Genomic DNA, 71,382 nt, shown 5'->3' with positions numbered 1-71,382 from the left:
AAAACTGTTACCACTTCTGACTGTGCCTGCTTCCCGATATACATTGTGAGAGAGGGACTGAGAGTTTTAATACACAGAAAGTTGCTCTAGCTCTGAAACAGCAAGGCCTAGGGGAAAACAGAAATGAACCTAGTAAATGAAGGACCCTGCCTGGACATAAAGGGGTAGATAGAAGATTCAGTCCTGAAGGGATCAACTCTTAAGGGAAACTCATGAGGCAAACTCTGGGGGAGCTGATGAACCCTGAGATGAAAAGGAGGGAGAAAGAAACAGAGGCTAGGCAGCTGCTGGTCACCTATTCAGGTGACCCGTCTAACAACCCTGAGACCTGCTGAGCCAGTTCTGAGTGCTAGGGGCGGCTTTCCCCACTACCCCAGATTACTTCCCTGGGAAGTCCTGGTCTCTGGTAGAAGCAGTATTCTTACAGGAGAGGGTGAGCTTGGGATTTGTGTGGGAAAACAGGCATTGAAACTGAGGACTCACTTCGTTACAGGACAGGCAGTGACGACTGACCTCTAGACTTTTTAAGAATCACGAGATCCATTTAAATTCTTTGAAAACTTTTAATTATTATTAAAATTTCAAACAAATGCAGATATATAGGAACACCAGCACTCCCATCCTGGATACCAGGTAGCTTTAGCCTTGGCAGGCATGATACAAGAAAACTCTTGTTACACATCCTTATCAGCTCTCAGGGGCATCTTCAGCAGGGGATAGGGGAAGCTCAGTCGGCGTGGTCACAGGTAAAAGATCTCCCCAGGAGCTGACACGGGCACAGCGATACAAGTCCCTATGAAAAAGAGAAGTCAGTGTGGGCTTTGGCTGCCACCTCCCACTAATTTTGGTCACAGCCTCTCCTCTGTACCTGCCGTGCCGGCGGGCTGTGATCACAGCATGCTGCATATACCCATCTGGACAGCACAGGTGACAGTGCACATGGCGTGGCCGTTTAAGGACAGGCTGAGTGATCCGGGGCCAGCGATTAGCTTCCTCTGGAGACCCCCGGGCAAGGATTACCATCGAAAACTTTTCCTCCTTTGGCTTCTTGTTCTAAGGTAAGGATAGAGAGACTGTTTTGGGGAAAAAGATACAGGAAAAAATTTTTGACCCCCATTCCTGCAGCCCTTTTCATATTCTATGTCATGCACATCCAGGCTCTACAATCTCCAGGATAATCTTTGCATTTTCCAACTCCTCCCACATGATTCTTTTTCATCCTGCTTTCCCAACCTATTTCCTCCCTGCTGCAATATTCCCAGGGTACATACCCAGCTGAAGCGGATGGGATGGTAAGCCTGGGAAAAGCTACAGGCCAGGGGCTTAGGGGCTGTCAACTGGGGACAAGGAAGTTCATGGGGACACTGTAAACACACATAAAAGACATGAGGTAAGACAAAAGAACCACAGATCATAAAACTGGGAAACTAATAGTGATAGAGTCAAGAAGGGCTAGTGATAAGGGAGTACAGGATCAGGGGGTACGGAGAGCAGGGGATCCATTAAGAAGAAATCGGATAGGGACACAAAGCATTGGAGTGTGGCTTAGCTTTGCCCTCCCACTTGTCCTGGACACAGCTGAGCTCAGATCTTTGCATGCTGGAAAAGGTAGAAGTAATACTCACTGGGGCAAAGACAAAACCAGGTCGAGGGTCCAGAGGTGACTTCTCCTTTCCCTGAAATCAAAGGAAATAAAAAAATGAAGCTGGGCCTGGGGGTCTACTCTTATAAGTCAATCTCTATTCTCCATCAATTGAGGACTCCTTTAACATCCAATTCTGGTAATTATTAACTATGTTCTTTGAGTTAAGCTGGCTACTTCTCTAATACTCTCAAACAAAGAACTTTCTCTTTGCAGCAGGAGAAAGGGAGGAACTTGGCACACAGGATGGTACTTTCCTTGTCAGCAACCTCCACTCTCAAAAAAATCCCAATCCAGGACAATTAAATTCATGATTTTACACTGGATCATACAGTCCTAAAGAGATAAGGTTTTTGGCTTACCATGTCCTAGGTCAGGGGTAAGCAAACTTTTTTAAAGGTCCAGAGGGTAGGCAAAATCTGTTTCTGTCCCTACTATTCATCTCTGCCATTTGTAGTGTGAAAGCAGCCATACACAAGACACTCAAATAAGCCTGGCTAATACAAGCACAGGTGGCAGGCCGAATTTGATCCACAGGTCCTAGTTTGCCAACCACCACCCTACGTCATTAAGACTTTATATGCCTACTATCCTGAAAGTCACCCTTACCTTTGTATGACAGTCTTTTCAGTTTTTAAGGAAGTACCAGTAATTGGTGAGAGATAAGTGGGAGGTGGAGGGAGGAAGGAGAAAGAACCTTACCTTAAGGACCAAGTCCCTGGCTTCCATGAGAAGGCGGTGCCCAGCTTTTGTTCCATTCTCCACCAATATCTATTCACAAAGGGGAAAGTAAACAGAAGCCCCAAATTACATGAAAACACGTCACTAGCTCTGTAAGAGCATTCACAGGTGGAACAGCAGTCCTAAAGGAAACGGCATTATATAGAAGATGGGGATGGAGACCCTAAAAGAGGGACAAAGGAATCCATTCGGGAGAAAAAATGGTTTGAGAATGAAGACAAGCTCCAAAGTAGAGAAGGAAAAGTATGAAAACCATGAAGTTGCTTTAAAACTTGAAGGGAAAAAGGGATTTCAACTCACCAGAAAATCACTTGTCTTGCGCCACAAGGTCTGGACTACCTCAGCACGGTCAGCCTTGCTGGGCAGTTCACTAAGGGAAAAGGCTGATACCACCACATTGAACTGGACCTGAGGACCAAGACCAAAAATGTGACAGACCCACCGTCTCCCCCTCCCTAGAGCACAATAAAGTTCTATTTCCCTAAATTTCTTCTGCTGTCTTTTATCTTCTACACTCAATGCTGGGTTCATAGCGGAGACCAGTTTCCTATCTGCCAATTCCACACTTAGCATACTCTACACATTGCCACTTGCCTTGGGTGATACAGGTAGAAACTGTCTGAAAAAGACACCTGGAACATATGGCTCCCCATTTTCTGAACCACCTGTAAAGAAAAGTAGAATGTATAGCAGCGTTTTCAACCAGTGTGCTGCAAGAATGTTTAAAACATGCAACACCTGACTATTTAGTCAGGGGCACTGACCTCTTTTCACTTAGATTGTTAAATAAAAAAATGACAACAGCAAATACAACAGTAGCCGTCTGGTGTGAATGAATCAAATTATACCTATTTTTTTTTGTCAGATCGGCAAAAAATATATTTTTTGGTGTGCTGCTGAATTTTAGTAATTAGTTTATGTGTGCCATGAGCTGAAAAAGGGTGAAAATTGCTGGTGTATAGGTATATGTTGAAGTGATATCCTGAGAAGAAACATGGCCCTGAGAATAAAGAAAAATGCTAGGTGACAGTGAGATGCATAGCGTAAGCATATGAAAATGGACAGGGAGAATATTGGGTAACCTGTCCTGTTAATCTTACCCAACCCACCCACAGTCCAGCAAAGGCCTTCATCACCTTCTGCTTGATCATAACATTGGAAGGAGACCAGACTCATCTTTAACTTTTAGCTCTCTCCCTTACTCCAGAATAAAACACTCTTTCTAATATTCCTTTGCTTTCTTAACTCCTTCAACTTTGGAAAAGCTCTTCCTTATATCTTGTCCTCACCTTTCAGTAGCTTTTCTGCTAAATCCAACATGGCAGCTGAACTGTCCACACACATATATTCACGTAGGCTCTGGCCCCAAATACTATGAGCAGCCCTAAGATGACAAAATACAAATCACCAATTCTCATGACAAAGAATCATTCCTATGAGAGACCCCTCTATCCTGAACCCCACCCCTGGGGAAACAGAATATTATGTTAAAATGTTGGAAAAACTAACGTTGTTTTCTTAGTTGAAACTCCTTAAACACACACACACACACACGCACAAAAACCACAGATTTAAACAAACTACTTGTAGGCAAAAAAATTTTGATGATATGTAAAACTTATGCCCTACACTAAATTCCTTTCCTTTTTTATCTGTCTAAACATGTGTCTTTTTTCACTTGATATTTAAGTTCTGGCCCTAATCCATATGCCTTCACATGCCTTGCCTATTCTGAGGGAGGAAACATTCTAATTCTCAACTTTCCTATTCTTCCTCTGGTTCCCTAGTCTCTTGATATTGGAGTGGTATGAGCATGGCTCTGTAGAACTAGAATGGACACAGAACACTCACCAGGTGACAGAACCAGTACCTGATCCAAAGTCCATCAGGGTTTGTGGCTGGAACTCTGGAAGTTGAGTCTGGATCTGAAGAAATATGAAAGACTCCACAGTAGGGTAAGTAGAGACTTCTTAAGGGCCTTGGTAAATATGCATTAGGAGACCAAGACAGGGTATGAGATGAGACTGTATTTTGAGGTTCAATATAAATGCTTTATAGAACAGGAAGCTCCTAAAACAGTGAATCTAAACTTTTCCTGGGTCACAATATTCTTTCAGAGGATAAAGAAAGCCTCTTAAAAAAATCTGCATGAAATGTCCCAAGAATCCTATCCCAGAAGACTACTTTATGAATAAGGGAACTGATGGTAAAAGGGTTCAGGTTGGAAGTTGTGGGATTTTCACCTCATGAAATGCCCTGGAGACTGCTGCAAAGCCACCATCCAGTCTTGCTGCCATATACACCAGGCTCAGTCCCTCATTGTAGCTGCCAGAAAAATTAGAAAGTCATTTCCACTGGGAAATAACCTCTATCCCACAGCTACCTCTAGAGTTTTAGAAAATGAAATCTTTGAAAAGGGCTCTTCCAGGTTAGCAATTTCACTTTGCAACACAGAAGAGTCCTGGGGAGCCTTACAAACCAGGCTGCTTTTTGAAACACAAAACTGTTTAACTATCCTTATCCAACTCGTCTTCAAAAGTTAAACTTTTCTTTCTTCTGCAGCCCCTTTAGACCCCCTTACCTCAGTTTTTGCCAATGGTAGGTAGTTTTACGCAGGGCATGCAGCACGGCTCCACGAAGTTTCTCCTCTGCCTGATATGAGTCTGGGGTGAGAACAAGGACCGGGAGTGAGGACCTAGGAAGAACAGGGCTCATATCCAGTATCTGAATATACTGCCTGCCCATTCCTCCCCAACTCCCACCTGGGAAAAGCCTTAAAGTGTAAGAGAAGCCAAACCTGGAGAAAAATTTCAGGTAAGAATAACAACGATCACCACCACTAGCACCAGAGTGTACCAGAAAGTATTTTGTCTTCAACTGCAGTTTATTTAACTCAACCCGTCCCATCCCACAGGTTTTGTTCTATATTGAAGGGAAGTGTGGTAAAGACTTAAAGGAGTCCCCGCCAGGTGGCTTAGTTGGTTGGAGCATCGTTTAGTACACCAAAAAGGTTGTAGGTTTGATTCCTGGTCAGGGCACATACCTAGGTTGTGGGTTTGATCCCTGGTCTGGGAGCATATGGGAAACAACCAATTGATGTTTCCCTCTCTTTTAAATCAATACATATCCTTGGGTGAGGATTAAAAAAAATTGATAGGATAATGCAGTATTTTGTGGATTTCCTCACTTCCCCAAACTTAAGATTGTGATGTCTCCAAAGTTCCTACAGGGAGGAATGGGGCTTGGAAACCATAAATCTCATGACTGTGTTCAGTTCAGTACTAGGTTATCTACTGAATGCTCATCATGAGCCAGGTACTGTGGGAAGTACAGGAAATACAAACGAATAAAAGGCAGGTCTGTAACATGAAGGAGTTCACAATCATGAAAATAACTTGACGATTTACACTTATTCTTCTATCCCTGAAGGTTTCAGCATTGAACAGGGAGCCATACAGGACTTTATTTCAATTGAATAAAAACTTAGATGGTCCTAGTCCAGTGGATTTGGAGGAAAAAAATCAAAGCACTCGAAGGCTTTCACCAAAGCCCCAAAAGCAATCTCTGAAATAATCTATCTTCTCTTAGTAAGGCATCATTGTGATAACTGCTCTGTCCAGAAAGTCAAATAAGAAACTGCAATACCTATTTGAGAGACTAAAATTATTTCTTGTCCTTCATTTCTCACTGATATTTCGATGTGACCTACTGTTTATTCTTAAACCCTACCTGGGTTTTCAAGGAATTTTTCCTCAAGATGTACAGCCCGTCTTTGCAACTCCTCTGGCTCTACGGGTAAATGTCGGCTCCAGAGATAATTGGTCAACGCTTGCACCTGCTTCTCCACATTGGGCACGGAACACTCTACAGGCCCAAGATGAAAAGCGGCATCAGTTGTGCGCAGTACAGTCTCCGCTGCTGCAGCTTCCCTTTCCCGTTACTCACCGAGCAGCATTAACTGCGCGGTGTTAGTCAGTGCTTGAGGCAGCCGCACACACGGCAGCTGCAGGATGCCGGGGTGCCGGCGATGGGGCCTCTTCCCCAGAAAATCGGATTTGTTATCCACCTGGGACACGCCGGGCACAAGGGCGGCGAGAGCCTGCAGGCCGGGAAAGAAAAGCTGCTGGCGGGGCAGAGGAAAGCTGCGGGCGCTGGCTCAGGGAGGGGCCGCCGAGGGCGCTCCTGCTCGGGGCACAGCTGTTCCGAGACCCAGTCTCCCCGACAGCAGGGACAGCAGGCACTCACCCGGGACTGGGGTGCTGCTCCTACGCCGCGGCGCCATCTGCCTAACGTCAACAGATACCTCGGGCCCCTCGAAGTCGCCATGGCTGGGGGGAAGAACCGGAAACGGAAATCTAGGTGCTGTGACCCCCGGTCTCGCCGCGGAGAACTTCCTAGGCGGAACGTAAGCACGGGCAGTATCAACCAATGAGAAGAGTGAGTGCTCGCTAATAGCCAATAAAAAAACCGGTATGTAAATCCCCTTGGAGGGTTAGCGCACGTGGGCGGGACCGGGACCTTGCTTTGTAGGTAACCCGCCTGAAGCGTGGCCGTGTGGGTTGGGACTGGTGTCTGGGTCCAGAAACCCAGGGCGGCGGGCCCTCTCCTGGGGCCTGTGGGAGCGCATGGTAGACGGGCAGACTGTTTTCTACGCGTGTTAACTGCCTGCGTTCCCTTGATCTTTTCTCTGGCGAACTCTTAAGTCTTTACCCCCCAACCCCCCCCCCATCCGCGGGAGAATGCAGCAACGGAAAGATGAGATAGAAGCCAGATTTAGGCAACTAAAGAGAACAGCAATGAATTGTTAAAAATTTAATGGTTTTTACATGTTAGTTTGTCTTCATTTTAAACCAGCCCCCTTAGGTAGATAGCTAACACACAGATCATTATGTGCCAGATACTGTGGCAAGCACTTTTACATAATATTACCTCATTTATTTATTTATTTATTTTTGTTGTTGTTTTTAAATATATCTTTATTGATTTCGGAGTGAGGAAAGGAGAGGGAGAGAGAGAGAGAGAAACATCAATGATGAGAGAGTCATTGATCGGCTGCCTCCTGCACGCCCCCGACTGGGGATCCAGCCCGCAGCCCGGGCATGTGCCCTGCCTGGGAATGGAACCCCGATCGCCTGGGTCCTAGGTTGATGCTCATCCGCTGAGCCATGCCCGGCCGGGCAATGAGTTTCTCATCATTGATGTTTCTCTACCTCTCTCTTCCTCTCCTTTCCTCTCTCTGCAATCAATAACGATATATATTTTTTAAAATTTTAAAAATAAATAAATAAAAATAATTAACTCCCTAAAGTTACGAAAATGGGTGTATTAAAGCTGAATTTCATTATCTGATGAATTGTCAGTAAATGTTATTAAGTGATCCAGATGTGATCTAATCACTGATAACTTTATTTTGGGACATGTTTCTTCTTCCTCATTATCTTCACTCTCCTCCTCTTTTTTTAAGGTCATAAACTCAGCTGCTCTTTCACTTTCAGTCATGTGCTACCCAGGGTCATCTTCATCTTCTAACTGCTGTAAAGCATCTTCCTCAGCTGCTACTTCTCCACCCACATTCTCTATTGTCCTACGGTAATCGGTAGCCTCTAGCTGCTCTAAGTCCAAGTCCGCATCTTTGTCATCAAGCAAATTCTTCCAGTCATTTCCCAATGTTTGCATTTTCACTTCTTTCCCTGCTGCAGCAAAATTAAAAATTGCTGATTTTTAACCTGAAACTCTTCATGGGCTGTGTGGCACACTGTCCTGGTGTATCTGCTTCATTTTTTTCAGCCTGCAATACAACCACTACTTTCTCTCAAAACCTTTTGCGGTACATTCGTTTGGTTGCCAGAATTCTCCCCTGGCCCATGGGCTGGGTAAGTGATGTATTTTTTGGCAAAAATATACATTTAAATTTGCCATCTTCTTATCATAAAATATTTTCTGGTGGATGAGCAGGAGTGTTGTCTAAAAGCAATGAATATTTCCCATCTTCCAGTGGTATTCCAAGCTCTTTGCTTTGACATTTCCCAACTGCAAAAAACCAATCTTGGAAAATGTCTGAGTTGAACCACACCTTTTTCGAGTTATAATACAAAATGGGCAGATGATTCATTATATTTTAAAAAACTCTAGGTTTCTGAGATTTGTCAACAATTACAGGTGTCAATTCATTTGATCCATTGGTGTTGATACAAAGCAGCCCTGAGATCCTGTCCTTGCTGATTTTTCTTCCAGATGTCAATTTTTCATATTTGGAGGCTTGTGACTTTTCAGGCACAGAACGCCAGAACAAACCAGTTTCATCAGCACTGTAAATCTGAGACTGTAATAGCATTTCCTTATTTACATGTTCTATTAATTTTTGTCTAAATGTTTCCATATCTTCTGTTGGAGCACTTGAAGCTCTGCTGTAAATTTGTTTGTTCATAATTCTGTGCCTTTTGTGAAAGTTCCAAAAGCTCCAAAGCCATCCATCACTTGCTTTGAATGGTGAAGTCATATGATTTGCTAATTTAATTGCTGCAGATTTCAATTCCACCGCCTGAAATGGAACCCCACAAGACTGTTGCTGTGCCACTTCAACAATGCTTCTTCAACTGAAGTTTCATGTGCCAATTTCATATGTTTTCTGGGATTGGTGTTTGCACCTGCATCATATATTAATGCAAAATTTTTAATTTTGTCTTTGTTTTTTTTTAATCCTCACTGGAGGATATTTTTTTCATTGATTTTTAGAGAGATTGGAAGATGGGGAGGAGGGGGAGAGAGAGAGAGAGAAACATCGATGTGAGAGAGACACATGGATTGGTTGCCTCCCACATGGCAGGGGTTGCCTCCCACATGGCCGGGGGCCAGGGATCAAACCTCCACTGAGGTCCCTGCCCTTGACTGGAAATCGAAAACTTTGATCTGAGGGCTGACACTCTAACCACTGGGAGAAAACAACAAGGGCCTTTGTTCTTTTTTTAATGTCCAATACAGTTTGCTTTTTCATGCCATATTGCCCACACATACAAGACAGACACTCCCTACTCCAACTTTTTTATGACTTCTAATTTTTGATTAAGGGTTAAGTTGACTGTCTTCCATTTGTCTATATTTTAAGGTTAGGGTTACAATGCTGTGTTTTACCGTACATACATAGTTTTAAATTTATACTGAATAGGTCTAGTAATGTGTGCATTCACCAGTCATAGAAAGTAAACAAATGCACATGGCTGGGGTGTGGCTTAGCTGATGTGGTAGCATAGGACGGCACTCGTTAAAATTGCTGCAGAAAGTCACGCCATGGGACAACAGAATCAACTACCGAGTGTGATTCGGTGTGAGCATATGCTAATTGCTCCCCAAACATTGTTTATCAGTAGTGACTCTTGGATTTAAATATGTAGACTATAGTTGTAGATATGTAATATTTATTTATGTAGCCCAAATTACTACAGTGTTTTTCCCAACATATGGCCTATTTGCTAAAATTTGTTAAAAATAACAGTGAATTAATAACAACAAAAAAAAGCCGCCTGTTAATTTAATTATAAGAAAATCTTGACTGAAAGCATTTTAAAATTAACAGGGTGTTAATTTTCATGTATGACATATGGACCGGAAATTTCGTCCATTAAACCTGAAGTCTGTTAAATCTAGGTCCACAAAATCTAGGGTTTGCTGTAATTGCAAGAATCCAAGTATGATAATTATGTTGTAAAATAAAACTATATCATTCGGGGACATAAGTGTCTGGTTTTTATTTACATTATTAAGCTTTGACTCTAATAAAAGAGGCCTCTCTTAATGACCTGGAAGCAAGCGCTGGCTTAGAGCAGAGCTTCACAGATAGGAGAAAAAGGAGGTGATGAGTGTTCCCTTCTGATGGGGCCAGCAACATCTCTGTACTGGGGGACCCCGCTTACTGAGTCAGCTAGGCTGTCGTCTCTGAAATCTGGCAGGAAGTGAAAATAATGACTATTTTTATAAAATAGGTAAAGACGACTTGAACAGTATGTCCATTTTGTTTTATGCTTGCTTTGAGAAAAGTTTTAGAATAATAAAATTTTAAGTAGGGGAAATCAAGCAAGCACATCATAAGTCTGGGGTGGTTCTTGCTCCATCCTGCACTTTCAGTTTTTCATCTGTAAAATACCAATAGCCATTTAGGCTGGCCCAGATATCCTTCAGTGGGTTGATAAAGAAGGGTCTTTGGTTAGAGGAGCATGCATCTTTGTTTCATCAACAGTGATATATGTTGTTAACATTCCGAATTGAAACAAAGAACAAGAATTTTTTTGCCGGCCGGCCGGGTTGAGCATTGACCTAGGATCCAGGCGATCAGGGTTTGATTCCCGGTCAGGGCACATGCCCAGGTTGTGGGCTGCAGCCGATCAATAACTCTCTCATCATTGATGTTTCTATCTCTCTCTCTCCCTCTCTTTTCCTCTCTCTGAAATCAATAAAGATATATTTAAAAAAAAAAAAAAGAATTTTTTTTCATTGGCCCACTGGAGTTAAACACAGGCTGCTCTTGGCTGGAGGCAACCAGCCTGAGGGCTTGACCACCTTGGGCCCTGACCATCCTTGGAGGGCAGAGGGCATCAGAAACAATAAATAAGAATTTTAATGAGAACAAGTCCCCGTCCTGGTAATCACATGCACTTGAAACAGCTCATCAGAAAAGGCCACCACCGCTGAGGACAAAATTTCAACCGCAGTAATCAGCTCTTCTCTGTTACAGGGGAATACCTGAAATACTTAGCAATAAGAGAAAGGCTAAGTAGGTGATGGTGCATCTCTAGGATGGAGAACTATGCTGCCACTATATTACATTCTGGGAGAAAGCTTATGAGTGGGAAAACATTCCCTTTATATTGTCAAGCAGTATAACCAGAAAAAGTACTAGTAGGAAATTTGTAAATATGAGGAGACTTTATCTTTGGTCATTGAGATTACAACTATCTTTGTGTGTGTGTGTGTTTTCTGATTTTCTAACATTTTCATATCAAATATGTGTTACTTCTCTAATAAGGAAAAATGAAAATGTCATTTAATATATTGACTCTTTAAATTAGAATTTCTGAGGTCCTTTTGAGACCCACAAGACCCTTCTCTTTGGTACAGCAGTGACCGCACACTTGCCTAGAGTTTTGGATTCTTCCTCCAGGTAGGTGATACTGACAGAGGAATGTTTGGAACACTAATGTTGGCTCAGAGAATTATTGAACGATCTATATGGGGTCAACCCACTTCTTTTCCCCAAGAACCCATCAGGAAAAATGATCCAACCTCTGTATAACTGAAATTTTCTCTTCGTGTCTTTCAGAAGGCTGATTGGTAATGCATAGCGTCCAGGGAAACTCTACTTTTGCTACAATAATATTTTCCCCCAAGATGAATCATCATTGACTTCTCCTACATATCCTGTTATTCCTTCTCACGAAGGGAAGGCTTGGTGTCGAAAAGAAAATATGAGCTTAGTATGAGGACAGATAGAGTATCAGTAAAAGCCCTGATTTTAAGCTGTGGCAAAACATGAGGAAAAGGCAAAGAACTCCAACCAACATTAACCTTGACTGGGAATAGCTGCTGTTCTCAGCTCATTCACCTGCACAGGTAACACTTATGTTAGCAGGGTAATCTTCAGAAGAGGGAGAAAATCTCACTTCTGTGTAAAATGTGAGTGCGTGTGTATGTACCTGCCATGGGGCTGGTGTGTGAAATGGGTGGCGACCATGTGTGTGTCTCCTATAGATGTCCCTGCATAAGAAGCCCAAGAGTTAGGTAGAGGGAGAGACGCTCTCTGCTGGGAGCAGGGGAGAGGGGTTTGCTGTCCTTGACTGACCTCTCTGCTTTGTTGGTCCCAGACATTCCAGGTGAGCCCATAGAGATGCACTGGCCCCCATGGTTGGCATAATTCTTCCTAACTTTCTCCAGTTCCCAGTTCCATTCCTAAGTCACCCCTGGCTTCCAGTCACCATGCCCCAGCGAACTCAGCTCCCCTCCTGTCCTGTGGCTCCCATGCCTGCTCTCACTCCATCCTTCCTTGTTCACTCTCATGTGAAAATCACATTCACCTTCTGCTTGCTTATAGCCCTCTGCAGCTCCTTGCTGGGGATTCAGATCTTTTGAAAATAAGCAAGACTGTTCCTCTTCCTGGTCCTGATGATGTTCCCCTTATGGAGCCATTCTCTAGCTTTATTCCAGCTCTTGATATAGAGCTGTTTGAGCTAACGATGGCTCCTGTCCTGGTTGGTAAGGATCCTTGGGAAAGGACTGTGGGAAGGAAAGGAAGCAGCGATGGCTGGAAGGAGAGGCGGCTAAAGGGGAACCTAAGTGCTCCTGGGCTGGGAGGAGCAAAAATGCATGATTCACTCTGCTTGAGTTCTCCTGACCTCTACTCACTTACCTGAAATGCTGATTTCATCAATGACCCAGAAACATGGAGAGCGCTGGAGCCTAATGTATTTCTCCTCAAATCTCCATTCTATAGTCATACAAATCCTCTGTACCAGAAATAGCTCTCTAATGTCCATATAATCATGTCCCTTCCAATTCATCCTTCTGAAGTTCTGGCAAGATCACTTAAGTTGAAAGCAGCAGAGAACTGATGGTAGGCTGGATGTTTTCTGTTTGAAAGGAAGACAGTCAGATTGTCTTTCTAAAGGCATAGCTGAAATTTTATTTTTTGCATTAATTTCAGCAAAACCTCCGTGTTGTTACAGTCTGTATTTTCACATAATTTATATTTTTTCTGATAGCAATGAATATCAAATTAGCCAATCTTTCTCCCCCCCCCCCCCAGAAAACCAGTTTTTTATTTCTAAAGCTTTGTCATATATTTCTAGTGGGTCCCGATGGTCACCTGCCACACTCCCACAGATTGTCTGTGTAGCTGACAAAGAGAGTCTGGCCATCAGCAGACCAGGCCAGAGAGGTGTACTGGGGTGGCTCTGCCTTGCTGCTGGTACTGATAACTTCTTGCTTCAATTCATCTACAACGATCATGCCCTCCCAAGTCTCAGATCTTGATGCTGGGGCCAGTGGCAGCACGGAGCCAGTAGCGATTGGGGCTGAAGCACAGGGCATTGATGATGTCCCCGCCGTCAAGTGTATAAAGGTGCTTGCCTTCGTTGAGGTCCCACAGCATGGCCTGGCCAGCCTTGCCTCCAGGAGCACAGAGGGATCCACTGGAGAGAGAGTCACAGTGTTCAGGTACCTTGTGTGGCTGATGTGATTGGTCTTCAGCCTGCAGTTTGCCAGGTTCCATACCTTGACCAGCTTGTCCCAGCCACAGGACACGATGATGGGATTTCTGCTGTTGGGTGAGAAACAGACACGAGACACCCACTCTGAGTGGCTCTCATCCTGGACAGTGCATTGGCATACACCCAGAGTATTCCATAACTTAATGGTTGTATCTCGGGAGCCAGAGACAATCTGCTGGTCGTCAGAGGGGAAGGCCACACTCAGCACATCCTTGGTATGGCCTACAAATGGGCGTGTGGTGGGGCCTGTTGTGAGATCCCAGAGGTGAAGGGCTCTAGCCCAGGAGCCGGAGAGGGGCAAACTAGCCATCGGAGGAGATGGCCAGTCACTAACAAAGTGGGAGTGACCCCGAAGAGCACGTTGTGGGATGCCGTGGTTGGTCTCATCCCTGCTCAGCTCCCCACGTGATGACAGTCTTGTCTCCAGAGACGCACAGTATCAAGCCCGGGAGCCGGGGAGCGGTAGCAGTCCGGGTCACCCAGCCATCGTGGCCCTTGAGGCTGCCACGGAGGGCCACCTGCTCCGTCATGACGGCGGCTGCTGCGGGTGTCGCTGCAGCGAGCAGGGCGGGCCTGGATGCCCCGGAGGGAGGAGCAGCAGCACCGGCACCGCGCGGCCCTCCGGGGGGAGCTGCCCCGCCGGGCCTGGGAACCCCACCTGCCGCCAGTGTTTCTTGAATTATTGTAGTTATTAGATAGGTTTTTTAGAAAATTGATTTTAATTTGCAGATATATTGCTGTTAAGGCCACAGCAACTGGTACTGTCAGTACAGTTCTTAGAGTAATACCTAGATTTAGAAATGAATTGTGAGTTTTACATATCATGTTCTAACATATCATGTAATCAGGAGCATATGTTAAATTAAAATGATCACAGTGAATACGTGTCATTTAAATTTCATCATATGAAGTGCTATAACTTACGGTGCAGTTTTACCACTTCTTAAAGCAATATCTAGATGCATGGAGTATTATAAAGAATTAGTATCAAGTTTCACACATGTTGTCCAAATTTATACAAATTTAAGAGTAAAGAAATTGTTAAATATTGCAAAATGTCCCAGCTGCCATGTACAGCTTTGGGAATACTGTGCTAATTTGTGAGGACCTTCAGAAGTGTGCATTGGAGCATGGTGGGAAGGAAGAAAGTAGATGCTTGGCACCATGATACATCATAATATAAAAACACATTGCAGTCATGCTATCTGAGAGAGGATTTGGTAAGTTAATCTTTTCTTGTACCTATATGCTTCTGCTGCTCAGATCCTTCCAATACTTGGAAGCAGTGTCTGTCTGCTGTCCTGGCAGAGGCACCATCTACAAACAATCTTGTCACTTAGATGTCACCTTTTAAAGATCTGGGCCAGAGATATGGAGACATGTTTTTCTTGCATTAGAGCCATGTCAGTCATGAAAGCTGAGGTAGGAGTATGGGTTGTGCTGGATCCCAAGTGGCAGGGGAATCTCTGTATTCTTTAATAAATTTATTATTTTATATGTTTGTGTTAGGTGCATGTGGAGTTTTCTTAAATGTGAGGCCCAGGGAAGGGCCCCTCTTCCTGGATCCAAGGGCAGTTCTGGCTGTATCTTCAGCACTTTGACAGAGTCAGGTGGTCATAGTAGGTTCCTGAGAAGTATCTGATCAAATATATTTCGTGTGAATGGGATGAGTACCTGAAAGAGATATGGCTCTCTGGATGCCATATGGTTGATGAATTTTAAGAAGAGGTTCTTTAGAGTACAGATGGGGGGGAAACATTTCAGAGCAGGAGAAGTTTAGAATTGTTAACCACGAAGAGACCAACATTTAGAAATGTTCTCCGAACAAAACACAGATAAAATCTTAACTTGCTTTTGTATGGACATTAGGAGGGTAGTTTCTACTTAAACCATGAAGAATGGGTCCAGAGTTCAGATGTAAGAACCCTGCTTCTTCAGAGATCAAGGGATAAATAGCTCTGGCCTATGTGGGGATTGATAGTACATGTGAACTTTGAAGTGAACTGGAGTAGGCCTCGAAACCTGAATGGTGGGTGAGACTGTGCCAAGCCAAATTGTGTGGCATGAGATAGTATCTATAAATTTTCCCAAATGTTATGTAGTGTGTACTGTGAAAAGTCATTGTCACTGTAGTAAAATAATATGTGTTCTTTACATAACTGTCCACCAGAGAGGAAATGAGGAGGCCCATATCAGGGAGGTATAAGAATAGAATAGGATTTCAAGCCACCCTTCTTAGAGAACAAGACTTTGTCTTTCAAATTTATATCACAACTTAACCAACTGACTGCAAAGCTGCTAAGAAGTCCTCAGTGTGGACGTGTCCTTGAGCTATGCTTTGTTAATACCACTTGCCTCCTACTCCTGCTTTCCCTCTCTATCTAGAGGTTTAAGGGGAGAATCTAGAAAACAGACTTGGCCAATTTCAAGAGATATGAGAGAAAACTTGCTCTTTTCCAGAAATTTTAGGTATCTGCTGAAAACTGTCTGATATTTCTTAACTGTAGCTCCTACCAAGAAAATAGCATCTGTAATGCAGAGAATCTTAACTGCCTTAGGCCTTGTAGCAAATTTAGGTTGTAAGCTGCCTTCTGGGCTACACTGATATGGATCTACAGAATTTAGGAGAAAAGTCCTCCATTTAACTACTTGCTTAGGGGGAGAAAGAAATTTGTGGCTCCTTGCTTAGGGGGAGAAAGAAATTTCGCTGTAGCCTTGGCAAACTGTCAAAAAACAATTATTGGGATATATAGATACAATTCATGCCCAGCCAGGTGTGGCTCAGTGGTTGAGCATTGACCTAGAATCCCGGAGATCGAGGTTAGATTCCCAGTCAGGGCACATGCAGGGATTGCGGGCTCGATCTCCAGTAAGGGGTGTGCAGAAGGCAGCCGATCAATGACAACTCTCTCATCATTGATGTTTCTCTCTCTCCCTCTCCCTCCGTCTCTCTGAAATCAATAAAGATATTTAAAAAAAAACACACAATTCACAATAGAGGATCTGTAGGGGAGCTCAAAGATGCAATATGTCTCCAGCAGTAAAGGCACCTGGGAAATATTGGCCTCTCTGTTTAACTTTCTGTGCCTGCTTAACTCTTAGTAGCCTCAGGTTTGGCTGACTACCCAGAAAGCTGGAATGCTGCCCAAAGATAGACGCCCCAGGAAGGAGGTTATAGATGTTATCTGTTAACTTAGAAATGCATTGTTCTTTCTGGTGGTCTATGTGACTACCCACCATATGGTTTTACTATTAAACCCCTATAAAAAAGAGACTCTGTCCTGGGAGGGTGTGGATTCATTCTTGGCCAGCCACACCCTGGGAGGAGCTGCTTTGCCTGAGTAGTAAATTTCCCCTATTAAAGAGTTTATTAATTTGAATAAGGCAATGTGTCAACTCTCTGGAATCAATCCTGAATTTCGATTGGGACTTTCCCCCAAAAGGTTTATGATTAGCGAAATGAACAGTGGGAAATTATTTAACCTCACTAGTAAAGAAATACATGTTAAAATATTAGGACACAGTTTCTCTTAATAAAATAGCAGTAAGACCTATACTCTGTGCATACCAGATGGCTTGTAAATGGATGCAAACTTTTTGGAGGACAGCTTGCAATATGCAATATGTCAAGAGCCAAGAAGACGTTCATGTCCTTTGATCCATTGATCTCATTTTTGTTATTCTATAAACATTTAGAGTCCCTTCCATATGACAGACAGCATTCTAGGCAGAGTCATCAGAGACTGATGTTATAGATTGTGTCCTTCAGAAACTGACAGTCAGCTGGGGGAAAACACAGTTATAATTAGATACTAATACAAAAATGAGAAGAAAAGGAGGGATGGGGGGCTAACTGCAGGTCTAGGGAGTGTATGGCAGGGGACAGGGAAGGTTTCCTCCAGGAGATGACACCAAATTGAATCTGGAAGGATCAATAATAAATTCCCTAGAAGACCAAGTGGGGACCTATGTTCCAGGCAGAGCTAGAATAAGACTTGGAGGTTCACCATGGCTAGATAATAGGCCTGGAAGGGATTTCTGGAACTTATTCAACCATTCTCCAGGATGACTTTAGAAAAAGATTTCACACATTGAGTTCCTTTCCCTTGACTCTGGTTTTTATTTTCTGTCTAGAGGTACAAAGACATCTCTTCCCTTCCCTGGCATAGACATTGGTGGTAAATCATGTCACGTTGTCCACAAAATTCCCCGTGGTAGCAACTGGTAAGCATGAGCTGTGCCCCCTGGGTCCCTTTACCACCATGCAGGAATTCATGACCCTTAGCCCTAATAAGAAGCAGAGATGACTTCTTGGGTGGGAGAGATTGGCAGCTGGAGTCTGTCATGGAGTACCTGCATGATCCCTTCTATTTTCCATGGCATCTTCATCTGGCAAGGGGTGCCCAGGCTTATCTTGGCGGGGGGGGGGGGGTAGGCTATAGTACAGGAAGAAGTGATGGGGACATACTCTAATTGTCTCTAGAGAGGAATGGACTTATTCCTGCTCACCGGCATTGCCAAGGGGGAGGTGGGAGGATCTTTTAGAAGAGCCAGAGAAGGTCAGCAGACATGGTTGATAGCTTAGGAATTATAATCTACAGGAAAAGTTAAAAGAAAGAACTTGGGAAAGGAAAAGTTTTGCAACACTAAGGAGTCAACATGTAGTTGGTTTTTACATTCCATCTCTTTCAAAAGCAGAACAAGCTGAATTGGTCATAGTCCCATTAGTCCCAAAGGCATTCAGATAAGCCTACAGGAAACCACGTAGAACCATGTAGACACTAGAGCAGGGATCTGGGAGACTCCAGAGAGCTCTGCAAATAGGAGAAACCCTGTCATCACCCTGCTATGTTGTAAAGAGCTAGATGGAGGAGAAGCCTAGTTTAGGAACTTTCCTTTCGCCAGGGCAGCCCCATTTCATTCTGTAAAGATTTATTTGGCTTGTGCTATGGACCCTGCATCATAAGTGAATACGTATCCTTTTATTTCAATTTCCCAGATGAGGGACAGTGATTCCTGTTTATGGGCTTGTGGCAGATCAGAGAGAGGTCAGAATCACAGGGGAAGCCCTGAACCCAGGAGGAAGAAGGCTAGGCAGGGCTGAGTGGTCAGGCTGAAAGAAGAAAAGACTGGCGAGCCCTAAGGGTGACTCAGGCTGTAGTGCATAAGGCTAGTGAGGCATTTGGAGAGCTGCTCCAGAGGGTGGACTGTGGCAAAAAATCTCGAGACCTAAGCTCTAGCTCTGGTAGCGGAAGGAGAATACTAGGGGGTCAGGGTTGTTGTTTTTTTTTTCCATGGGAGCTGGGGGGACATGAGAGAGCCCATCTAGGCAGCACCCATTCTTTTCCTCAGATCTCAGCTCCTGCTCTTCCTCTCTATCCCCCATCCAAGGGCTCCTCAGGACCTCTTCCCTTCCTTCCAGCCAACTTTCACAACCTCTTTCTCACAGGGAAATTATGAATACTGTTTTCCCCAGACCCTTTGATACACTGGCTTCAAGTTAGAGAACCTCAGGGCTACTTAGGGGGAGCAGGGATTGGGGAGAGCAGTCAGGGTGGAGGCTGGTGTAGAATTTGTTTTACTTAGCCTGGCCAGGCGTGGCTCAGCGGTTAAGCGTCGACCTAGGATCCAGGCGATTGGGGTTCGATTCCCGGTCAGGGCACATGCCCGGGTTGCGGGCTCGATCAATGACTCTCTCATCATTGATGTTTCTGTCTCTCTCTCTCTCCCTCTCCTTTCCTCTCTCTGAAATCAATAAAGATCTATTAAGAAAAAAAAGAATTTGTTTTACTTAGACTCTGTTACTCTTTAGCCACTGTTCCCCTGGACATAGGGGAACAACTGGACCCATTCCCCATATGACCTGTAGCAGAAAAGAGGCTCAGGGAATGGAGGCAGTTATTTGGGGAATCCAGGAGCTGGGGCTGCCTTCCATTAGCTTCTTTTCATCCCCCAAGCCATGCATGGGCCTGACTTCCCCAAGGACCACTGGGCTGCTGCGGCGCAGTCTCCCCACACTTTGCTGGAGGTCCTATTTCAGTGCCAGGACTGAAAGTCTCCAGCTCAACCCTGAAAGATAATCGGGTAGTACCCTACTCAGCCCCACCACATGCAGTTCCTCCCGAAAGCTGGGCGGACACTCTCTCCAGAGGCAGAATCCCCAGCTCTAACTCTGTGGGATCCTCAGCCCAGGGCCTAGTAAAGGGGCCTCAAGCATGGGATCAACTGTGAATGTGAGGACTCTCATCGCAGGGGTAGACGTAGCTGTGGCAACTCTGCTGTGCAGGGGAGAAGAGTGGGAAGGCGGGAGCAGGGTAGGGCCCAAGCGAGCAGTTATAAATTAGGTGGAGTGAGTGCAGAAGGGGTGTGCTGGTGAGGCTTTCTTAGTTTGTAGCATGAGGCAGGTTTCTAGCGGTGGGGGACTTTATTTTTATGGATAATTTGAAGGGCTTGCCAATGTCCTAGGCTGCTTCTCACTTAGCTGTCTGACTTTGGGCAGGTCATGGAAACTTTCTGACAGTTATTGCTTTATAAAATGGGATAGTAAAAATACTCGCCTTAACTCATAAGGCTGTGGTAAGAAGCAGATGAAAAAAACAAACGGAAGAGTTTTGTAATCCCCAAACACGTTACAAATGTAAATTGTGGCAATTACTGTACTGAGAAGCAACCAGGTGAGGATCATAGAATTTTGGGGGATAAGATGGGGTGTCCGTACCAGGTCTGTCTCCTGCACACGGAATTGCCCTTGCAGCCTGCGTGCAGCGCCCTGGCCACATCCCGGGCTGACCTGCCCATTTCCCAGCTTTCCCCTACTCCCCCTTTCACCCGGGGCCTCTCTGTTAGGTGCGCAGAGAGTGGATGGGAGTGGGGGTAGCATCTACTTCAGGGGGCCTTGATGCCACCCTCGGGTGCCGCTCCCTGAGTTATGGTGCCAGTTTGTCCACAAGCTGCTGTAATTAAACCCGGGAAGGAGTTGATCCTGATCCTGGCTGGCAGCGCCTTGGCGGTTCCACGCCCCCTTTCCTCCCGCGGAGGAGCCGCCACCGCACAGGACGGCAGAGGGCACTGTGCTGCTTCCTGCCGCCAGCAGAGAAGGCTCCAGATCTTTCCTTCTCCTCTTAGCAAGGCAGAGGCCAGCTTTGATCTTTTAAAAGCTTTTGAGCCTGGAAGAGAACAAGCAAGAAACAGACACGTAAGATTTAAATAATCTCATAACAAATCAGCTTCCATGGCACAAATTTCTTACCCTTCCACAGTGAACTGGTCCCACAAGCTCTGTCTCAATCTCCCTGTTGCTTTAGGGATAGTCACACTCTTTTCCAGTTTGTTCCAATCTTTCGCTACTACATGAAATCCTTGATTTTGAGGGCCTTGATTTAATGGACTTTGGATTAAACGATAAAATTTAAATTGTGGTCCCTATGTCATAGGTGAAAGCACCCTGTTAATTTAAAAATGCTTTTAACCAAGATTTGCTTATAATTTAATTAACAGGTTATTTTTGTTATTAATTCACTGTTATTTTTAACAAAGTTTAGTGAATAGGCTATGTGTTGGAAAAAACACTAGTAATTTCATTGACGTAAATAAATACTACATATCTACAACTATAGTCTACATATTTAAATCTGAGCCACTGCTTGTAAACAGTGTTTGGCGAATGATTAGTGTGTGATCACACCGAATCTCCAGCGGTAATTGGTTCTGTTGTCACCTGGCATGACTTTCTGCAGCTGTTTTAACACCCCAGCTGTGTGCATTTGTTTACTCTCGGTGACTGGTGAATGCACACATTTACTAGACCTATCCAGTATAAATTTAAAGTCACAGTAATACATATAGAAAACTTTCCTGTGAAATTAAACTTTTCATACATAGTTTTATTTACACAAAGGTGTCTACATAAGTAAAAACAGGTAAACTAATTTGTGAATTTTTAAACATATGCATTTGGAAAACCTACTTTATTATATAACAGACTTTTGGCTTTAATAGACACCCCCTCACCTGAATTAGTCCATTATATGGATCTTTTACTACTACAAACAAGCTGGAATGTATATCCTGGACCAAAACAGCAACAATAAACCCTGTGTGTTTAGCTGGTGACAAGCTCACTCCTGTGCACTATCAGGGTTCCTAGCACCTAGCATATTGAAGCTCCTGCATGTGTGTGTGTGGGGGGAGCTGTGGGTTAGCAACCACATCTTCCAGATGCACATGTGTGTCATTGCCCAGGGCAGCCTGGGAGAGTATTATTTTTCAGAATATAACATGACCAATGGAATGTTTTCCTTGTAACATTTCCAGTGCCACCTCTGCACATAGAAGTCAGCATTATTGTTTCCAAGTTCTGGTATTTTACTACTGGAGAGAGTGAAAGAAAATACCTGTTTATATAAAAAATACTTGCTTAGATAAACTTAGATACAAGTAAGGACAATTAGTTTAGTTTAGAAAATATAGGAAATTTTAGAACAAATTGCAAGCTCTCATTTTTAAGCAACTACTATGGGGTAAGCACTTTAGTGAAATTGACTCATTGAACCTTCACAACACCCCCAAGGTAGATACTATTATCTTCATTTTATCTTCATTTTAAAGATGAGCAAAAGGAAGCCCACATAGTTAACAGATAGTAGTGGCAGAATCAGGAGTGTCCCTCTTAGAAACTGGAGTGCTCCCATTTATTCCTGGCTGCCTCTTAGAGGGAGCTGGGGGGGACAGTGTGTTTGGGTAAGGCCTTTTCTTCTTGCCTCTGTTTCTTCATCTCTAAAATATGAACAATTATCTCGGATAACCTATCTGTAGGACCAGGTTTATTTTCTAGGCTTAATGTTATTTCCATAATGAACTATGTGTTCTGGAATGTGAGAGACGGAAGGGGGTATCCATTCTGGTGGTTTTCATCTGTTACATCTCCAAGGACCCCTGTCATGATGATTGCATGTGAAACACATGTTTTTAGAACAGACTGAGTAAACTAATATGTTTACTTTTGTCCATTTTAATTGATCACTTTGCTTTGTCATCTTGGTGTTTTTTAAATGTTAATTCATGTCTTTTATTGACCCATATACAATTACTTGTCTTCTGGAATGCTGTAGTCAGACAAAGTTCGTCCGCCTTCCAGTTGCCTGCCAGCAAAGATCATCAGTCTCTGCGGATCAGGAGGAATGCCTTTCTTATCCTGGATCTTGGCCTTTACATTTTCTGTTGTATCCAAGGGTTCAGCCTCGAGAGTGATGGTCTTCTTCTCGAGGGTTTTCATGAAAATCTGCATCTTGGTGGTGACCCCACCGCAGACGGTGGATCAGGAAGGACTGTCATCTTGCCGTGTTGAATTCCTTTTGTTATTAAGCAAGTTTTCTCATATCTCTCACATTGAAGCATTTTTATAGGTAGTGAGGATGTAAAAATGAATTAAGTATCCTCTGCATGCTTATAGTCTCAGTAGATACAGGCAGCTGTACTCAAGTATTTATAATATGAAGCAAAAGCCAAAAGCCACATACAGCAGTCATAGGGGTATATCTGGCCCAAGACCTGCTCTGATTGGCTTATTCAGTGGGTTTTTTAATTTGTTGTTTTAAAAATGATTTTTGGAGTTGGTGATAATCTTTCCTAACAGGGATTTTCATATAGAAAATTTGGATTCCCGGCTTGCCTTAAAATAGCCAAAAATATAGCCACATTGAGCCACCGTGATCTCAGTGTGACTATCAGCTGAGCAGCAGCAGCCTCTTCCTAAAGGGGCAACAGCTCACTGACTCCACGCCTCCCTCCTGACCCCCGGCCTGTTTGCTCGGTGATGATGCCTGCCTGACTCCCGTAGGCACTTGTGTTATGACCCATCGGACTTGTTAAGTGTCCTGAGAGAGGCCTAGACAATGCTCTCTCCAGCCCTTGACCATCTTCTTTCTTTAAATTGTGTTCAGAGCACATCCCCAAACACAGTTTTTACTATAGATTCCATCTCCAAATTTTATTTTAATTTTTTTGTTAATCTTCACCTGAGGATTTTTTTTTCCCGTAGAAAGAGTGGAAGAGTGGAAGGGAGAGAGAGGGGGAGAGAGGGGGGGAGAGAGAGAGAGAGAGAGAGAGAGAGAGAGAGAAACATCCATGTGAGAGAGACACACTGATTGGTTGCCTCCTGCAGCACCCTGACAAGGGCCAGGATCAAACCTGCAACCCAGGTACATGCCCTTGACTGGGAATCAAACCCACACCCTTTGGTGCACAGACCAACCCTCTAACCACTGAGCAACACCAGCCAGGGCCCATCTTCAAATTTTAAACTGCCCTCCATTGCCTCCAAATTAAATCCAAATGCTCCAATTGACAGGAAAGATCTTGGGCTGAGGACCTATTTATTTGAAACTGGAATCAATACAAAACTCATGTTAATGAAATTACAGTGAATTGACCCCATGATTTTGTCTTTAATATCAAAAGATTGCTAAGTATGAACTCTTATTTCATTAGTTTAATCACCACACCAGTGTCACAGCAGCCACTGAATTATCAGCTAATTTCATTATGCCATTTTTTGTAATCAAGGGATGTTGTAAGATATAGTCCCAGGAAAAGGTCTTCTGCATTGTGGCAAGAACAACTGTTGAGAACATTGGCCACAGGGTTGCTCAAAGCCATCTTGATGTCCAGCATTTGCAATTTCTTCAGCCCCGGGGCACTCTTGCAATTTCTGCTCAGTGATGATACCTGCTAATAAGGCGATATCAACCCTCAGTATCTTCCTTCACGTGGTTTCCTAATGCAGCAGCAATCTATAGGAATGACAACACACATTGCTTGTTGGTACCACTTAAAGGACTGTTGTAATAACATGGTGCAGGTTAATTTACTTTCGATGAATGGAGGGAGCTAAGTAAGCTGAACTCAAATGACAAATGATATGCTGGTCTCTCCCTGGTCCCTTAGGTCTGCCTCCTTCTTCTTTCTTGTTTTTCAGTGCTGTTGCCAGAGAAATAAAATATATGTGCTCAAAATATTTAAAAAAATTCTTTGCTGATCTATGAAATGCTTTAAAATAAGTCTCTTCTTCTGTTCTTATCAGAGCTATTTGAATCCTGGAACATTGTGGGGAGTGAGGGGTAAGTTAAGCTATAATTGGCCTATAATTTGTTGTTCGTAATTGGAGAGGGGTTTGGGGATCAGAGAAATTGGTTCTTTTATTTTCTTTTATTTTTTAAATTTATCTTTATTGTTGAAAGTGTTACAGATGTCCCCTAGGTCTTCCTTATTCTGGTATGGGGCCTCCTACATATCTCGTCTGAAGGCCATTGAACAAAAGCAGATCTTGATCCCTTTGATCAAGTTTCTGGAATGAAATAGGAAAGTATAGGAAAAGCTGCAGAAATGCACCAGAGGTAATCACTTTCTGAGGGATGCTCTGAATTGATAACCCTGCCATTGGCACAGATATGGAAGATAGAGTGGGTCAGTACGTCAGTAGTTGGGCTTCAGTGAGGAGGGCTATTTCAGGGAGGCCTTGCAGAGACTTCCTAGGGATCTCTCTTGCCAATTTTTTATCCTTCAAGAGGGAATGGAAAGGAACTAACTTCACAGTGTTATGGGGCCTTTTTGTTTGTGTTAGTCATTTTGGTCTGAAAAAAATTCTATGATCCTGATGTATCATTGTGTATCATAATTGCCTGTGAGCTCCCAGTCTTGTGATTGGAGCTCTGGAGGACACAAACTGTCTTTATTTATAACTTGCATTTCCAGTGCTTATAGGAGGGCCAGGCATATCATAAAACTTAGAACATGTATGCTGAATGAATGAATAGTTGGACATTGTTAGAGTTCCTTAAGAATAAACAAAAACTTATGAAATAAAATATGCACAGCTAGGATGTGAGGATATGGCTAAAATGCATTCTGGGCTATTCCTATTTAATCACATAAGGGCACAGGAAAAGTAATTTGACACAAATTTTCATCATACTTCTAGACCAGTTATTTTCAGTGACTTTGTGGCTTCAAAATTTCTAGAGGTATTTTTGGTAACTATAATGATTGGGGAGGGGGCCGGTACTGGCATTTAATGGGTAAGGGCCAGCTGTGCTCAATGTACAGCAACACTGTGTAGAAAAGTCCTGAAAAATGAAGAATTAGTGCACGTCCTACAACTTATGACTCTCCTCTTAGATATGGACGAGAAATAGCTTATAATTATTTGAGCCTCTAACCCAATTCCTTCATGTTTTTCATAAATTTAAAACAAAAAAAATTTGCTGGGAATGTAACTTGAGGGAAATCTTACTTCTTTCTAGGTCTTTGCAAGCTCTTTGATAGACTGAGGATGGACAGCGAGCTAAAGTGGCCAGAGAGGGTTTCATCTTCTTCTTCACCGAGTCCTGCTTAGGTGGACTTGGGTTGGGTCAGCCATTGGTTCCTGTTTCTCAAGGACTCTTGCTAAAATTGAGACAGAAGGAATGAGCTTTTTAAAAATAGAAAGTTTCAGTTATAGTTGACATACAGTAGTATTGTATTAGTTTCAGTAGAATCAACTTTTTAACATAATTTACTCATGAAATCAGAGCAAACAGAAATAAATGGTCATAGAATTCTTTCATTAACTCCATGAAAAAGACAAGAAACTGTCCTGGCAAGCAGTTAGAAACATTTCCACAATGGTGAGAATATAGAGCCTGCTTGTCTGGGAAACCCTAGATAAACAGGCTTACCTGGGTCTATCCCCTAATTGCCTGGTTTCTGAATTTCAGCCATTCCACTTGTTTCCCAACAATAGTCATTACTACTGATGTTGTGAGTAGTTGGGGTTTTCCCTTTGATGCCTTTCTGAGGAATCTTTGGCTTCTTAACTGCTAAGGTATGTTCTTCTTCCAAAGCTAGAATGTCTTCCTGCATGGGGCATCCTCCCTCACTCCATCTCAGTCTCCTACTTGCCTCACATCCTTCCCTTAGGAGGGACGAGTTTGATTGTCAAAGTACATGGGCTTTTAAAAAAGACATCAGGTTTTGACTCACAGTTCTGCTTTTCAACAACCATGTGACCTCAGACAAGGAGCTTGCCTTTACTTTTCTACCAGAAAAAACAGTAAAATTCTTTACACTACACAGGCAAGAAGACTGACGGTGGGTCACACTGGATCCTGAACACAGGTGAAGAGACTAGAAAGTGTAGAGAGTGTTACCAAAGGGACAGCATTTTTGTGAGGCTTAATCCAAAATGCGTTGTATGAAGTAGGTGCACCAAAGAGGCGGAGGCTTCCTTGTTCATTCCCAACACTCCGTCCATTTATTTCAACACTTCATAGGCATAAAAATTGTGAATGATGCAGAGATATTTTAGGTTGTATAGCACCCATCAAAGCTTCCTCTTAGGTTTAATGAGTTTTAGGCCTCTCATTTTTCTATTAGACCAGAGGTTGGTGAATCTTATTGGAGATATCTAAGGATGGAACTACTTCATTAATGTTTGCTAACTGACTGATATTCCCGAGTGCATCAGCCAATTAGTCTACACACCTAGACTGTCTCAGAGGCATAAGATTATCCATAGTCTTCTCTGCTAATCTTATCTCTCACTTAACTGAAAAACAGCTCTGAGGCCCTGGTTGGTGTTCTTCAGTGGTTAGGACATCGGCCTGTGCACAGAAGGGTCAAGGGTTCCATTCCTGGTCAAGGGCACATACCTGAGTTGAGTATTAACAAAAAAAATCGAAACAAAACAAGAAGCTATGCAATATAATAGTTAAATATTTTTCTTGATAGTCTTAAAGTAACAACAGTAAATACACATACCATATTAGATTTCTCCAGAGAAACAATATATATATATATGTGTGTGTGTATATATAAAAATAAATTTATTATGAGGAGCTGGTTCATGCAGTTATGGAGGGTGGCAAGTCCTGAGATTTCCACAGTAAGCTAGAGACTCAGGAGAGCTAATGATACAGTGCCAGTCTGAAGGCCAGCAATCTTGAGACCCATGAAGAACTGATGTTTGAGTCAGAAAACAGGGAAAAGCCGATGTCCCAGCTTGAAGGCTATCATGCAGGAGAATTCTCTCTTATTTGGGGGAAGAGTCGGCCTTTTTGTTCTATTCAGACCTTCAACTGATTGGATGAGGCGCACCCACATTGGGAAAACAGTTTGCTTTGCTTAGTTTACTGATTTAAACACTAATCTCATCCAAAAGTACCCTCACAGAAATATCCAGAATAATGTTTGACTAAATATCAGGGCATCTCATGGCCCAATCAAGTTGACACATAAAATCAACCATCTCATGTACATACATGTATGAATATATAATACAGTAATTTTATTTCAGGTAATCAGGATTTAGCTATAATCTTTAAAAAAAATCAGATTTACATAGCAGAAAAATGTAAAAAATGTGGATTGTATTTTCTGTAGACATTCCTCTCCACACACACATATCTACTCCTTAATCAGAAATTCAGAGGACTACAAAGAGTCTGAGCTGGAAAGAATTTGTGAGGTTCTGGAACTGGATGTGTAAGAGGAAGGAGGATATGACAAAGTGGGTTCCTCAGGTGAGTAGTTTGAGGAATGAGGAGAGATGGGGAAGGGAGAGAATGCGATGTAATGAGGGTCTGGGATCCCAGGAAAGAGGGACTGATAAATCAGGGGACGTGAGACACAGATGCCTGTCTTTGTCTCTTCATTCCCTCCTCCAGGACAGAAAACATGACTCAGATGTGGACTCTCTTCTTTCTCACTTCTCCTAGACAAGACTGTCTTCTTCAAGGCCAAGAACTTTGTAAATCTCCCCAATCAACAGCCCAGACTCCACAGCTCCCTCAGTAGGGATGATAGGTGCTCCTTGCATATGAAGTAAGATTGCCCCACCCCGACAGGGTTGATTACCCCTTCTCAGCAGCATTAGGCACAGCTGATCAACCTCTCCTCCTTGATGAGGCTGACCTGGGGATGATGCTTCTTGTGACAGATCAAGGATGAAGGCATCCTGAGATCAGTCCTGGTACCCTCAAGGCAGGTAGTCACGTCAAGCTGCGTGTTGAGCTCCTGCCTTTTCCATGACCTCACAGGGCTTTTGTTCTCAGCCTTCTCCACAAGTTCCTTTTCTTCTCCTGGTACCTGAATTTTGGAGAGTCCCATGGGTCAGTAATTTGTCTGTTTCTCTTGGTGATCTTACACAGTCTCAAAGCTCTAAATGCCATTGATTCTCCAATTCCCATATTTACATTTTTAGCTCAGCTGTCTCTCCTAAACTTGAGACTTCCATAGCCAGCTGTCCACTTGACATCTTCACTGGATGTCTGAGACACCTCAAACTTAACATTCCTTAAATGGAAATAATTACCTTCTTCTGTACTCATCCCCTAAAACTGCTCCTCCATTAATGTTCCCCACCTCAGTTGAAGGTAACATCACCCTTTTTGTTCTGAGGTCAACAGCATGGTGCTCTAGGTTCATTTCGTTTTCTTTTGTCCCACTTTCAACCTGTTGGTAAAGTCAGTTTTTACCTTCAGACACATCCAGCACCCAGCTGCTTCTCTGCCTCCACAGCTACCACCTAGTTGGAGAGAGCATTCCTTCCTACCAGGATTGCTATACAAGTCTTTGACCTGGATTTCCTACTCCTACCCTTGGCCTCACACACAGCAGCCCAAATAATCCTTTCAAAATGCCTATCAGATGATGTAACTCTGCTTTGAACCCTCTAGTGCCTCTTCACTTCACTCTGAGTAGGAGCTAAAGTCCTTTCAACAGTCCTTATACACTTAAGGATCTGCCCTCCAATACCCTTGCCTTTTGGAACAAATCTGCTATTTATTCTCCTCCTCGCTCCTGCTTCTTTAGTGTCTGGCCTGTTTGCTGTTCCTGAAAGACACAGGCACATTCTTGCTTTAAGACGTTTCCTCCTAGACAAATGCAAGGCTAACTACCATACCACCTTATCACCTTATCACCTTATCACGGAGACTTACTATCCTGTTGTCAACATAAGAAACAGTCAAACCTGTGAAGAGTTTTTGTGAGTTTATTTAAGCCAAACTGTCGACAACTTCCGGGGAGCAACATCGCAACAGGTTGAGATAACGCTCCGAAGAACGGCAGTTTTGCACCTTATTTTACACAATCAAAAGGGGACGCATGTGGGTTACACGGAATCCATTGGTGATGGAGTAGGGAGGCGGAAGAAAGCAAAGCAGGGAAAGCTCTAGGACTGGATAAAATGTAAAACGATGGACACGTACTTTTACAAAGGTAAGTATAGGATAGTTAACAGTCAACAAGTAACTCAGTAACAATGAGGGGATCTGTGGTCTCCGAAGAGCAGTGCCTGTGCTTTGAGGGTCCAGAAAAAGGAAACTACTTTGACGTTCCAAAGATACATTATCAAAAAGACAACAGACAGACTCAGTTAAGGTAAAGATTGACCTTTGTTAGGGAAGATGCCAGCCTAAGACATGACTACCCACCACAGGCTGTTTTTAGTTAAAAAGTTTTAATTTCAGACCATCCTTTGCGGTGGCTTTAGGTCTCTGAGTTTGCAAGGCCGCCATGCAGGCCTCCCCCGAGCTTGTCAGGTTTAGCACGTGGCCCCTTTTCATCCACACGGTTAAAAATGCTACCCATAGTCTCACCCCACTCCCTTTCCTGCTGTATTTGTCCCATAGAGCTTATCATCTTAATGGCCTGTATAATTTACATATTTATTTTGTCTATTGTCTTTTTTTTTTGCTTGTTTGTTTTATTCTCTGATGACGCCCACATACCTGTAACAGTCTCTGGTACTTAGATACTCAAGAACTGTTTGCTGAGTGAGTCTCCCCAAACCAATCGCCACCACGCAGGATCTTAATATGTCAAGGCCACTGATGCATTTGGGCTCCAGTCCAGCCCTTACCAGCTGCTCCTGCCACTGACATCTCGGCCCTTGTTTCCAGGGGCCTCGGGGAGGCTAGTAGAGACATCCTCTTCCCTTGAAGACCAGTGCTGGTAATCTAACCCTCCTTGTCTGCGAGGAATTTCAGCTCATTCTTCTAATGCTTCCTCTCTGGCATCCGCGGCCTCTCTCAGCCTATCCAGAGGGTCCTTGGTGCCAAAGCGGCGCCGGAGCTGCGCCCCGACAACCCTCAGTGACCGCAATGTGTAAGTGCTCCTTCCCGCCGGCAGAGGGCAGGAGCTGCCGCCGAATCCTGCGCTGGGACCGATCGGGCTCCCCTGGCCGCTTTTCTCGGCGGCTTTCCCGGCTCTCCCCGACACCGCGGCCCGCTTTCTGGGCGGCAACGAGGCCGGAGGGCCCAGGGAGTGGGTGCGGCCGTGCGCGGTGCTGGCGGGCACGACCCCGATGCGGGGTGACCGGGCCCACAGCGCACTCTTCAGTTCCGCGGGGCGGGTCCCGAGCTCCTGGAGAGGGGTCCGGAGAGCCTCCCGCCTCCTCCATAGCCACCATCCCCGGACTAGCGGGCACAGCCCTGAACGAGGCTCTGCGGGGAGAGGGGGCGCCGGGTTCCGGGGCGCCCCTCCTCTCGCTCTCGGCGCGGCCGCCGCCGCCCCGGCCGGTAGGGGGCGCTGCGCCGGCGGGCCCCCGCGGGCCCGCTAGGACCGGAACGTTCAGAGACGGCCTCAACCTTCCAGAAGCCCCTTAAATCCCGAGGAAAACCGCAGGAAAAGAAACAGGGAGGCCTTAAACAGCGGGCGCCTGCCGGGTGCCACGTCTGCGGCACTGCCCCTTCGCCGGGGGGCGGTTCGAGGTCGGCTCTGCTGCGTCTCCACGGAAGTGTTGCTGGATTTCATAACTTTACTGTTCGAACTTCCTCTGACTCGGGATCCTTCGTTACTCACCTGAGAAAAGGCTGCAGTGAGGTGGTCTGATCTACGCTTTATGAGTATATTCAGATGCACGGTACATGCAGATGGCAGACATAAGTTCAAACATGAAGAGAGCAAGTCTAGTAAAAAGCATGTTTTCCTCTGGTCCTTGTCTTTTAGGCCCCGACTTTCTTTCCCAGATGCAGTAATTATTCAGCTCCTCTATCCTTTTACAGCCTTTATATATTATGTATGTTACACACATAAGGTTATATACATGCATGTGCTTATCTCCTCTTGCTGCCCCCTGCCCCAAATAGTCACATTTTCTACACCATTACCTCTTTCCCATTAACAATGCATTTTGGGCATATTTCCTGCCAGTAGCAAGAATTAATTATTCATTCTAATTAACTAATTAATCATTCTAATTAACGGCTGCGTAGTACCCTGTTGTAAGAATGTACCATCATGTTTTAACCAGTCCCATATTCAGGATATTCTGTTTGCTTCCAAACTTTTACTAGTATCAAAAGATGGTATTTACGTACTGATCAAAGCGGCGACCTCAAGCCCCATATGTTCATCCATAGTGTTCGTCCCTTTGATAAGTCAGCCCGCGTGCTCTCAGTGTTCCCGCAGCTGATGCTCTAAAGCTCTGGGGTGAGTGTGGGGCAGGGGGCTGTGGGTTGATAACAGAACTTGCAGATACACCTGGTGTTATGGAGCCTAATGAAGCCCAGGAAAAGTGAACACTGTTGGCACTACTCGGTTATTTTTTTCTTGTAATGAGAACCTGGGAAGTCAGTATCAGTTGGTTCAAGCTTTGGTCTTTTAATACTGGAGAGGGTTAAAATAATAACTATTTTTATATATGGTGGGCAAACTAAGATGCCAGGATGGGTAGCTAACTTATTTTATATTCACATTGAGCGTATTCTAGAGAAAATGGAAAGTTTGTAAAACAGTTTATTTAAATGGACTCATTTGGCTCTCACGATAGTCTGTAAGGCTGTGATGCTGATCTGCACTTTACATGTTATCCTGAGGCCCAGAGAGTGACAGTAGCAGCACCTTGATGTCTCCCTGAAAGCTCCAGTGTCCTTTACTGTGGGCTGCTTCTCAGAGGGAGGCAGGGTGCACAGTAGGGCTAAGGGAAGTTCTAGCCACCCAGGTTGCCTCTGATTCTCATCTCGAAGGTGTGCATATCATCCAGGCTGAAATACTTGCTTTATCAGGGTTTTTCTGCCCCCCCCAGGTAATAATGTTTTCTGAATAAAATGTATTTTTAGAATGAGGATGAACTAATCTCCATCCACAGGATCCTTGTCATTTTCCCTTCATGTGGAAGCTGTTTATAAACATAAGTAATACAATTATTTTTGCCATTTTAATTGATATATATGTGTATATATATATACACACACACACATACATATAATCATTACATGATACTTCTCAGCACCCGAGTTAAGTGGTTTTACCACAGCACAGATTCTTGATGTTCAGTAGCCTCCCTTGTTTATCTTTAATATGTGTGTTCCTTTAGGGGTGCTTGCAATATTATGTGGTATACTGCTTGTTCTCTAGTAAAGCAGTTGTCAAAGTATGGTCCAAGGACCCCGAGGGTCCCCCAAATCCTTTTGGTATGTCTGTAAGGTCCAAATCTATACAACTATATATCTGTCAGAGGCTGGATTTTCTTTAAATAATTCAACAAAATAAAATTATACAATAGATTGAGTGAAAAAACAGGACTATTTTAAAGCCAACCTTTAAAGAAATTTTTAAAAATGTAAAATAATGCCATTCTTCATATTAACTTTTGTTTTGGAAAATTAGGTTATTTTACATAAGATATGATTTCAATGTCTATATACGATGGGTTCACTATTGTTATTTTAAAATAAATTAATGAGTAAATATTAAAAGTTTTCTCAATGTTAAACTTATAACATGGTAACTATAAGTAGATATAACCCTAAAAAACTCTTCAGAAGCCTCACTAATTTTTAAGAGTGTTAAGGAGAATCAAGAGCAGAAAAGTTTGACTCCAGCTGCTCTAGAATATCGGGTAGAAGCTTGGAGTGTGTGGAGGAGGTGAGGTAGTCTCACCCTCTCGGCTGTGCTGTGAGAGGGACCATGGATAAAACATTGTTGGCAGCCTCTAGTAGCTGAGTGTGGCTCCTTGCCGACAACCAGCCAGAGAATGGGCCCTCAATCATACAGGAAATAAATTCTGCCAACAGTGTAAATAAACTTGGGAATAGATTCTCCCTTATCTGAGCCTCTAGATGACAAAATAGCCAGGTCAACACCTTGATGGCAGCCTTGTAAGACCGTAAGCAGAGGACCCAGATAAGCTGTGCCTGGATTCCTGGCCCACAAAAACTGTGAGATAATAATTGTATGTTGTTTTTAAGCTGATAAGTTTATGGTAATTTATTATGCAAAAATAAAAAATTAATACAATCTATGTCTCTTCATTTGTTCCAAAAATTTATTGAGCATCTACTCGGTGCCAGGTGTGTGTGACATAGCAATGTGGCTGAGGCATTTTATCCACACAGAGGGTCTCAGCCAAAACCTTCAACCATTCCTCCCTTGATTTAAAGGGAAACTGTCTCAACGATAAGTAAGTCGATTGTGTGCTGATTGGGTCAAGTTAACACAGGCGTATCCTAGGTTATAGGTGCTTGATTAGAAATCTTTGTGGCTGGAATTATCTTGGGCCCCAAGGCAAATGGTACCTTCATTTCCTCTCACCTTGGAAAACCCCGGTAACAGGACATTACCAGTTTCAGTCCTAGGCTTCTGAAGTCAGGGTCAGAAAAAAGTAGGTCCCAGGCTGGGGACAGGTTATGTCAGAACCACCTGAAGAAATATTTGGAAGTACTGATTCCTGAACTCCTCCTCTAGACATTCTGTGTCAGTATATCTGGAGTGGAGCCCAAGAATCCATGGTATGAAAAGCTCCCCGGGTGATGGTGATAGAAACTATTTAGTCATAGTTTTTCTCATGTGGCATTCCATGAGTATGTTGGCAGAAAGGGATACTCAGGGGTTTATGATGTTTGATCATATAACTTATTGTGAAAGAAGGTTGGCTAATGGTCCTAAGGGACTGTTCTAAAATATTCCAATGGACAGACTGAGTGACCAGAATATGGGGCACTATGTATCACCACTGACCCATGACTTCTTTTGAAGATAAACAATGTTTGCCTTCTTTCCTTTCTGCTAGACTAAAAGCAGTTTAAAAAAAGAAGAAAAGAGCTTCCTGTTCCAGGGATAGCTGATACATTTGCACTTGATGAGTGACTGATCTCTCCAGGTTTTCTACAAATCCACTAACCCAGATGGTCTCACAATCTCTTATTCCTAGGTATTCCTGAAATAACACCTTAAGTTTTTGTGCTAGTTTTTTTTTTTTTTAATTATCTGCAAATAAATTTAAATTACAGATGCCCCCCTTTCCCCCAAATTGACCCCCTCCACCCCCCGCCCACTCCCCCAGGCCTACCACATTGTTATCTGTGTCCATGGGTTATGCATATAAGTTCTTTTGTTACTCTCTTCCTGCCCCTCTTCCCTCTGGGATTCCTCAGTCAGTCCCATGCTTCCAGGTCTCTGGATCTATATTGTTCTTCAGGTTATTTTGTTCATTAGATTCCACATATAAGTAAGATCATGTGATACTTGTCCTTCTCTGCCTGGCTTATTTTGCTTAGCATAATCCTTTCCAGGTGCCACCATGCTGTCTCAAAGGGTAAGAGTCCTTTTTTACAGCTGCGTAGTATTCCGTGGTGTGAATGTCCCACAGCTTTTTCATCCACTCACCTACTGATGGGCACTTGGGCTGTGTCCAGATCTTAGCTATTGTAAATAGTGCTGCTGTGAACATACGGGTGCATATATTCTTTCTGATTGGTGTTTTGGGATTCTTAGGATACATTCCTAGAAGTGGGATCACTGGGTTAAATGGCAGTTCTATTTTTAATTTTTTGAGGAAACTCCATTCTGTTTCCATAGTGGCGGCACCAGTCTGCATTCCCACCAGCAGTGTACTAGGATTCTCTTTTCTGTACATCCTCACCAGCACTTGTTATTTGTCGATTAGTTGATGGTAGCATTTGTGCTAGTTTTTGATCTCACTCAAGTGAAAAGTTAGTTCTGAGGGTCAGACCAAAATAGCCTCCCTACTGTAAATACATTTAAATTTTACTGTGGAATCTTAAAGTAATAATAAACTATGTATATGCAGTTGTTTAGCTTTAATTAGTCATCCTTTTTCTATCAAACTCATGGATCTTATAAGAAAGCCCATTTAAATCATTGAACAATTTACAAATATGTACTCAAAATATTACACATATACACCTCTGCAATAACATAGACATCTACACACAGAAAATTATTCCTTCATTACGAGCTCAAAGAACTTAAAAATATCTGGGCTGGAAGACCATTTAATACAAGCCCATTCTTTGTAGAGGAAGAACAGCATGTTGGGATGATCTTCCAAAATTCCACAGCCGGGTAGTGAAAAATCTGGACTAAATCTTACAGCTCCTTGTCCTGAGAATTCTATTCCTTTAGTTGAGGTCATGTCATAGACCAATACCACAATCATAAATATAGACATACACTGTGTTTTGTGAAAAAATATCATTAAATGGTTCCTTGTAGGCAACTTGTACAAGGAAACCACTGTTTCTAATGTGTGTTCATTATGGCTCATACCTGTGTAGGGTCTTTCCACAATGTCTACGCTCCAGGATAAGAGAGGGAGATAAGAGACTCAGGTTTCTTTTCTGCTGTGAGTATCCATAACTAAGGGAACAACCCCTTCAAACATGGCCTGCTTGGGATTCTCAGTCATTGTTAGTTCCCCTGAAACAGTAGGAGCCATCTACACTTTATCTCTGCATTCCCAAAGCCTTGCTCTGAGGTTGTAAGAGGAGCTTGAGGTTTACTGAAGCGATGGTGTCTGATCTGTACAACCTCTTCCTCCATTTGGGCCACCGGTGAGACCAATGAGAAACCAGGTCAAGGCACAGAGATGAGAAACTTGTTGGACAGGCATTCAGTTTAGGATCTTGTGCACCAGGAAATATGTGTAATGATGGACTGTTCTCATAGAGGAATTGGAAATATTTTTCTGGGTCAGAGTTATAAAAAGTAAGACTTAAGATTTTATTCATTTGAACTCTAAATATTCATACTTTCAACTGTGGAGCTTTAAGTAATGACATAAACGTGAGACTAGAGAACACACCGACACAGAATAAGGTATGTGTATTAGTCAATCCACCTCTTCCTTCCAGTGAGATAAAGGGAGAAAGTTCTATGTCAAGGAAAGAAAGGAAGTTTATGGTAGAGCTGAGAAGCACTTACCGAGAGCAAGGGGGCCAGACAGGAGAACAGTCACAGGAGGAGAGTGTGGAGCTTCATTCTTTAGGGAAATTTGGCCCTTTTTCCCTCTTTGATTTCCACCATTCTTTAGAGGATGTTGGAACTATTGATCTGTTAGGACTTTTCATAATTATGTTTCAGTTCTTCTTAGTCAAATGCAATATGATCAAGATGGAATGCAATAGGTATAGAAATAAAATTAATATATTTTAGGAATGTATATGTTGTTATAAGGATAGAGCGAGGATCAGGATCCTTTAGAGAAATCAGAAAGAGATAGAGTCTGGATCTGAACTCCATCACGAGCTACATCCCAGGGAAGGGGTGGGAAACACTCATTTTTAGCACAGCAGTCAAATTAATCTCAGGTGACTTAAGTCTACTATTTAAACACTTCATATGATTCTCAATTAGAAATACCTCTTTACCCAGATCTCCTCAGCCCTGAAGGGTCTGAATCTCATCACCTCCATCATTAATGCTCATGGTTATTAATGCTCTAGTGCTATTAGACTAGACTTTTATTTTTCCAAAATGCTAAACTTGTGTCTATCTTAGGAATTTTGAATGTGCTTTTCTCTCTGCTGGGGTGATTCTCCTCCTGGTCACTGCATCTTGCTCAGATTTTGTTCCCTTTGACAGGTCTTGCCTGCCTAATCTCTGCTGTCACTTCCATGACACACCCAAACCGTTTTCATCACATTGCTCTGTCTTATTTTTTTCCTGACACTTATATGTAGGAAAAATAACCTTATAAGTTTAGTACTTAGCCCCAGGAGAAAGTGGCACCATGAGAGAAAAATCCTGTCTTTGTTTTCTTTGCATTACTAATACCTATATTAGTGCCTGGAACACAAAACATGCTCAACAGATATGCCCCAGATGAAAGAAGAAATGACTGGGATAAAGGATGAAGGTACAAAGTGGAAAAGCGGAGGGAGCTTGGGGCAGGTGGAAGGTGCTGGTCCTAGGCTAGGAAAAGTCACATGAACTGGTGACTGAAGTGACCACGTTTTTCACAGGATACTGATTCCATCTTAGCTGTGTTCACTCTCCTTCTGCTATTCTGCGTTTCTATGAAGAATGAACATACTTATGCCATGACTCATTTTACCTAAAGCCAATGGATTCTGTTGAGCATGGCAACTTTCCAAACCCAGGGTCCCCGCGCGTTATCTACAGTCAGCAACACACCTGGAGGTGCAAACCCACCCATGGCCTCTCCAGGAAACTGCTCAAATGCAACTGCTGTCCGTATACTACTAAGAGCAAGATGTAAGTCATCGTGGAGTAGTGTTTGGAACGGAAACTATCTCGGAGGGCCTTGAAAAGGGAGGTCAAGACTCCCAGTGCCAAGAACAGAAGTGCAGATTTGATGGCATGCCACCTCTGCTCTAGCCTAAGCAGACCCTCCATAAAGATACCCCGAAGCCCCTGTCACCCAAACAGTCACATCAGCGCTGCTCCTGACCACAGCTTGCAAGGGGCCTTCCCTTCCTGTCCCTCATTCATTCCTGAGTGCAGCCTTGTGACATCTCATTACCCAGGCCGCCTTTCTGTGGCTCTACAGCCCTCTCATCCGGGAGCCCGTGCCTCCTCCTGCCTGAGTGTGACTGAGCCACTGATTCCCCTGTGGGCGCAGCAGTGGAGGCTGGAATGGGCAAGAGCAGCCTCCCTCTCATGAGACATCCCAATCTGTGCCTCCTCCCTGCCCTTCCACCACCAGAGGACCAAATGCCCCCTTTTCCAAGACATAGAAATTACCAAGAAAGAATTCCCATCTTCTCCTGGCAGTACTAGAACCTCCCCAAGAACTACCTGAACAAGTGATCTCATTCCACATTGGACCCTGGATCCGCCCCTAGTGTAACCAATAATACCTGTAGAACTGATGCACTCATTTAAAGAAAATATTTCTGAGGTTAAAACTTTTTTTTTTGGTCATCTCATCACATATGGTATTTTATTCTTTTTTTGGATTACCACAAAAAGTTTACATTTATTATCAAATTTTCACTTATTACTCACATGAGATCAAAGACATTTGCTTCCTTTCTACTCAACTGGGCCCGTTTACTTCTTGGGATGGAAATACACAGATCCGTTGAAACTTCAGGTTTTTAACATGAGACAGAGAGAGAGAAAATTCGAAGGCACTTCTTTTTACAAGGAGCCTCTTATGCGCGTGTCTATTTACCTCAAATCTCATATTAGAGGAAGGAAAAGTTCTCTAGATCAGATGTGTCTACATGACAGCAGAGGCATGCAAACAGGCACACGGAGACTCGTGGGTGACTGCAAAGAATTTTATTGCTGGTGCACAGGAGCTTCAACTCAGAAGAGCTTAAAGAGGGCTGTGGGCTGGAGCTGAGGACATGCTGATATCGAGGTGGATGGTGGAATGGGACCATGGCTGTGACTTCAAGGCTTAACGCAGGAGCTTGGCACAGAGCTTAGTAGAGTCTATCAAAGTGAACTGGACGATTTCTATTACAGGCAACGCTGTAATTTCTCAGTGTGGCCACTTGCTGGTATTGGCACTGCATGTAAGGTAGTGCAGGCCCTGTGAGGTTGCAGTAGGTAAGATTCACTGCAGCTGGGCTTCTATAGCAATTTGTGTCACGTCCATTGCGGCAGGTTATATTGTTACCGTAACAGAGATTAACTATAGCAGCATACTGTGTGTGGATAAAAGTATTTATGCCTTTGCACGGCAAGCCGAAACTAACAAAATTCAGTTGGTTAATCCTCTGCATTGCAAGGGTGCATTGATTGTTGGTCATATTTACGTGTTGAACTACAAACCACTGAGCCCAGGTTAGACCACCAGGTGGGGGAGAGATCACCATTCCCAAGACCCCCAACAGGAGAAGGAGACAAAGCTGGGAATCCCGCTGGGTTGGAGCCATGTTTCCTGTAAAAAGAGAAGAATCTCCTGTATCCCTGCCCAGTAGTGACACACCCCTTCATCTCTCACCCTGCAGGGCCCTGCTGTCACCAAAGTCCTATTTCCTTTCCCTTCAGCTCCCCCAAGTCCGTCTTGTGTCCTGGGTACTAACCCAAGCTCAGTCCTCCCGCAGCTGCTATCCCATCGCTGGCCCTCCTGTCCCAGCTGAGGGGACTCATTGTCTTACCCAGTCTCTGTGCTGTGGCTGCTGTGAGAACAGATCCAGTTGGTTGTCCTGGGGTTCAGGGGCAGCAGGTGTCCCCTGTCCTGTGCACTGAAGATATTGAGCAGCCCCTGAGGGTGGGGCCGGCAGAGCAAGGAAGGGTCTGAGTCAAAGACTTGAGAAAACCCACAGATTGGCACGTGGCCCAGTTGTGCAACGAGCCCCTTGTTTTGTCCTTTGCCGATCAACACATACCCAAGGACAGTGGGCTACTGCTTCTGTGGTACAATTATAATTGCAGACGTCTGTGCAGAACAGCAGAGCAGAGCAGAACAGAGCAGAGCTGGCTCCTGCTCACAAAAATTGCACATGGCTGCAGAATGGCCATAGATTTTATAACTCAACTTGGCTCGAGCACTGAGGGACTGAAGTATAGAAAGTCAGTACTACATAGAAACAAGATAGAAATGCAAATTTATGTGAACTATCCCTATTTGAAAAGTTAACATAAAAAGCTCATTCTCAGAACAAAGGAGCCCAAAGACTGTCTGCACAGGAGGAACCCATGTCCCCTCCGTTGAGCGATCTCCCTGATGCCCTCTCAGCCAAATGTTCTCCATCTCATCACCTCCCTGGGCTGCCAACTCCAGCTCTGAGTTCCTTGCTGCTTAAAATCCTGAAGGTATATAGCCCTTCTTTTTGTATCCATGAGGTTTCTTTTTCTTGCTCCCCTTGTTTGGGATTCACTTGGCCCTGTTTTAACACTGGCTTAATTTTTGTTCACTTCCTGTGAAGTAGCATAACTTGAAAACACCCAGGGGAAAGTCTTTGAGTAGCATCTGCCCCAGAATAAACATGTGGTGCCATTTAAAGGAGATTGTGCAGAGAGGGGACAGATACCCCAGTGGGGCAAGCCTCACATTAAGAGACGTTAAATTTCTGGTCCAACTTCTAGGTTAGAAAACTGGCTCCAACCCTTAAATAGTATCATATTAACTGTTGCCTGGAAATGCCATAATTTTACTCTTGATGTCCTTAGGTCAATATAGACACAGTGGTGACTTGATCAGGACCCTGAGCAGAGCTAAAGTGCTCTGTCCAAATTCTCTTCTTGTTTAAATTCATTAACATCTTTTATCATGAAGCAAGTTATTTCTAAGATCACTTAATCTTTTTTTATTGCTATCACTATTACAAATTTTTTTAATGTGTGTTTTGTGGAAATAATTTTTATAAGTGACAAGGACATAAAAATGGCATTAGATGTAGCGTCACTCCTCTGTATTGCTTACAGCCACATTGGGTGGAAAGACTGGTACTCAAGTGTCTATATTACGAGGTAAAAAGCATACACTGCAGTCCCAGGGGGTTATCTGATCAAAAACCTGTTCTGATTAGCATATACAATGTTACTTTTAATTTGGGTTTTTTATGTTAACTTTTCAAATAGGGATAGTTCACATAAATTTTCATTTCTATCTTATTTGTAAAAATCAGAATTATGTTGATGGCACACTGAGTTTCCATTCCCATAAGGAATCAATTAGAGCTGAGCCAGTTACTGCCTCTGTTGAAAGGTCAATTGTTCAGGGGTCTCCTCTGACCCTACTCCTCCCCACCGATTCACTCCCTGTCCTTTCACTCAGGGATGGCACCTACCTGGCTCCTGTAGACAATGTGCTTATGATGTATCAGCCTTGTTACAAGTGTCCTGAGAAGCAACTCATATAACACCCTGCCCAATTGGCAGCCATGCTTTTCCTTTAAAATTGTATTCAGCAGGTGCAATTTACAATAGCTAAGATCTGGAAACAGCCCAAGTGCCCATCAGTGGATGAGTGGATAAAAAAGCTGTGGGACATTTACACCATGGAACACTATGCAGCTGTAAAGAAGAAGGATCCTATGGGACAGTATGGATGGACCTGGAGAATATTATGCTAAGTGAAATAAGCCAGGCAGAGAAAGACAAACATCACATGATCTCGCTTATATGTGGAATCTAAAGAACTTAATAAACTGATGAACAGAATAGATTCAGTGACATGGAAGCATAGATGAGACTGACAAATGTCAGAGGGATGGAGGAGGGCGGGTGGGTGGATGGGGAGAGAGTAACCAAAGAATTTATATGCATATATACACAACCTAAGGACACGGACAATGGTGGGGAGAGGGACTGGGGAGGGGGATGGGACGGGGTGGAATGGGTCATTGGGGAGAAAAAGAGACATCTGTGATATTTTAAACAAACAAAAAAAGAATTGTTTGTAGAAAAAAATAAAATAAAATAAAATAAAATTGTATTCAGAGCTTGGCTGCTAAGATTTTTCTGAATGTTTCCTCTGTAGCTTTCCTCTATACATTTTAACTGTCCTTCTTTGCCTCCAGGACTAGTACAAACGATCTAGTTTGATATTCAAGATCTTTTGGAGGGGATTTCTTTATATGAAGCAGGAAAAATTATAAGCCTATGTTAATTAAAGTACAATGTAACCTCAATGTAATTTTGTGTTTAAGAGACAAAAGAAACTTTTCATGGACTTTTTCTGTTTTTTATTTAAGTTTTTCATTAGCACAACCTGCCTTGCAGACCAATTTAGCGCACATTTCTGGACCCCACCCATATTTCCTCAGAGAGGAATAGCCAGAATTATGAACTAGTATTATTAAATCACTTGTTGATATCTAAGAACATTTTACAGAATTGTCTCCAGAAAAGACTTCTGCATTTGTGGTGAAAACCAGTGTTGAAAACAGTGGCCTCAGTGTTAGTCAACATCTCCTTTAACAGGGCCCATGTACAAAAACGTGATGTTCATCGCTTGCAATTTCTTCAGCCCTGGGTACTCTTGCAATCGTTGCCTTTAACCTGGGGATGCTAACTGTCAGTACCTTCTTGCACATGGCTTTCCTAATGCAGGATCTGTGTGTGGGAACAACAATAAACACTGCTTGCTGGTATCGCTCAAAGGTACCATATTTCAGGTTAATTGAGTTGCAGCGGATGGAGTGAGATTTAACTAAGTCTAAGATCAAAAGACATTTGGTGTGCTGTGCTCTCCCTGGTCTTTTGAAGTCAGCAAAGTGGCTTCCTTCCCTCCTTTCCTTTTCCTTCCTTCTTTTCTTTTTAAATCATGTATGCTTATATTGATTTAGAGAGAGAAAAACACTGAAACATTGATGGGCTGCCTCCTGCACGCTCCCTACTGGGGATCGATCCCTCAACCTGGGCAGGTGCCCCAACCAGGAATCCAACTGGAGACCTTTTGGTGCAATGGATGACGCTTAACCAACTGAGCCACACTGGCTAGAAGCCTGTTTCCTTTTTAGAGAGGAGTGTTTACATATCTCCTCTGAAGACCATTGAACGAAAGAACTTGACCTCTCCGGTCAAGTTTCTGGAATGACACAGGAAAAGAATGAACCTTTCTTCTTTTCCTCAACTATAAGCTATTCTTCCCCTCCCTGGAGAGGAAAACTCAGGAGAAAAAAAGCTCAGGTGGAATTTTGGACATTTATGTCTGAAGAAGGATGATACAAAATGTTTTCCAAAAAAATTGGAAAGTTGCCTTCAATTAAATTTGAATCAATGCATATTAAGCACATGGAGGCATTAGCTGAGTTCTCAGGGCTCACAGAAAATTAATTACTTACATATAGTGTTGGTATTTTTGTAAATAAAATGATTACATAAGTATCATTAATTAAGTGCATATCTGGTACAGTAATAAAGAGTGTAGGTTTTGAATAGCCTTGTCCAGTTTTCAGTCCCACTTTTTAAATTTGAGACCTTTACTATAGGAGTTGGTCAGTTACTCTTCCTCTCTGTGCCTCTGTCTTCTCATCTGTAAAACAATAATACAAACATAATGGTTTTGTAGGGGAAATTTAATGTGGAATATATGCATGTATGTAAAATAGGTTGCAAAGAACATTGCACATGGTAAAAAAACTGTGTTAATAAGGAACGTTGATCCTATTAATCAAGTTGTCAATGTGATATCTAACCCCTCTGGTATGTTTAAGATGAGCTAGAAGATGCTTGTTTGTTTTCCTTAGTCCTCAAAGCGAAGGTGTTAGAACTAAAACTCGGTTCCATCTTTTTTGGACCAACTCCTGCTTAGGTGGACAGCAACTCACATTGGCAACTCTCTATTTTTCAGGGAGCCTTACCCAAAATGAAAGAGATGAAATCACCCTTTAACATCTTGCTTTACTCATGAAATCAGAAGAAAGAGAAACTGATGACAAGAATGACATCTTCCATCAGGTCAGTCAGTGATAAACCTAAAGAACTGTCTTAGCAAACACTTAGAGCACCCTTTTGTAATGATAATATAATACCGTGTGATCTAATCTCTCTTTTGTGTAGAATTTGATAAATATGGCCAAATCATTGACCTTGGGCTTCATTTTTTTTTATCCTACTTTCATTGGGTCCTTTATTTGTTGTTGAAAGCATCTTTCAAGGGAGTATTTTTAAAAAAGAATTTTTAATTGATTTTTAGGGAGAGAGAGAGTGAAAAATATCGATTTGAGAGCATAACATCAATAGGCTTGCTCCTGCATATCCCCTACTGGGGATCAAGCACAGAACTCAGGCATGTGCCCTGATGGGGAATCGAACAGCAGCCTTTTGGTGCACAGGACGACACCCAACCAACTAAGTGACACTGGCAAGGGCTCAAGGCAGTATTTTTAAGTTACAGCTCTGGATATAGCTGTGAACAAATTGTGAAATATGGATAGCTAGTGGGGAGTGACATGATTGATGATGTTAGAGGATACACAGGTAAATATTAAAAGTGTTCATTGTCATGTGTTATGTGAGTAATTTACACATTGGTCCAAAATTTCATGTATATTTTTGCTTAGGACCAAGCTGTGAAAAAGCATGAGATGATAAAAGGAATACTATTAACTAAAAGAACAGGTGAAATGGAGCTGTGGTCAGGGGTGCCTGACGTCTAGAAAACCCTGAGGTAAACAGTTGGGCCGGCCTAAGTCTACACTCTACTTTCTCGAATTTCCAGTTGGTGCTAATCCACTTTGCTTCCCAACAATAGTAGTTGCTGCCGATACTCTTAGTAAATGGTGTCTTTCCTTTGGAGGGATCCTTGGCCTCTTACATTTTGAAGGTATGTTCTTCCTTCAGAATCAGGACACATTCATGCAAAGAACATTGTCCTTTACTCCATCTCAGTCTCCTACTTGCCTCACAGTTTCCCTTATGTGCTTGGTTTTCTGTTAAAGTACATGGGCATCTAAAAGAGACAGGTCAGAGTTTGACTCAGAGTTCTGCTCTTTACCAGCCATGTGACCCCAGAGGAGGAGCTTGCCTTTTCCACCAGGAAAACAGTAAAATTCTTTATGGTACAGACACAACACATGTGATGGTGGGTCACTTTGACTCTGGATCCTAAGCACAGGTATAGGACTATACCATCTCTAGAAAAGTGGAGGAGAGTGTTATCTACAGGTCGCCATTGTAGTGAGGCATGATATAAATGTCTAAAATGCAATATGTGCATGCATGTGGTATTGAGTTTCTTCATTTCCAAAGCTCAATGGAAAATTACAATGTATATAAATGAGGATCAAAGCCAAGATGTCTTGGGATATATAGCACCTGTCACACAAAGTTTTCTCTTGGTTGTAATAAGTTATAGGACTCTTCCCCTGGCCAGTGTTGCTCAGTAGTAGAGCATCGGTCCGTGCACCGCAGGGTTGCAGGTTCAATTCCCAGTCAAGGACATATACCTGGGTTGCAGGTTCTACCCCTGGCTCTGGTTGGGGCTCATGTGGGAGGCTTCTCTTTAACTTTGAAGTTTTACTTGCGCTCTCTCTCTCCCCCTCCCTCCCTTCCACTCTCTCTAAAAAATCAATGGAGAAAAATACCCTGAGGTGAGGATTAACAAAAAATAATAATAAGTTATAAGACTCTTGATTGACTGTTAAACCAAAGTAGGTGAATGAAACAGACCTCATCAGAGATAACCAAGGAGGAGACTACACACTACATCAATGTCTGCTGATTGAGAGGTGTCTCCCAGTGTATTTACCTGTCCTCTAAACTGGATAGTCTCAGAGGCTTGAAATCATTCTATAATCTTCTGTGCTGATCTTTGCTCTTGCTCAATTGAATGACAGTTCTGAGTGACAGGACATATCATCTTCCCTACAATGAAGTCAGTCTAAAAATTGTTTGCATAGTCTTCAAATAATAATGCAATCTTTATATATGATCAATTTTATTTAAGATAATCATACCTTTTTCTGCCTAAACGCACAATAATATAGGAAAATCAGATTTTCGTAGACTAACAATGCATAAATGTCAACCAAAGTTCCAATATAGCTTAACACCTCCCCCATCCACACCTATTCTCCTAGGTATTAGACTTCTAAATAGAAGCTGAGCTGAAAAGAACTCCTAGTGACATCTATAAAAACCTCTCATGTTCTACTTGAGAAACAGTCTCGGTAGGGTGATATATCAAGCTCATTTCAAAAAATTAATAGTAGAAAGGGGTGTTAAAATGATGTCTTCTTGCTCTGAGGATTCTATCAGTACTACGTGGAAATCCACAAACAAGATGGGTCAATCTGTAATCAATAGAGATCTCTAGGAGAACCTGCTGGGCCAGGGTAGTGAGATGGGAGGGAAGAAAAGAAAGGGGAGGCAGAGATGGATGTGTGAGATGGAAGGAGGATGTGATGGAGTAAGTTGCTCAGATGATTACTCAGGGGATGAGAAGAATGTGAAGTACTGAGAGTCCGGGGTATGGTTAAGGAGAGAACACTATGTCAGTGGAAATAAATGCAGATGGCCTACTCACTGTTTTAATTTCCTCCCCTAGGATAGAGACAGCTCAGGTGTGGACTGTCTTCCTACTCATCACCTGGAGAAGACTGTCTTTCATGAAATTTGGACATCATTTCAATCAATTTCCCAGACTCCTCAGCTCCATCAATAGGAGTCATGGCGGTGGCCCTTGCATTTGGAGTAAGATGCCCCCACCGGCAGGATTAATTTCCCATGCTCAACAGCATTTGGCAGAGTTGATCATGCCCTGATCCTTGATGAGAGTGTTAGATAGGCCAAGTACAGAAACACAGGTACAGAAACCTGGGTATGGATACTCACCAAAGTAGGAAGCCCTGGATGCCTAGCAAGGGGAGAAACTGGGAAAACAAGAACCTTGTCCCCAGGGTAACCTATCCTCCCCTGGTATATCTCTGGTCATGCATTTTAGACCCCCTGGGTGTTCCTCCCTAAAGATAACATCTAGGCCTTGTTGTATTTCAGCTCCAAGTAGAGAAAAGCAGCAGACAAGTGGTGCTGTGGCTGCCTCAAGACCAGCTATATAGACTAATGGCCTCCTGCCCTGGCACCTGCCAGTCAGTGGAGACCATGACCCTAAAAGAGCTCACCTGGAAAGTGGATGAATATTCTATTGAGACACTCCCCTGAGACCTCTCCTAAGATTTCCACCTTCAAGAAAGAGCCAAATATTCTCAGGACGAAGGGCCCAGTATGCTCTCACTACCGGGGGAGGGGGGGGGGGGAAGCACACCAGAGCCCCTTCTTCGCTCTGACAGGACCCCAGGAGACTTGCAACCAGGGGAGCAATGGGCAGTAGCAGCTCATCCCAGGCTTACTCCCTGAACCTGTCTCCAAGGTCCGCTTCTCTCTCTGACTTCTCAGGGAGCCAGAGCAGGCCAGCCTGGGCTCTCCTGTTGCTTCTTCTATGCTCTTCCTTGTTTCACTGTCCCAAGTATATTTTTGCTGCTATCATGGACCCAATACCCTTTAACTCAGTGCTGTGGAGCCCTTCCCTTTGAATATCCCCATCCCCCATCCCCCTTTCCTTAAATAAATTTCATTTTTCTTTATTCACCCATCTGAGATGGCTATTTATCACGCCCCCACATCACTGGCCTTAACCTTTCAGAAAGTGAACTGGCAATGAGATTTTTTATGACAGAAACACGGATAAAAAGCATTGTGAGATCAGTCCTGGTGCACTCAAGAGAGATAGTGTGTCAAGGATGTGTTGGCTCATAGCACACCACCATTTCCTGATTTTTCTCTCCTATATCACTGGACTCTTAGTCTCCTTAACAAAGGCCTTCCCCTTCTCCTTGGCACCATGATGTTGGAGATTTGCAAAGTTATTCTTTCTGTCTTATAGCTACACACACTTCTCTTCCGGACCATACCTAGTCTCATGGTTCTATACCAGCAGTTTTCTAACAATGTCCAAATCTTCTACCCAGCTTTTTCTCTTGAACCGTAGATGTGTACAGCAACTCTCTACTCAACATCTCCTCTTGGGTGTCTTATTAAGAAGTATATCAATTTCCGGTGGAAATATTTCCTAATCTTTCCTCCAACCTGCTCCTCTCTCAACATTCCTCATCTCAGTCAAAGGTAATTCTATCCTCTAAAATTCTTAAATAATCATCCTTTATCTTATAGACAACATGCAACCTGTCAGTGAAGTCTGCTGTTTATTTCTTCAGAACACATGCAGAATCTGACCATCTCTTAGTGACTTCACTGCTGCCCCAATCTGAGCCACCTCAAGGGGATTACTCATCTTGCAAGAATAGCATTTTTAAGTAAAAGAGTCAAAGGAGGTCTTTTGAAAAGTGACTTATAAGCAAAGACTTAGAAGAAGTGAGGAAGTTCTCACTGGGATAACTGGGTGTCCTACTTCTACCCTTGAGTCCTTCTATGAAAAAGCCATCAGAGTGATTATTTTAAAACATAACTCAGACTGTGCAACTTTGTTCAAAATTATCTAGAGTTTCTTATTTTTTTAATGATAATTATGGCATTTTATTTTTTAAAATGTATCCTTATTGTTGAAAAGATCACAGATGTCCCCCCCCCCCATTGACCCCCTCCACCCTACTCCCAGCACTTCCAGGCCTTCACTGCACTATTGTCTGTGTCCATAGGTTATGTATACATGCATGTAAGTTCATTTTGAATAAAAATTAGAATACTTACAATAGCTCATTAACTCTTATAGGATCTAGCTTTCCAAACCCATTGCTTTTCAGAATAAATCCCTTGCTATTCTCCCTCTCACTCGGTCTTCTCTAGTACCCTGAACTCTTTGCCTTTCCTTGAAGACTCCAGACATAGTCCCATCTTAGGGCCACCCCACACTCACCCTACCCCTTATGTGCATGCTAACTTTCTCACTTCTTCTAAGTCTTTGCTTATAAGTCACTTTTCAAAAGACCTACTTTGACTCTTTTACTTAAAAATCCTACTCTTGAAGGAATGAATAAATGTAGTGGTATGAATTTCTAATATAAAAATCACTATGATCTTCTTTCTGCCACTTGAAGCCACTCAACCCCCTTCCTTCCAAGTACTTGGTCTTTCTGATGTCATAAGAACCTGAATCTACAGTTAAACTGTGATAAGAAATAAAGGATAGTTATGGCTTAATGAGCAGCTTATCAGAACTCAGATGATGAAAACAGAACCCAATTTATGTGGTTTATGCTCCTTTTTCCTTCACCAAATCTCCACTATCAGTCAGATATTCTCAAATATTTATACAATGGCTGCAGCAACTCTAGAGCTTACACTCTCTCAGGATGAAGTCCAGCAGAAAACAGCACCTGCCTTCATCCCTTGATACTCCCAGTAAAGGTCTCTAACTGGGTCAAGTGCCATCTCAGAAGCAACAACTGTGTACAGATAAATGAGACACAAGCATTGATCAGCTCATCACTGGAGCTGTGGTAGAGACATTCCACCCAAACCACAGCCTGGGGCAAGGTGGAAGGTTAGTTTTCCCAAGAAAACTGGAATATAGTTCCCAAAAGAGGGCATGGAGACTGCCCCATCCCCGAACAACCAATATTCCCCACCCTGCTGTTTGTACTTGGACCCTCTTGCATGGGTCACAGCTCTCTTCACCACTTTACCCACCTTTCCCCTGCTGTCCTTCCCTGTTGGTACCAGGATGACTGGAGTGAACATTCCTGAGAGAAAAGAGCTATTTCTTGGTTATCTTTTTGTCCCAACTTCTAGCTCCTTGCTAAGCACAGAGAAGGCTCCGACAAATGTGACTCCTGTGGGATTTTACATTGTCCTTCATGATGGATGTTCTTCTGGTACTCAGTCTCTTGAGAGCAGCCAAGACCCAATTAGCACAAGCTTCCTAGGACTCATTCCTAATTCCTACATTCCACTTCATTGGTCTACATTTCTTAATATAATATTACAAGGTCATACTTTTAATTTTATTGTTGTTTTCTAATGAGAAAATAAGCAGTTTTATTTCTTGTTTTGTGGTTGACCTTTTTCCCCTCCTTGTGAGAGTGTTGACACCAGTGTCAATCATTGATAAGAGTTTGTAAATGTTCCTGAGTTTCATTTAACCCATTTTGAAAACTCTTTCCTAGACCTTTCTCTCTCTGCACTTTTCTATTTACTGCATCTATTCTTCTATCTGTGACAAAAACGGAAATCAGCAACACCCCATATATTTGTATCTTCATACTGAGTCACCATCTCTCTGTAAAACCTTACTCTCATGTTTAATTTATTAAAATATTTTTAAGATAAACAATCATTGCCTGCCCTGCATGGCTCAGTGGTTGAGCACTGACCTATGATCTTGGAGATCACAGTTCGATTCCTGGTCAGGGCACATGCCAAGGTTGTGGGCTTGATCTCCAGTAGGCGACGTGCAGGAGGCAGCCGGTAAATGACTGTCTCATTGATGTTTCTATCTCTTTCTCCCTCTCCCTTCCTCTAAAATCAATAAAGATATATTTAAAAAGGAAAAAAAAGATAAACAATCATTTCACCTTAAACTAAATTTTCTTATATAAATTTTTGTCTAGTGAGCCATGTATTAACTGCCACCTGTCACAACTGCTAATTTTGTGTAACATGCTTTTTCCTCTTGGCCATCTTCAGAGGACTAGGTTAATCTCACACCACCAAAGTCAGTTATGCAGGGCCATGAACACATGAAATTGTGAAATATGTAAATATTAACACACACTTATCAGAACTGTTGCGTGAATCAAACAAAAATAACTGAGCATAGCAAAGTTCAAAATCAGGTAGTTCCTTTTTTCTCAGACAATCCTAAAATAGCTAGAAGTTAAAGGATGTTGAAATCTAGGTATGAGGTCTCAACTCAGTTTCTTGCCAGAAATTAGTCAGCTTTTGCTCTGCTGCCTAGCGAGGCAAAGGCTTTTAAGGCCTATCTGCCATGAAAACCAGCAAAACATATAAACTCTACTTACTTTACAACTTGTTGATTGACTATGTACACCTCCCACCGCCTTCATTAGCAGTTTCCTAACCTTGTTGATTTTGGAGTTCTGAAAAGTCACATGTACTGACTTCCTCCCTTGCCTTGCTGAAATGCAGAACCAAGTCTCAGGCAACTTCCCCACTAATGAGAATACTCAATTTTAATTGTGGAAGCAAAACCAATGGAATCTTTACACAAAAGCGATTACATTTTTTGGCCTAAATTCACTAACAACTGATTTTAAGAAAAATTTGACATTGCTGGATTAACAATCCTCACATAGAAAACCAATCTGCAAACAAAATATTTCTCTTTACTTAGCCTTATATAAAGCAGTATACGCATGCGTGCACACACACTTACACACACAGTAATGTGTAACTAGGGAGTGGAAGAGAATGACAGAGCTGAAGGTGATCTTTCGACTATAACCTTCACTTTAGAGATGTGCCGAAGAATGAGGTTATTTGCAGACTTCCAACAGCAAGCTGGGACAGGCACCAGACTGCAGTGATATCTGTAATGATGTCATAGGCACTCTGTGATGCTGATAAACACTCTAGATGTGAAATGGTAAACATTAAATTAGTCCTACTAGGCAATCTGTTTAAGGTCATTGACAGACTTGAGAGTTTTCCTTATGAACTTCACCCTAAGGTCTGGGAAGAAAATATCCACAGTGTGATTTCTACAAGATTAGAGGAAGGACAGAAGCAACAGAGGTTCCATTTGTGCTAGGAATATCCACTTCTTAGAGGAACACATCTGTCTCTGTGGATGTCATCTGTTTTGCAAAAACCCTTCCCTGGAATTCCCAGGTATTCAGAAAAGGAGTCAGGGGCAGGAACCTGAGACCCAGTCATTACTCAGAAACCCTGAGCACCAATTGGGAAGTTTCCTAATGACTGGCTCTATACATGGCGGAGTTGGGAATTTTTATTGTGAGTTAGAGAAGTATGTGGGGGAAATATGAAATACCCCCTTAGAATTGAAATGCTCATAATTTTTTCTTCACAGAATTTAAAACAGGCATACGTGTTTTTGGAAGTGGAAAGATTTTGTAAGATGCAAGGTCTATGGATCTGCTAATTCCTTTCTGAGCCTTGTAGAAAAGGGTTGGCAGTGACATTCACCTCCCTCACAGGCTGTAGTATCAGGTGGCTGATAGATGCAAACATGTTAGAGATGGAAGTTTATAGGTTAACTGGTCTGCTCAAGTGAGGAGCATGAATCACTCTGGGTTTGCAATAACCTTGTATGACAGGCCCAAGAAGGTGTGACTGACTCCTTCACTGACAAGTCGTCGTCTCCTCTCCTTGCCTCTTACCCAGAGAAAAGAAGGGGTGTGAGCTGAAAGGAAGACATGAAAGCAGTAGTTGCCCTGAGCACAAGAGAATAATTGTAGACAGGGGCAGGAGGGGGAAAGTTTGTGACATTGAGTGTTGGGCCAAGAGGTCTTAGAAATAGTTATCTTGGGGAAAGGGACCATAGTCTGGTCTCTGACCCTGCTGTTTCTTGACCTGCTTTCACAGGAAACATGAATCTGATGTGTACCCTCCTTCTCCTCCTCCTCTTCCTGGAGCAGGCTGTCTTCAGTCCAGGCCTGCCCTTCTCAACACAACATATAGACAACATATAGTCCTCCCTGGAGGACACCACCGATAGATACTGTGATGTGATGACGAGATGACATTCGCTGATTCTTAGGTGTAAATGTAAGCAGATCAGCCCCTTTATTCAGGAGGATTTGGCCACCATAGCAGATTTCTGTAGAACTCCCTCTGTGCCCACACCTACAGTCACTCCCTGCACAACTGTCACAACAGTACTCACAATGTCAGAGTCACTACTGCTTTGCCAGTGCAGAGACCCCCCAGCTCCCTCCTTACACACTGCCACTACCATAACAAGGATTCCACCAGGCCCATCCTTGTGGCCTGTGAGAAGGGTGCACCTGTCCACCTGGATGACTAAGCCCCTCCCAAACCTGACATGGGAGGCTCAGTTACTTGCACTCTGCACCCCCCTAATATTTGAGGCTCTGCCAGTCTTCCCTGTAAATGAGTCTTCCTTTGCATAGGGATCACTCGTTGTTCCCAGTCACCAGCTCCTGCATCTCTCTCAGAGCCTCTCCTTCCAACCCCAATTCTGCTCTCCACCCAACACTCCTGTCATTGTGTCCAGGTTTTTTGGTTCAGGACAAAATGGGGGTTGGGAAGTTGGGGTGGAGGGAGCCCAAGTCATCTACTCTGGAAAAGCCTTGCAGTCACTGAGAGGCTACACAAGCCCTGGCTGGCTGGGTTGATTTTCTCAGGAGCTACTCTAATAAGAACTTCCTGTGGCACTGGTCTGGGTCCTTCTCTGCCCAACCTTCAGTTCCTTCTACCCAGCGGACTACTGGAGGAGATTAGGGATGACACCAGAGAGGGAAACCCGCTTCCTTTATAGAAATAAACCCAGAAGAAGGGGCAAAGACCAGGAAGGAGCCACTGCCTAGAGGAGAGGTGGCAAGCCTGGCAACTCCACACTGCATAGGGCCTTGGGAGTCTCCCTCTGGTGCCTGCGGACGCCGCATTAGGCCGGAGGGGCGCTGTGCCACTTGAACTCTGCGGGCCAGGTGAAGACCAGACTTTCTTCCCTTAAGACAAGGGAGATGAGTTAGAAGTTTCTTGGTTGCTGACTCAGAGCTGGAGGGTAATAGGGGAGTAAACAGAAAATTCGGCCAGCATAAATACAGCCTAACTTTCAAAGAACAGGTTTCTGAGTTTATCTTAACCTTCAGGCTCTCTTGCTCTTTAGTGTTTAACTTGCCACCTTCAGATTTATACTCTAGAACCGCATTTTTGTTGGTCCATCAGTGAGGAATGTTGTTAACACTCTAAACTAAAACAAAGAACAAGAACTTTAAGAATGTGTCTCTGCCCTGGTAATCACATTGACTCAAAACAGCACATCAAGAAAAAGCCGACATTAAGGGCAAACCTTCAGATACAGTCATCAGCTCTCTGGCTGTTGTCCTGATTAGGGAAAATAACTGAACTACTCAACAATGATGACACTGTCTAGGATGCAAAACTCTGCTGCCAATATACATTACACTTCAGGAGAAAGTTTGTAGGATGGGGAAACACACTTTTTATATTGTAAGCAAAAAAAGCAGAACATAAAATAATACGTATTATATCACATATTTTAGTTTTAAACATAATTAGAAAAAAACACTGGTTAGAAATTAGTAAATATGAAGAGCGTAGGTCTTTGTTTTTTCTTTTTCTTTTTTTGGTTGATTACTTTTAAACATTTATCTTTATTGTTAAAAGTATTGCAGGTGCCTCTCCGCCCCCAAGAGAGTTTGCCTTTGGTTGCTGAGATTATAGCTAACTGTTTTTTTATAATTTGTGATTTTTCCAAATATCTCAACATTCTGTATCAAATATGTTACTTCTCTATTTAGAACATTAAAAAAAAAATTTTGTTTAAAATATTGGCTCTTAAAATCAGTCATTCTGAAGTCCTTTCCAGACCCACAAGACCCCTCTTCTCACCTAGAATTTTGTACTACTCCTCCAGGTAGGTGATACTGATAGATGAATATTTGGAATCCAAGGGTTTGTTCAGAGAATTCTTGACTAATTTTTATGGGGTTGTTAACCTAAAAATAAAAGGCTAAAGAGAGAGGCAGCAAACATTTACTTGAGATCCAAAAGAATAGCTATTTGGATTTGTACTGGATAGTTCTTTTGTGTTCTTTGTGTTTGTAAGTGAATCACCTAAGCTGGAACCCCTAGATTCATTATGTCCCAGGACTCTGTACCTCCTTTGCTGTTGGACATTTCATTAGTAACAGAGCAGGACCTGGAGGACACTTTACCAGCCCCTTTGCTATGACCTGTCATTCAAGTGTCAATCTATGAACATCTATGGACAAAAACTTGAAATTCAGAAAGTAAGATAAAGTCATAAACTTTTGTCTTATGTGAAAATAAGTGTCCAGTTCATTGTATTTTTGTTCCTCGGGGTTTAAATATCAAATCTATTACTTTCTAGCCTTTACTCTGCCAAGTTATTTAACTTCTCTGAGTTTGCTCATCCATAAAGTAGATATAATAAGAGCATCTATATCTTAGAGTTGTTGGAAGTATTAAATGAAAAACTAAATTGCTGCACAGAACAACATAATCTTGGTGTTCTATTTGATGTGTCCCTATTTCTCATTGCCCTAAACCAATCAGTCACAAAGTTCTATAGATATTACCTCTTTCATATCTTGAATTGTCTACTGCTTTGCATTTCCAATGCTCATTTCAGACCACCCTCATTTCCCCCAGGTTATTAACTACTAATTGCCCCTGGTCTTTCCCTGCCGTCTTCCAGTTCCACTAAGCCTCAGACTCCAGCCACGCAGACCCTCCAGGGCTCTAAAGGCCCAGTGAGCCATGCCCTCCCTCACCTACAGATCTTTGAATTGCTGCTACATTTTCCTGAAAAACTCTTTCCTTTAACGTTATTTTACTCCTACTCATCTTTTGGGTCCCCACTCATTTGTGACTCTGGGAAACATTTCTGAATCTCACAGGAATAGGGTAAAGTACTCCCACTATGTGTTCTTTAGCACTAATAGTCTTTGTTTCATAGCATTTTAATTTCCTATTGATTTTTTATATTTCTTAATAGATAACAAGGTTACAGAGGGCAGGAACTCTGTCTGATTCACTTTTTTTTAAATTTATGTTTATTGTCAAAAGTATTACAGATGTCCCCTTTTTCCCCCATTGATCCCTTTTACCTCACACTCCCTCCCCTGCCTGCCCCAGGCCTTCACCACACTATTGGCTGTGTCCATGAATTATGCATATATGCATATAAATTCTTTGGTTAATCTCTCCCCACTCACCCACCCACCCCTGCCTTCCCTCTGAGATTCCTCAGTCTGTTCCATGCTTCAGTGTTACTGAATCTATTTTGTTCATCAGTTTATTATGCTCTTTAGATTCCACTTTTGTATCTGAAGTGCCTAGCACATCCCTACACTGGGCAATCACTCAGTTAATGTAGCACGAACAAAGGTACCTCCTACAAGCTTCTCCCTGTCACCCCACCTCCATCCTGTACTTACTTATGCAATTGGTTTTCTGCTCCCAAGGGCAAAAGTTCACATCTTTGAAATTTTGTCTCTTCTCCTCATTGATGTATCCACTGCTTCATCCTGGCAAGAGCTTTTTGGATCTTGATTCTATCATCCATGTTATTTTCCCCCTGCCTGTCATCTGTCTGTCTATTGTGATGATATTTTGCATGTTCATCCAAGTCATTTAAAAATATGATGAACAAGAAGACAAGCCTGAGGAGGCAGCTCCTGTCACAGCATCACAAAATCAGGTTTAACCAGTTATTAGTAAGTCAGCCATTGTATTGAGACTTTCATCAAATGCTTTGCCCAAGTAAAGATGCAAAATTCCCCTGCATTTCTTTTTTTTCTTATTTTATTTCTTTTTCTGATTTAAAACATTTTTTATTTACAGTTGATGTACAATATTATATTAGTTTCAGGTGTACAACCCCATGGTTAGACATTTATATAAGTTAGGAAGCGATCACCTGATAATCTAGTACCCATCTGACACCATGCAGAGTTATTAGAATATTATTGACTATAATCCCTATGCTGTACTTTCCCGATGACTACTCTGTAACTAACAATTTGTACTTCTTAATCCTTTCATCTTCTTTTATCTTTCTCCCAAGAGCCCTCCCATCTGGCAATTGTCAAAATGTTCTCTGTGTTGATGAATCTGTTTCTATTCTGAGTGTTTATTTATTTTGTTTTTTAGATTCCACATATAAGTGAAATCATGTGGCATTTGTCTTTCTCTGTCTGACTTATTTCACTCAGCACAATACCCTCTATATCCATCCACATTGTTGTAGGTGGCAAGATTTTATTCTTTTTTATGACTGAATCATATTCCATTGTCTATATGCACCACTTATTTCTTATTCATTCATCTATTGATAGACACTTTAAGTTCCTTCTATATTGTGGCTATTATAAATAATGCTGTGATAAACATACAGATAGATATATATATATATATATATATATATATATATATATATATATGTCTTTTCAATTTAGTGTTTTGGATGTCTTCAAATACATACCAAGAAGTGAAATTGCTAGGTCCTTTTTTGTCTCTTGTTATAGCCTGTGTTTTAAAGTATATTTTGTCTAGTATAAGTATTGCTACTCCAGCTTTTTTTTTCTTTTTCATTTTCATAAAATATCTTTTTCCATCCCTTAACTTTTATTCTGTGTGTTTCTATCTGAAATGAGTGTCTTGTAGACAACATATGTAAGGGCCTTGTTTTTTTATCCATTCAACCACTGCATGTCTTTTGATTGGGACACTGAATCCATTTGCATTTAAAGTAATTGTTGATAGATGTGTATTTATTGCCATTTTATTATTCATATTTTTTATCTTTTTCTTCTTCTTTTTAAAGAAGACCTTTAACATTTTTTTGTAATACTGGTTTGGTGATGACAAACTCCTTTAGCTTTTTCTTGTCTGGGAAGCTACTTGTATGTCCTTTGAATGAGAGCTCTGCTGGGTAGAGTAATCTTGGTTGTAGGTCCTTGCTTTTCATCACTTTGAATATTTTGAGCCACTCCCTTCTGGCCTGCAAAGTTTCTGTTGCGAAATCAGTGGACAGTCTTATGGAAACTCTCTTGTAAGTAACTAACTTTGTCTTTAATCTTTTGCATTTTAATGATGATGTCTTTGCATAGGCCTCTTTGGGTTTCTCATGTTTGGGACCCTCTACACTTCCTGAACTTGTATGTCTATTTCCTTCACCAGGTCATTATTTTTTTCAAATGGGTTTTCAGTTCCTTGCTTAATCTCTTTTTTCTGGCACTCCCATGATGCAAATGTTGATATGCTTAAAATTGTCCCAGAGATTCTAGTGAAGGGTTCTGAATATCTTCCTCTTTATCCCTCCCCAAAATCTGGAATACTTATTCTATTGAGGTATTACACCAGTTTTAACACCTTCCTTGTGTTATGTTTAAAAATAAATAAATAAATTTAAGAAAACCATTAAAACCCCCCCATAAATGAATGAATGAATGAATGAATGAATGAATGAATAAATAAATAAATAAATAAATAAATAAATAAATAAATAAATAAATAAATAAAGTTGTCCTAAAGGCTCCTTTGGATTAATATCCAAAATTTATAAAGAACTCATACAACTCAGCACCAAATAAACAAATTATAAAATGAGCAGATATGAATACAGGTATGCTTGAAGCTATCCCAGAGGCTTCTTACACTAGCCTCATTTTTGTGGATTTTTTTTTCTTTTGCTGTTCTCATTGGGTGTTTTCTGCTTCCTTAGCTTCCAAAGCTTCCAAATTGCTGATTTGATCCTCTGCTTCATCTACACTATATCGATTCCCTACAATGTATTCTTCATTTCATTTAGTGTATTCTTCATTTCTGACTGGTTCTTTTTTATGTTTTCTATGTTCATTGTTATGTTTCCTCTTTGTTGAAATTCTCACTAAGTTCCTCACTTTTAAGTTTAGTGAGCATCCTTATAACCAATGAACTCTGTATCTGGTAGATTGTTTGGTTCTTTTTCTGGAGTTTTGTTCTGTTTTTGTTTTTTCGTTTGAGACATGTTTCTTTGTCTTCTTACATTGGCTGCCTCTCTGTGTTTGTTTCTGTGTATTAAGTAGAGCTGTTACATCTCCTGGTCTTGGTAGAGTGGCTTTATGTAGTAGATGTTTTGTAGGGCCCTGCGGTGCAGCCTTCCCAGTCAACCAAGCTGGGAACTTCAAGTGTTCCCCACTATGTAGGCTGTGTGCACCCTCCTGCTGTAGTTGATACTTGATTGCTGTTGGCACATCAATGGGAGGGATTTAGCCCCAGGCTGAACAGCTGTGAAGATTGGCCATGACAACTGTGGAGGATCTGCTGTGCAGAGGCTAACCTCACAAAACAGAACTTACTTCAGTGGGTCTCAGGTACCCGCTGAGTCCTCCCCTTGAGTGTGTCACTTGCAGAGGTGGTTGGGTGGTACTTTGGTATGGTCTGAAGCTGTCCATTGGGTATGCCGGCTCTGGGAGGTGTGGGCAGAGGTCAGCCACAGCCTCTGCCTGGGGCCACCCAGCATGAACTACAAATAGATCTGCAGATGACTGCTACTTGTGCTGGGCTTGAAGGTGCCAGGAGAGGCCAACCTGGGAACCAAGGCCAGCTGCTGCTAGTGCCAGGCCTGGGGCCACTTAACAAGAGGTACAGGGTATGCAGAAACCAGATGGTGCTTGTTTGAGATATTTTAGGAAAGTCAACAGCATGAGTCAAGACAGGCTGTTTGAATGGAAAAGCCACTGGAATGGGCTTGGGTAGGTAGGGAATCACCAGGGCAGGTGGAACAGTTAGCCAGGTTGATGGAGACCCTGTTGGCTCTGCAGGGGAGGGCTCAGCAAAGGAACAATGGCTTCTGCCAGCCCTCCTGCCTCGAATAAAGATGCCTCTCTAACTCTCACCCTGAAGCTAAACAATTCAGTTCCTTTCCATGTGTCCCAGATGCCTTTTGAGCTGATGCCCAGCACTGGAGTTCAGAGCAAGTGAGTTCGAGTAAGTCTGTGTGTGGGCCCTTTAAGAGGAAAGCCTGGGACTCCAGCAGCCCTCTTTCTCACTCTGCTGGGTTTTACAGCAGAGACTTCTCTTCCTAGAACTGGAACCCTGGACTGGGGAGTCTGGTGTGGGACTAGGACCCTGACTCCTTGGGAGAGAACCTTTGAAGCTGAAATATCCCTCTTGATTTTTAACAGCCACAAGTGGGTGTAGGACCTGCCCATCCTGAGTATCTGCCCTTTTTACCACTCTTGATGTGGCTTCTTTATATCCTTAGTTACAGGACTTCCATTCAGCTAGATTTCAGGTGGTTCTAAATGATGATTGTTCTGTAGTTTAGTTATAATTTTGATGTGATTGTGTGAGGTTTCAAGTACCGAGTTTACGGGCTCCCTGCATTTCTTAATTCTCCCTTGTACAAGCAGGAGATGAGATTAGTCTCATGACTTTCATGTGCATCTATGCCAACTGCTGTTTATCATCCCTTTCATGTTAAGTCCAAATAGTAAATCAGAACTTTAATAGCCCCAAGGAATGTTTCTTGGAATTAGTGTATTGCTTTGGACTCCATCTACTTATCTTATGTTTTCCTCTGGCTCTTTAATGGGCCAGACCACTCAGGTATCATATTCTAGCCTGTCTTTACAATTATCTTAAGCGATCATTCAAGACCATATCACTCATGTTCTTTGCACCCAGACTTTCTTGTGCTCATTGTTATCTCTGGTTTGGAATATTTTGCAACATATCTGCATATAAAATTTTGACTCAGTTCTTAGATTTAAAAGTCCTCTGTTTGGACTTTCCCATATATTTTTTAATATAATGTTTTTCATTAAAAAAAAAAATTCAAATTTACATGATAGTTACAAGTAGAGTTCCAAGAGGTTTCTTTTTCTTGAACCAATTGAGACATAAATCGTATTAAGGAAATGATGCCCATCACCTCCTGCTACCCCCCAACCCCCACCAAATAAATACACTAGTGGGTATTTCATACAAACAAGGACATTCTCCTATTTACCCATACTCATCAAACAGCCATCAAAATCAGGAAATAAACATTGATACATTACTTCTAATGTATCAATCTAATCTTGATTTTATTGGTAACCCATTCATTGTTTAATAACATGTTATTTACTCTCCATGTATTTGAATGTTTTTGAGTGCTTTTACTGTAGATTTTTAATTTCATGCCATTGTGATCTGAGATGCTTGATATGATTTCAATCTTCTTGAACTTGTAGAGCCTGGGTTTGTGTCCTAACATGTCTATTTTTGAGAATGAGCCACATGCACTTGAGGGGAATGTATATTCTACAGCTTTGGGGTGAAATGTTCTGCAAATATCAATTTAATTCATCTGATCCAGTGTGCCATTTAGTCACTGTTTCTGTGTTGACTTTTGTCTGGAAGATCTATCCAGTGAAGTCAGTGGGGTGTTGACGTCCACGACAATGACTATATTGCTATTGATTTCTCCCTGAAAGTTAAGGCTATTATTGATAAGTCCTTATTTATTGCGATTTTAATTCTTTATGCCTATGTTTCTCTCTCTATTTCTTATTATTATTACAGCAGTCCCTTTAATATTTCTTGCAGTGCTTCTATTTCTACTTCTAATTGCAGCAGTCCCTTTAACATTTCCTGTGATGCTGGTTTGGTGGCTATAAGCTCCTTTAGCCTTTTTTTTTTTTTTTCCTGGGAAGCTCTTTATTTCACCATCTATTATGAATGATAGCCTTGCTGGATAGAGTAGTCTTGGTTTCAGATCCTTGTTTTGTATTACCTTGAGTACTTCATGCCATTCCCTTCCGGAGTGTAGAGTTTCTGATGAGAAGTCAGCTGACAGCCTAATGGGAACTACTTTGTAGGTAACAGATTGCTTTTCTCTTGCTGCTTTTAAGATTCTTCATTTGTCTTGAGTTTTTGGCACTTTAATTATCATGTGTCTGGGTGTGGGCCTCTTTGGATTCTTCTTGCTTGGGACTCTCTGTGCCTCCTGAACTTGTGTGACTTTTTCCTTGACCAGGTTAGGAAAGTTTTCTGCCATTATTTCTTCAAACAGGTTCTCTAACCCTTGATTACTTTCAACCTCCTCTGGCACTCCTATGATGTGAATATTGTTACATTTCATGTTGTCCCACAGCTCCCTTAGACTGTCCTCCTGTCTTTTCATTGTTTTTTCTTTTTGGGTCTCTGAGTGATTTTTTCTACCCTGTCTTCTAATTTACTGATCCAATACTCAGCTTCCTCTAATCTGCTTTTAATTTCTTCCAATGTATTCTTTATTTCTGCTAGGTCATTCTTAATTTCCTTCATAGTTTCCATGTCTTTTTTCATGCTGTTGAGCATCCTTACAATCAGTATTCTGAACTCTATATCTGAAAAAATGTTTATCTCCATTTCATTTAGCTCTTTTTCTGGAGACTTCTCTTGTTCTTTCATTTGGGGCTTGTTTCTTGGTCTCCTCATTTTGGCTGCCTATTGGGTTTGTTTCTATGTATTAGGTAGGCCTGCTAGGACTCTAAGTCTTTTTGGATGGTCTCAAATATCAGATGCTATTTGTGACTGGCCCGGAGTACCCTGTTTGAAGCTATCAAAAACCCACAGCTTGAAGTTCTTTCTGTTGGGGCTGGGTGCATTTGGACAAGACCAAGATGCACACCAAATTCTGCTTTTCCAAGGCCTGGGTCCAGAAGCAGATCAGGCAAAGATTCAAAGCACTCTGAAGTCTGCCTCTGCCTGCAGGCTGATTAATCTGATTCTCTTAATGAACCTCAGGCTGTAGAAACTCCGCAGGGTAGGGTGAGAGGTTTTCCAGCAGGGTGGGGCAATTTCTTTCCCCTTAGGAAAAAGCTGCTTGGAAGATAAATGTCTGCCTCTGTAGTATGGGGGAATGATTCAGCACAGGAACCCAGAGGGGTGCCCTCTGAGTTCTATCTCCAGAACCCACAGCCCTAGATTCTCTTCACACAGCTCCAGTCCACTCTGTCTTCCTTTTGCTGAAGCCCAAAGTGAGGGGCTGCACACAAAACTTTGTGTGTTGGCTCTTTAAAAGGGTGCCTGCATTTCCAGCCATCTCTCCCTGGCAGACAGAAACCCTGCTGCTTTTCACAGCAAGATGTTATATGGGCACCTTTCTCAGTTCTTGTGCTCTGGGCTGGGAAGCTCAGCCTGGTGTTTAGGCCCCAAAGTTCTTAGTGGGAACCCCCACAGCTGAGATAGCCCTCTGGACCTTCAGCTGCTGCCTGTGAGAACCCAGCCAGCTTTCTCGTTCCTCTGCACTTCCTACCAGTCTCTATGAGGTCTCCACTTTTCGTCCTTGTTATGAGGGTGCTCTCCAGCTTGTCTTCAGTTGCACTTTATTCAGGATGTTTTTTTCTACATTTTAGTTGTAATTCCAGTTTGGTCCCAAGAAAGCGTCAGTGTAGCTTCCACTCAGTCCGCCGCCATCTTTAATCTCCCTCAAGTCTTTTTTTTTAAAGTCTATTGATGGGCTTCTGGTTTCTAAAAATTTCTGATTATCTGGACTCTGGCCCACTGGGTTTCTTTCTTTCTTTCTTTCTTTCTTTCTTTCTTTCTTTCTTTCTTTCTTTCTTTCTTTCTTTCTTTCTTCCTTTCTTCCTCCTTCCCTCCCTCCCTCCCTCCCCCCCTCCCCCCTCCCTCTTTCTTTCTTTCTTTCTTTCTTTCTTTCTTTCTTTCTTTCTTTCTTTCTTTCTTTCTTTCTTTCTTTCTTTCTTTCTCTCTCTCTCTCTCTCTCTCTCTCTCTCCCTTCCTCCCTCCCTCTTCCTTCCTTCCTTCCTTCCTTCCTTCCTTCCTTCCTTCCTTCCTTCCTTCCTTCCTTCCTTCCTTCCTTCCTTCTTTCTTTCTTTCTTTCTTTCTTTCTTTCTTTCTTTCTTTCTTTCTTTCTTTCTTTCTTTCTTTCTTTCTTTCTTTCTTTCATCTTCACCCAAAGATATCTTTTCCATTGCTTCCTAGAGAGAATGGAAGGGGGGGGTGGAGAGAGAGAGAAATATCAATGTGAAAGAGGCAATTGGTGGCCTCCCGAAGGAGCCCTGATTGGGGCCATGGATCTAACCTGCAACCCATGTATGTGCCCTTGACTGTGAACCGAACCCAGTACCCTTTGGTGCTAGGGCTGACACTCCAACTGCTGGGCCACACCAGCCAGGGCTCTGCTTCTTTCTTGAAGAAGGAAAACAATAAAGCAATTTTATGAGGAAATGTATCTTCTGTGCAAGGTGTCCACTTCTGTGACACACAAGAAAACCAAAAAGAATATTTATGAAAATATTCTTCTAGTGAACTTGACTTGGAAGTAGAAGGTGATCCTGGAAACTCTCAGAATTTTTGAGACTGTCCCATCTCCTTTCACATAGAAGTTAGTCAACTGTTTATAATTAAGAAAATTAGACAGGCAAGACACAGAGAAATTGTGACAGGTCATGTGGAAGCTGTGTGTTGTTGTGAAAGTGGAGAAATAACTCCCAGCCCTGTCACTCACTAGCTGTGTATTCAGAGAAAATTGCTCATGCTCTCTCTGGACTTTAGATTCTTCACTAATAAGCCAGAAACATGATCCTTGTCCCAGGCTTTGTAGCTGTGTCTAAAGCTTTATTAAAAACCCATGCCTTCTGAACACATCTAGGAATTTATGCCAAAAAATTAATAGGACAGGGTATAGTGGATGCTGTGATGTGTGTTCTAATCACCTTACTTCAGAACCAAGGCACTCACTCCCCAGCTGCTGGTGTGGTGGAGACAGACAGCTCTCAGCCAAATCTCTCTCAGAGAATTGCCCACAGTGGCTAGAATAATCCTGCCTAAGATAAGACCTCCTACCCTCCTGCCCCACCACCCAGCCCCCAGCAGTCCATATCTAGTGAGTAGACAGTGAAGATGTTTAAAGGTCTGGTCCCTTTACCTTAAGTCAGGACAACTCTGAAGGATCATGCTAGCTCTAGAGCTTCCTGTGGGATTGGCTCAGACCTTCGTTGTGCCTGTATCAAAATTCAGTCCTCTTTCTGCTCAGTCACGCTTCCTTTACTCCCTATTGTAGGGGTTTTGTTTATTTGATTGTTTCTTTGTTTTAGGGAGACAATTCTGTTTATTATCAAGGATCAAGAAACAAAATCTGGAGATGGTCTATACAAGTGGTGATGAGCTTATGAGAGGTGGGATGGAGAGGAGACAGAACCCACAGCATTATTTTAAGTGAGCTCCAGCTCTTCATTCTAACATTTGAGCCAAGGAGAGACAGTCACAATTTTTCACTAAGGCTGCAGAAAATGGAAACCCCAACTAAGGTTGAGCAGAAGAATGGAAACCTCACTCAATTTATCAGTTCCCACAGGACAGTCTAAGCAAGAGTCTATTATTTTAAGCTGATACAAGAGACTATTCATTGTCTGTTGGGAGCCCCCATCCCAAGCACAGAATGGACGTTGAAGGTGGTCCAGGGTGGCTAGTGGTGGCTGGTGGTGGTGGCCCTTAGGTCTTGGGTTTCTCTTGATTCTCACTGATAAGCTTGTCAGTCTAATACAGTTGGCCAATGTAGACCTGTCCACGAATCATTTCTGGGTCTCTTTTGGCTTTATTCACTAGTCTGAATTGCTACAGGATTTTTTTTTTAATTGTTACAGATGTCCCCCCCTTCCCCCCTTAACCCCTCCCACCCATGTCCTTTTACATTCTTGTTTTCTCTGAAGGCACCCTTATCCTCCTAATAGCAGGAGTTCTGTAATTGTGGACACCAAAATGCTTGCTCGCATCACCTGGTACAGATCTAACTCTTGTGCATGGCTAGAGCCTGCTGCTTTGGAAAGAAAAAAATAAGTGGGTCCTCTTAGCAGAGGTCCCAAGTTTAACCCAACCACAAAATGTCAGCCTATGCAAAAACCACAAACGAAATAAAATACAGTGGGGTGCGGTCTCCCTAGTAGACCCTGGGCTCAGCCTAGGTGAGCACCTGTCCACCCTTAGGGTCCTTGCAGACCCCTCTATAGGTATTGATCCCGAGACCACATCCCAGTAAACTTCCTGCACACATATCTTCATCTCAATGTCTCTTTGCCAGGGAACTTGACTTATGGCACAAGAATATAAATGCAAATATAGATGATTTGCTTTTTTTAAACCCTCACCCAAGAATATGTTTTATTGATCTTTTGAGGGAGAGGAAGGGAAAGAGAGACATGATGTGAGAGAGAAACTTTGATCGATTGCCTCCTTTATGCATCCCACCTGGGGGATGGAACCCAAAACCTGGTTATGTGCCCTGACTGGGAATCAAAACTGCAACCTTTTAGTGTAAGGGACAACGCTTCAAACAACTGAGCTACCTGGTCAGGGCTAGATGGATTTTTATTTTAGAATGCGTACATCTAAAAAGTTGCAAATGGTCTGTCTGGCAGGGCGTGGCTCAGTGGTTGAGCATTGACCTAGGGTCCAGGAGATCGTGGTTTGATTCCCGGTAAGGGCACATCCCTGGGTTATGGGCTCCATCCCAAGTTGGGGCATGCAGGAGGCAGCTGATCAATGGCAACTCTCTTATCATTGATGTTTCTATCTCTCTCTCTCCCTCTCCCTTCCTCTCTCTGAAATCAATAAAGATATATTTTTTTAAAAACCACCTAAAACAAAAAAAGCATACAGAATAGTGTAGGTATTTGTTGAGTTGGAATAAATGTTTAGGATGCATAAGCTTTTTTGGTTATATATAATATAACATATATGCAGAAAAATGAACAAATTTTAAGTATATAACTCAATAAATTAATCCAAAGTGAACGTATCTTTGTTCACCATTCTCTAGGTTAAGAAACAGAATTTTACCAGGAGCCCAGATGCATTTTAAGAGAAAAGGCAGAATCTGAAGTGGTATATATAGTATACAGTATCCTGTATTTTATAAAAACATGTACATAGCATAGACAAAAGTGTGGAGAATTATACACTAAAATGTTAATAATGATTTTACAGGTGATGCAAATACAAATAACATATTTCTATTTATTATTTTGTGTCTTTTTCAATACTTACCATCCACTTGGTTACTTAGAGAAATATATACTGGAACTTTCTAATGAATAATTACTATTGACTTGTTCTTAAAATTAATTTTATATTATGAACTCTATTACCAGATTTATCTCTAATTTCTGGGTTTCTGATAAGTCTGTATTCCTAAAACTTTCATTTACCCAGTGAATTGATGATGGAACCACAGACAGGCAGACATTGTTTTTTTCCTACTATAGAAACCAACATATAATAAATTAGTGTGTTAAGTTACAATGCTTATTTTTTGTGCCACCTCAACTATACAATGAAAGCTTTAAACTTCTTCAAATGTGAATAGTCTGAAGACATTTAATTTTTTTCATTGAAAGATAAGCATTTCTGCATTTTATTTAATGTTAAAATGTACAAAATCCATATTGGGGTAAAAATTCATTTCTTGCTGGTCTTTTGATAGGAATTCAGGAGAGTAAATGTGGAGTGAAGTCAGAACTTTTCTCTCCCTTTCTGTCTATCTGTGTTTTTAGTTAAAACAAGGGCAATTGACTGGGGAAACACAACCACAAAAGCACCTTTGGCTCTTCAAAAGGAAATGGATCTTATATTGAAATCCACTCTTTCTTTTGGGGAACTACTGAGAGGAAGATTTTTTAGAAGAAAAAAATCTTTTAACTGGTGCTATCTTAGAAATCATCTTTCTTCACTCTTTCATTTCTCTGAAAACGATACTAAGGCTGAGAGAAGTCGCTGATTTGGCCACAGTCACTGCATGACTTGCTGACAGAGGCCTTGTGGCCCAGCTGGCGGAGGGGGCTGGGTTGCCCTGCACCAACATTTATCCTCACACAAGTGCTTGCTGACAGTGGGATACTCTCTCCTGCTCATATAAAACAACCATTGCACTGCTGAGGTCTGTTTTTCTAGCTCCTCTGTAGGATGTAAAGTGGCAAAAAGGAAAAAAAGTAGGGTTGAGTTTGGGGCAGAACCAGAAAAGCAAAGAGGGATTAAGGATTAGCCTTTATGGAGAAGTGAAGTCCACATTCGGGCAGAGGGAACTCCTGCAAATCAGATTGCAATGAAAGAAGGCATCACGACTGTTTGATCCAAAACTCAAAACAGGTCAGCCAGTGGGTCAGGAGGTTGGACTTAGTGAATCAATAAAAGGCTCCACTTAATTAGATGCGAGACTTGTCCCCTGAACTGGATGAAGCTGAACTCTCTTCACTCAATATGCCTGCAAGGACTTTCTTATCCACGTGGTTTGTTCTTGACAATATTTCCCAGCTTTGGGAAAAGAAGCACTATTGTGTGCATTGTAACAGTCCCGATGATTAACACAAGGAGGAAAGCAGGAAATAGATGTTGTGGGACCCAAAAAATTTCTAAGTAAATGACTATTCTGAAAACCTTGCTTCCCCTCCCTGCCTCCACTTCCCTCACCCCAGCTGCTGCAACGGAAGTACCGTGGGCGATACCTCAGTGAGAGTCCCCGGTCCCCACACCTGCACAGGTCGGGGCAGCAGCGAAGCCCTTGTGCTCCCCTACGACGCTTCACGGCAGGCGGGCGGTGGGAGAACCCTGGAGGAAATCCAGAACTAGGAGAGATCAGTTTCACAGCAAGATGTTGCAGCCCTTTGGGTGCACATCCTGGGGCATGTTCCTTAGCGAGGGCGCACAGTGTAGTGAGGACGCTACCCTGGAAGTTGGGGACTTGCGGCTGGTTTCTGTTTGTGCTGCCAAGGTGCTGTCTGACCTCGGGGCTGCTGTGGCCTTCAGTGTCCTCGAGTGTATAATGGGAAAAGGGTGGACGTTCCCTTGCATTGCTTGTGTCCTTTCATTCCTTGGGTTCAAAGTAACTGTCTATATCTTCTACAGATTGAAGTCTTTTGCATGGTATTGAAGATACTTCTATTTGGGCCTACATTTTTCTTTTCTGTGCCATCCCTCACCTCCTCCCAGTTGCATGGAGGAACTTGTTATTTTCTAAACACGCAGTGCTCTACCATGAGTGTCTACTTCTCTTTCTGGCTTTTTAAAAAAAATCTAAATTGTCCTTCCCCACCCCTAAACACACACACAAACACACAAAACTGCCTATTTATTCTTAAAAGTTCTCCCCAAGGTAATCTTTCCTCTGAAACCTTCCCTTATTTCCCCCACTACACCTCTTTTCTCCCATTACTTTCTGATAACCCTGTCCTCACCTGCACCTGAGTGCTTATCAAGGCCTGGTTTGTATTACAAGTCTAGGGGCTGCTTCTGTTGGGAGAATACTCAGCACTTGGGTCTAAAACAAAGTCCTTGAATTAATTGCTTAGCTCTTCGCAGAAGACAAGGTCTGTGGCTCTGATGGAGACTGCAGATTCCAGGATCCCAGCTCCCTCAGGTGTCCTGCTTTCCCCTCTTATAAGCTATTTTCTTTCTTTTTTTTAAATCCTCAGGATATGTTTTTACTAATTCTTTTAGAGAGAGAAGAAGAGAGAGAAACATTGATTGGCCACCTTACCCGGCCCTATGCACCCCAACCAGGATTCAATCCCACAACATAGGTATGTACCCTGATGTGGGGAGCCGTTGTGGCCCCAGGCCCGGAGGAGCTGCCTGGGTGAGCTGCAGATGTGTCCCCTGCTCCCTGGGAGGTGTGGGTGAGCTGCTGTGGCCCCAGGCACAGTGCCTGGGTGAGCTGCAGATGTGCTCCCCTTTTCCCTGGGAGATGTGGGTGAGCTGCTGTGGCCCCGGGCACAGAGGAGCTGGCTGGGTGAGCTGCAAAAGTGCTCTCCTGCTCCCTGACCCAGATCTTGAGGCACCAAAGCGATACTAATTTAGTTTGCGGCCTTAGATTCTAGAAAGGCTTATTAGGAAGCTGGCCCTGGCCTGAAGGGTTAAGGGACAGTCAAGCTACATACCGAGCCAAGGACTTAATCCTTCCCTACAAGTTCCCATTAGAAGCCGAGACAAAGATAGTTACCAAGGTCTGAGCTCCTGCAGGAGGCAGGATGTTTACGCTGAAGGTGTGTTTGTGCAGCCTGGAGAGAACTACTTTGTATCCGGCAAGGGGAAGGAATGCAGGGCAGGGTGCTATTCAGCAAAAACAACAGCGCAGGTATAAATTGAGCTTGGAAAATAAACTCGGGCTGCAGCCGTCACGAGCTGCAGCCCTCCCAATCCCATCTTTTTTGTGTCTGTCTTTTCTCCATCCTCACCCCTACTCTCAGCACCGTTCAACTCTGCCGGCGGGCTCTGGCACCCTGACCAGTAGTAGAACCCTCAACCTTTTGGTGTATGGGATGATGCCCCAACCAACACAACCACCAGCCACAGCTATCAGCTGTTTTCTTTCACACAGCAGTCCAGGTCAATAATTAATGTCACTGTGATAAGCTATCAGAAGAGCTGGCACAAGCAGACTACCCTTATATAAAGCATAGAGGCACTGGCGCTTGCCCTACAAGGGAAAGGCAGGGGAGACTCTCCTAAAATGGGTGGAACCAAGGAGACCACTGAACCACCTAGGGTGAAAGGTAATTAGGTTTTCTCCCAAGTCTCTGTCTTTCCTCAGACACTCTGAGCAATATCTGACCTCTGTTAAGAAGACCCAGGGCTGCCTGGCCAGTGTGACTCAGTGGTTGAGCGTTGACCCAGGAACCAAGAGATCACCAGTTTGATTCCCCGTTAGGGTACATGCTGGGGTTGTGGGCTTGATCCCCAGTAAGGGGCATGCAGAAGGCAGCTGATTGATGATGTTTCTCATCAGTATTTCTCTCTCTCTACCCCTCTCCCTTCTCTAAAAAAATCAATAAAAAAGTATTATTATTATTTTTTTTAAATAAAGCTCATCTTTAAAAAAAAAAAAAAAGACCCAGGGCTGGCACCCAGTATGGGAAAGGACATAGAGAGGATGTATTCTGTCCTTGGGGTTGAGGAAAACTGATAGTGTTGGGTGGCTGGGGGGTGGTGGTGGCGGGGAGACTGGGGCCCTTCTCTGTGTGCTCTAGAGGCCAGGCTATTGACTGCACCTGGTGGGCTCACACACAGGTCAGAACTGCCCTCTGGGAAAGTGCAACCTGTACCTGGTTGGCCTCAAACAAGGGCTCAGATGTTGGAACCCCTTTCTTTCCCAGTTCACACTGTTGGATGTATGAGAGTGAAATGGGCTTAGAAAGAGAAATGAAAAGTCTTATAAGTGGGAATCATCAACAGGAATGATAACCTGTACAGCCTTGAAAGTGTTTTGCCCTTTTGTCATTGTCATGTGAGATGAAATGTTGGGGTGTGGGGAGGGGGCTGAAATTGGGAAAAGATTGTACAATGTTTCACTGGGGAAGGGGTTTCTCGATTGAAGCTTATAAGTGCATAGCTTTGTGACAGGCTTGAGGGGACATGCTGTTTGTCCCCTAAGAGACTCTTTAGTGTCATAGGATCATAAAGTCTCCC

The 71,382-nt window shown here is 42.7% G+C and overlaps 2 protein-coding genes and 2 pseudogenes across 2 annotated transcripts; all 4 read right to left on the bottom strand.

The window, feature by feature from the left end:
- Nucleotides 1-543: 543 nt before the first annotated feature.
- On the bottom strand, nucleotides 544-6,720 carry METTL17 (methyltransferase like 17). The gene is made up of 14 exons (XM_087822587.1): nucleotides 6,629-6,720; nucleotides 6,329-6,482; nucleotides 6,113-6,247; nucleotides 4,965-5,046; nucleotides 4,627-4,708; nucleotides 4,235-4,308; nucleotides 3,673-3,767; nucleotides 2,978-3,048; nucleotides 2,684-2,791; nucleotides 2,345-2,413; nucleotides 1,626-1,676; nucleotides 1,272-1,364; nucleotides 869-1,053; nucleotides 544-793 (listed from the first exon to the last, which is right to left on the bottom strand). Exons 1-14 carry the CDS (start codon nucleotides 6,707-6,709, stop codon nucleotides 688-690), a joined length of 1,386 nt encoding a protein of 461 aa, XP_087678713.1. The 5' UTR covers nucleotides 6,710-6,720; the 3' UTR covers nucleotides 544-687.
- A 6,494-nt stretch (nucleotides 6,721-13,214) lies between these two features.
- On the bottom strand, nucleotides 13,215-14,168 carry LOC107527005 (small ribosomal subunit protein RACK1 pseudogene; annotated as a pseudogene).
- A 25,094-nt stretch (nucleotides 14,169-39,262) lies between these two features.
- Nucleotides 39,263-40,076, bottom strand: LOC148094174 (non-secretory ribonuclease-like). The gene is made up of 2 exons (XM_087815029.1): nucleotides 39,993-40,076; nucleotides 39,263-39,772 (listed from the first exon to the last, which is right to left on the bottom strand). The coding sequence occupies exon 2, from the start codon at nucleotides 39,765-39,767 to the stop codon at nucleotides 39,312-39,314; it is 456 nt and encodes a 151-aa protein (XP_087671155.1). The 5' UTR covers nucleotides 39,768-39,772; nucleotides 39,993-40,076; the 3' UTR covers nucleotides 39,263-39,311.
- A 25,342-nt stretch (nucleotides 40,077-65,418) lies between these two features.
- Nucleotides 65,419-65,807, bottom strand: LOC148094173 (LYR motif-containing protein 4 pseudogene; annotated as a pseudogene).
- Between the last annotated feature and the right edge of the window lie 5,575 nt (nucleotides 65,808-71,382).

The sequence above is a fragment of the Miniopterus natalensis genome, chromosome 1 (genome assembly GCF_054644295.1).
Source record: "Miniopterus natalensis isolate mMinNat1 chromosome 1, mMinNat1.hap1, whole genome shotgun sequence".
Taxonomy (NCBI): Eukaryota; Metazoa; Chordata; class Mammalia; order Chiroptera; family Miniopteridae; genus Miniopterus; species Miniopterus natalensis.
This window is presented reverse-complemented; position numbering and strand designations above follow the sequence as displayed.

Coding starts and splice junctions, on each gene's coding strand:
- LOC148094174 (XM_087815029.1), bottom strand. CDS start 39,767: ATGGCTCCAACCCAGCGGGATTCCCAGCTTTGTCTCCTTCTCCTGTTG.
- METTL17 (XM_087822587.1), bottom strand. CDS start 6,709: ATGGCGACTTCGAGGGGCCCGAGGTATCTGTTGACGTTAGGCAGATGG. Junction 4,709..4,964: donor TACCATTGGCAAAAACTGAG/GTAAGGGGGTCT, acceptor TTTTTCTGGCAG/CTACAATGAGGGACTGAGCC. Junction 2,792..2,977: donor TTCTACCTGTATCACCCAAG/GCAAGTGGCAAT, acceptor CTTGGTCCTCAG/GTCCAGTTCAATGTGGTGGT.